Source organism: Condylostylus longicornis, unplaced genomic scaffold (genome assembly GCF_029603195.1).
Source record: "Condylostylus longicornis isolate FDR11 unplaced genomic scaffold, ASM2960319v2 ptg000013l, whole genome shotgun sequence".
NCBI classification, from domain to species: domain Eukaryota; kingdom Metazoa; phylum Arthropoda; class Insecta; order Diptera; family Dolichopodidae; genus Condylostylus; species Condylostylus longicornis.
Genome location: NW_026577982.1, coordinates 17,568,873 through 17,627,946, shown reverse-complemented (window position 1 = coordinate 17,627,946; position 59,074 = coordinate 17,568,873). Strand labels below are relative to the sequence as shown.

General features: G+C 28.1%; 3 protein-coding genes across 3 annotated transcripts; 1 reads left to right on the top strand and 2 right to left on the bottom strand.

The window, feature by feature from the left end:
• Positions 1–1,082: 1,082 nt before the first annotated feature.
• LOC129605598 (neurogenic locus Notch protein) lies at positions 1,083–30,814 on the bottom strand. Its single transcript, XM_055515462.1, has 11 exons — positions 30,497–30,814; positions 30,092–30,305; positions 23,087–23,174; positions 15,439–15,710; positions 15,168–15,372; positions 14,963–15,096; positions 9,044–9,206; positions 3,173–8,975; positions 2,892–3,102; positions 2,387–2,833; positions 1,083–1,478 (listed from the first exon to the last, which is right to left on the bottom strand). The coding sequence occupies exons 2-11, from the start codon at positions 30,183–30,185 to the stop codon at positions 1,129–1,131; spliced, it is 7,767 nt and encodes a 2,588-aa protein (XP_055371437.1). The 5' UTR covers positions 30,186–30,305; positions 30,497–30,814; the 3' UTR covers positions 1,083–1,128.
• Positions 30,815–33,875: 3,061 nt separating this feature from the next.
• LOC129605256 (seipin) lies at positions 33,876–36,579 on the top strand. The gene is made up of 4 exons (XM_055514899.1): positions 33,876–34,117; positions 34,194–34,381; positions 34,997–35,484; positions 36,135–36,579. Exons 1-4 carry the CDS (start codon positions 34,025–34,027, stop codon positions 36,404–36,406), a joined length of 1,041 nt encoding a protein of 346 aa, XP_055370874.1. The 5' UTR covers positions 33,876–34,024; the 3' UTR covers positions 36,407–36,579.
• A 181-nt stretch (positions 36,580–36,760) lies between these two features.
• On the bottom strand, positions 36,761–58,456 carry LOC129605257 (homeobox protein OTX2-like). Its single transcript, XM_055514900.1, has 9 exons — positions 58,075–58,456; positions 50,969–51,049; positions 43,342–43,493; positions 40,562–40,713; positions 39,630–39,916; positions 38,569–38,647; positions 37,575–37,650; positions 37,466–37,515; positions 36,761–37,374 (listed from the first exon to the last, which is right to left on the bottom strand). Exons 2-9 carry the CDS (start codon positions 50,992–50,994, stop codon positions 37,279–37,281), a joined length of 918 nt encoding a protein of 305 aa, XP_055370875.1. The 5' UTR covers positions 50,995–51,049; positions 58,075–58,456; the 3' UTR covers positions 36,761–37,278.
• Positions 58,457–59,074: the final 618 nt, after the last annotated feature.

Sequence of the window (59,074 nt, the reverse complement as noted above, 5' to 3'; positions counted from 1 at the left end):
TCATAGATACATATGTATTTATGTTATGAAAAATTTACTAATATTTTTTACTATTATTTTGCTTTGTAAATTGCAATAAAATTTTGACTCTTTAAATTTATAGACTATAGTTCTTAGTAATTTAAAGTTTTTTGTCAACTTTAGTTGTAAATTTAAATTCTATTTAACACGTTAAATAATACTTTTTAAATAATTCGAAAAAATTTAAAATCCCAAATATTTCTTTAGAAAATTGTTTTTGAATTCAGAGGAATCATTATTTTTTGGATTTAGAAATTTGTACATTTATAACGATTAATATCAATAAAATTATAACCTGACTTTAAGATTACATAACGAAACAGTTGCAAACCATGTTTTAAGCGGTGGAAATTACGTACATGGAAAATCTACCCATTTTAAAGATACCAAATAATTCAAAAAATAAAAAGTTGTTGTAGTTTACAAAAAATAATAAATAAAGAAAATTTTTTCATCTTTACGTTAAATTTGCATTTAACGTAAACTAAATAATGTAAATATCATATGCCTCATAAAAACTTAGACGTTTCAAATTGGAATATAAAATTGAAATTTAACATGAGAGGGTCCAAGTACGTATGTTATATTTTTTTACCTGTAGAAGGTATTAATATTCCTTTACCTATAGATTGTTGCACCCTCTACACAGTAAAAGGCAAAACAAAAAAGTAACTCTGAAAAAAGATAAATTGAAGTTATTTAATTAAAAACTTTAAAAAAACTGACAACCCAAAAACCGTATATCAATGGATGATTTTTTTTAACTTTTAAGCACTCAGATTGGAATTTTAGTTACAAATAACTATTATTGTATTCTCCTAATTTGTTTTATATTTTAATTTAGTTACTAAAGTCGTTTTCAAATATGCGTAATATTACATCAAGATTTATATTTAAGTAATATATGAGAATTATTTCCATTGAAGTTTTAGTTTTTAATAATTTTGGAAAGAGATACTACCTTTAATTATTAATAGCTAATTTTAAAACTTAAGAAAATATTCAACTATGTTTATTAAATACAACGTAGAGATTTTCTAATTGATTTTCTTTTTTTATCATTTTTAACCGAATGTTTAAATAGATAATTCTGTTTTCTAATCCTATTTATATATATATAGCTTCAGAACCTTTATTGGCTTGATGTCCTGTCACATAAATATTATTATTAGGTGATTGAATCCCTTCAGACCAGTCTGATGTTGAATGTGGTGACGAACTTGACCAATGCCCAGGTGATTCTGGCGATGGTGTTGGATAACTGTCTAATGTCTGAACTAAGTGTTGTGGTGTTTGTCCTCCGGCACCAACCGAATGCTGACTTGGCGGTGTTAAATATTGATAAAAGGATTGTGTTGACTGCATTGTTTGCGATGATGGCGAGTGTAAATTTGATGGAGTTGAACTTGAATTTGAACTTTGTATTGATGGAGGGTTCATTTGGCCAGAAAACGAATCTAAAAAAAAAAACAAAGATGGTGTAGTGAGTAAATTTTACCATTTGACTACATTTAACTTATATTAACAAGCTACTAGAAACTCAAAAATTATTATAAATCTATAAGTTCCTTTCTCAATATTGTCCTTTCACAAGACAAGAATTAAATTTTAATAGTAAAATAGCACAGTTAAATATATATTGCATCTTCATCACGTTATGTTTTTGTAATATTTCGTTCCGCAGTTATTATTTTGCAGTATTGCATTTATAAAAATCTATTCATTCTCTTTTTTGTATATAGTTGATAATATTTTGAAGTTTAAACTCATAGTGTTACACTGAAATCACTATATAAATTCTGGTATTTTCGTTTGCTTTCAAGCGAAGTACCGCAGATGGGCAATATTTTTTCCTAATGTAAACTGATTGGTGTTATTAGTGCGCACTTTTGTAACTATAAAAAGTCAAAAACACCAAGTGTTCAACAACGTAACTATTTCACTCTCTCATTTTATGTTTTTATTCTGATTTGCAGATGAAAAAAGACAAACAAGTGAAAGAGGAAATAACAACGTGAACAGAATATGAAAAAATGCGCATTAATAAATGCACATAATTATTATAAATTGTAAAACAATACAATCTGTGCAAAGTTTAATTTAAAAGTAAGTTCAATCAATCCATACATACACTTTTACAATGGCAATATTTTTAAAGTCAATTTTGTTACCCAGTGGACTTCACCACCCCGGGCGTTTTTTTAAAGTCAATTCTAATTATTTTTAATAGATTTTTGTGATTTGTTTTTGAAAAATATTGTTTTTGGGATAGTGTAAATAAAGATATCAGTAAAAACAGAAAAAAAAAATACTTTTTACAGGTATTTTAAAAGTCAATGTAGAAGGTTAAAAATAAAAATGTTACCTGGGGAACCACAAAATCCATTCAAATCTAAATTCGCCGAGGCAAAATCAAAACCCATTTGGATTGAAGGCAATATTGCACTATTGTTATTACTGGAAGTTTGCTGTTGTCTTTGCGATTGTTGCTGCTGTTGTTGGTGTTGGGATTGTTGATGTTGCGATTGTTGATGCTGCTGGTGTTGTTGATTTATACCGTTGTTCGGCGAAGTAACACCACAACTTGCAGGTGAGTTTTGTTGTGATAAATTTGATTGAAAACTATTTGAATTACTTGTGCTGCTATTCGAACTATTTCCGTTCGTATTTGCATTATTGTTATTGCTTTTATTACTGTTGTTAGCTGTATTTCCAGTTATTAGATGTTTTTGATGTGTTGCATGTCTCATAGCTTGTATATGAGTTGGGGATGTAGGTAAAGTCGGCCGTGCTTTTGCTGGAGAAGGAGATCCTAGTAAAAAAAAAGGTTTTATTTTATATTTATTATATTATACAATTTAATTTATTACCTATATATCCTTGAGGCGACAAAGCCATATTGCTTTGCACTGAATGAGGTGGTGATTGATTCGAATAGGGGGGACTAAGTCCTTGTTCACCAATTTGCAAAGTTTGATTATTAGTTCTTTGAGCATTCATAATTTCTTGAAATGGCGAACCTAGCGAATACGTAAAGTTTTCTAAGTTCATATTTGCGAGGGACTGCATTGATTGCGCATTCTAAGCAAAAACAAAGGAAAACATTAAAAATTAAAATAATTTTTTTAAATATTAATTTAAGTGAATTTACTTTTATACAATCTTCATAACTAGGTGGTTGTTTACTACCACTCAATAAATCCATTGTATGATGAGTCGCTATTGCGTTCGAATACAAACTAGCTGTGTCATATGGACTTGGTAAACCAGCGGTTAATGGGGATTCTATAGAACTTAGCTGGGCGTCTAAAATTTGAACGTCAGTCAATAATTGACCTTTTTTATTCGCTGTCAACGATCCTTGCTTTTTTGTACTTGGCTTTCGCTTAAGACTAATATCATCTTCTGGGCTATTCGGTGTGGTTGAGCCTAATAATTTTTGTTTTTTGGTTTTGGTAGTACTTTTTTGTGCTTTAGCAGCAGCACCCCCACCGCCACTCGCAGTTATCATTGAGTTTTGTTGAATCATTTGTTGATGTGTTGGTGGTGAACTAATCATTTGTGATGGCGTCACTTGTAGCATTTGTGGACTACGCGGCACGTGTTCGTCTAGTAATCTAACTATATCATGATGTAACCTTTCACTGGCTACATCTCTTGGCAATCGATCCATATGATCGGTAATTTCACGGTTAGCAAAATTATCTAAAAGTGCTTTACAAGCCTCATAAGAACCTTCTCTCGCGGCTAAGAATAATGGTGTTTCATCTTTGTCATCTTGCGCGTCACGATTTGCATGGTGCATTAGTAAGATTTGAACAGCGTCCACGTTATTGACAGCTGCCGCCCAGTGTAATGCAGTTTTCCCTGAATTGTCAGAAGCATTTATGTCTGCATCTGCGGTGATTAGCTCTTCAACCATACCCTCAATCGCCAACCTGGCAGCAAGTATCAGTGGAGTTGTACCATCATGCATACGTGCGTTCAAGTTCGTTGCTCTATTTCTTAATAGAATTTGAAAAACACCTACTGCATCTGCAGCTACCGCAGCATGTAACGGTGTTCTACCAGTATTATCATGACAATTAGCGTCAGCGCCAGCATCCAATAAACGTTTTGCTGCATCTGCGCGTGCGTAACGAGCAGCTAAATGCAAAGATGTTTCACCTGTTTTGTCCATTGTAGCGTTTAATTCAGCACCTTGGGCTAATAAATCACTAATTACTTGTGCCGTTGTATCATCGGTATTATCAATATCATCACCCGTGTCCACTCCTCCCCCGCGAACTGCAGCCACCATTAAAGGAGTCATTCCACAGGGGCCACGAACATCAACGTCATGTTTTCCATCTTGATGAGCTGGTGGAGTCATTATTGATGGACGAACATCTGCTACTTCTAAATGCTGCTGAGACCAAACCCTGGGATCAGCTTCCTCATAGTCCGTTACTATTGTATGATCACTAGAATAGCCTTGATCATTACGGAAACGTTTTGCTTGCGGCATTTCTGACTCATCATCGGACCAATGTTGTCCATGACCCAGATGACCAGAATTCATATTTAAATCAGAATCCATGCAAGTCAATGCTCCATTTTTATTTAAATTTCGCATTTCTTGCCCATCTGGACGTCTTCTCGAGTGCCTTCGAGGTCCGGTTGCCGCTGTAAAGAAACCTTCAGGAAACCATGTGACACCATGAGCTCGTTTTCGCTGAGCTGTTACCAAAACACCAACCAACATGCATCCTAATAATACAATTATAGCTCCCAACGCAACGTATTTCACATCAGTTGGAACCTGTGGAATATCTTCATTTGGATTGTCAATTCCACGAACCCGATGAATAGGAAATGTTGGTGATAATGTATGTTTGGAAGCAGTTGCAGCTAAAAATTCCGCCGCTTCGCTAGCCGTATTGAAACATTCGTCACATTTTCTATTATCTATTTCTAAAAAAACTTGGACTCCTGTATCTTGCATTCCTGTCATTTCTGAGCCACGTTTCCATGAGTAAATCATATCATTTCCAAGTCGGTCTTGCTTAATTCTTAAAGTGGTCCTTAACTGATGACCCATATCTCGAAGAAAAGACACAGATCTTTCTTTGAACTTAAATATATCCATCAAGACTATTATAGAAATAACACCGTTTGCAAGCATTGGAGGTTCCTCTTTTTCGCAATCTAACCCGTCCCAATTGCATTCAGCGTTATTACATCCATAATCACAAAAACCATTAGCGTAATGCTTAGCACAATACGCGTCATATGTTGGATTACAACGCTCTAATTTTCTTTCACAATCTCGGCCATCGAAAAGACATTGAGGGTTATTACATTCTTCATTACAATTGCCATCCATAAACACTTTCCAACAATCAATAGAAGCTGTACAATTTCTCCATGGGTTTATGCCAAGTGAGCAATCGTTGCCGTCGAAATTACATGCATATGTGTTGCACTCTTCATCACATCTATGATTACCTTTCTTTTGAATGCACCCTTTTTTAACACACTGTTCTCTTTGTATGGCTAGATCTTTTACAAAAAAATTTAAATCTTTTGATAAACGTTTATCAGCTTCCCAGCCTGGATAGCTTGGATCAAATGTATCACAAATTTTGCCAGCCCAATTTTTTGGACACAAACATGCAAAGTCTCCCAATAAATTTTCACAAGAAGCACTTTTTTGGCATGGATTTCTTGGTTTACATTCATCAACAGTATCTTCTTCACAATGTGTACCATCGGTACCAAATGGACAATCGCAACGATAGCCGCCAGCGTCATCAATGATACAATTACCAGCACGACATGGGTTTGAATCACAATCATGTCCGGAAAATTCGCAATTTTTACCATAAAATCCATCGGCACAGACGCAATGGTGACTAGTTTGCTTTGTAGAACACACACCACCATTTTGACATGGTGAATTCGCACAAAAATCTACTTTATTTTCGCAATGCCTGCCCATGTAGCCAGGTTTACAGTTACAATGATAATTATTTACTAATTGCACGCAATCTAATGTACCAGCATTCGAGCATGGGTTTGATAAACATTCGTTAATATCACCTTCGCAACGAGAACCGACGAAACCTGGAGGACAGAAACATTCGAATCCTCCGACACGATCAATGCACGTTCCATTATTGTGGCAAGCGCCGGGTGTGCAATCGTCTTGATTTAATTCACAAATAATTCCAAGTGTTCCAGGAGGACATGAGCATGAAAAATTATTAACTAGGTCGTGACATGTTCCACCATTTTGACATGGATTTGGTTTACAATCATCTATATTGAGTTCACAGTTTTGCCCTTGAAATCCTTTCTTGCAAATACATTTATATGAACCAATTAAATCTCGGCACGTTCCGCCATTTTGACATGGTTGGGATTCACACTCATTTATTTCTTTTTGACAATATGAGCCGGTATATCCTTGATGACAATGACATCTATGCGAATTACCGAAATCTTCACATGTTCCATTATTACAAAGTTGTTTTATGCTTACTGATTTTCTATTTGCTGCTGTTTGACATGATACCATTTGAACGTCACATAGTTTGCCCGTCCAACCGGGTTCGCACATGCACTGGAACAAATTCATTCTTTGAATACATTTAGCTCCATTTTCACAAGACGATCGCGGAGTACACCAATTAACAAAATCAGTACATTGTTTTCCGGTATAACCATAAGAACAGTGACACGTGTAATCTTTACCATTTTCATGACAAGTGCCACCATTTTGACATGGCTGTGAATCGCACTTATTAATTTTGTACTGGCAGTTTGCTCCAGTGTATTCAGACAAACAAGAGCAATTGTAACTGTTTACACCATCAACACATGTACCGCCGTTCATGCAGGAACTTTCTGTGCAATCTTCATCGTTTGTTTGGCAATTAATTCCAGAAAAACCTAGCGGACACGTACATGTATAAGAATTAACATATTGATTACAAGTAGCTCCGTTCTGACACGGTCCGCTTAAACACTCATTTATATCACTTTCGCAATGTTTTCCTTCGAATCCATCAACGCAAAGACAAGTGTAGTCTCCAATACCATCTAAACAAGTGCCACCGTTTTGGCATGGATAAGAAGCACAATCATCTGTATTGATCGTGCAGTCACGACCTTCATATCCTTTAGCACATAAACATTGATAAGAGCCTGGAATATTCGAACATGTCGCTCCATTTCTACATGGAGAACTCAAAGCGCATTCGTCTATATCTTCGTCGCAATAACGACCAGTGTATCCCAAAGTGCATGTGCATGAAAAATCTAAAAAGTTTGGACTTGGTGAACATTTTGCAGCATTATGACAACGATTTTTTGAGCATGGGTCTAGTTTTGATTCACAATCTTTTCCTGTATAAGGCACCTTGCAGACACATTTGTAGCCATTAACAAGATCAATACAAGTTCCACCATTGCGACAACGATTGTCTATACAATCATCAATATTTATTTCACAATTTCGACCGTTATATCCTGGCATACATTGACACGAATAAGAGTTTAAGCCATCTATGCATGAACCTCCATGCTGGCAGGGATTTGACCCACATTCATCAATATTAAGTTCACATCTTTTACCTCCGTATCCAGGAGGGCAGTGACAGATAAATTGATTAACACCATCTTCGCAGCGTCCTCCATTTATACAGGGATTCGATTCGCATTCATCAACATCACTAAGGCACCTCGCGTCATAATATCCGCGTGGACACTCACATTTAAAAGCATTAATCAAATCTATGCATACCCCACCATTGGCGCAGGGATCTGAAGCGCATTCGTTTATATTTGTTTCACAATGAGTTCCAGTAAATCCAGGCACGCATTTGCAATCATATCTATTAATTCCATCTACACATGTCGCTCCATTTCGGCAAGGATTACTGTGACATTCATTGACATTTATTTCACAATTTGTCCCAGAGGTTCCAGCTTTACATAAACATTTGTAACCTCCGATCAGATCGTGACAATGACCGCCAAATTGACATGGATTTGATTCACACTCATTTATTTGTGTTTGACACAAATAGCCAGTATATCCAGGGTTACAAAGGCAAGTAAACAAATTATCGCCATCAATGCATTTTCCGCGATGACATGGATTCGACTGACAATCATTTATATTAATTTCACATGATAACCCCGTGTAACCAGGTGGGCATTCACAATTATATCCTGCTATAGAATCATGACATATTCCATTATTACGGCAAGGTTGGGAATGACAATCATCAATATTGGTTTGACATCGAGATCCTGTAAACCCAAGCGCGCAGGTACATTTAAAACCATTAATCATATCGTGGCAAGTTCCACCGTTCAAACACGGATTTGCTTGACATTCATCGATATCAATTTCACACTGTATACCGGTGAATCCGGGCATACAAACACACCTAAAAGTACCAGGATCATCTAAACAACTTCCTTCGTTTTGGCATGGGTGTGATTCACATTCATTAACATTAGTTTCACATCTAGGGCCAGTAAAACCTTGAGAACAATTGCATGCAAATGAACCTGGTGTATTGACACAAATTCCATTATGTTCACAAGGCGATCCTTGATCACATTCGTCGATGTCTTCTGAACAGTCTATACCTTTATAACCAGACGCGCATGAGCAGGTAAATGATCCATTTATTGGACTGGTATCACACATTGCGTCTGCATGACATGGATTCGATGTACAAGCGTCGTCCAAATGGCACAACAAACCTGTTTTACCAGGAGTGCATTGACAATAAAAACTTCCTACACCATCAATACAAGTCGCTCCATTAAAACATGCTCGATTAGCACAATCGTCTATATTTTCGCTACAATCTACACCGGTCCAACCGTTTACACATATGCAAGAATAACTTCCATGAGTATTGGTACATGTCGCACCGTTTTGACATATCTGAGGTCTATAAATGATAATGCAATATTTTAAAAACCATTTGATATTATATTTAAGCTTTCAACGGAAACTTACTTTATAGCACATTCATCAACATCAATTTCGCAATTATCTCCTGTAAAGTTCGGTGAGCACTTGCAGCGGTACGCATTAATAGCATCAATACAGGTAGCACCGTTTTGACATAAATTTCCAGGGCAATCGTCAATGTTTTCTTCACAATTTTTCCCTTGGAAACCTACACATATATATAAATATAATTAAATTTTAAATACATACATGTATGTACTATATACCAAAATTAAATTAAGTAGTATAACATATACATATATGTATGTATGTATGTAAAACATTTTAAAATCTACAATTCAAAAAAAATTCTGAAGTTAAATTCAAATAAAATTAGACTTTTGAGGAAAACAGCGAAGTTTTTACAATTTAATTTAGATGGAAAAAAGCTACATAATGCACCTTGGTGGCGTTATTAACTCCTTCATTCCTTTTTCAACGTCTTTGCTTTGATTACACTTACACAATTTCTTCAAATGAAAGAACGTAGCCCTGGTTGATACATACTATGAAATTTGCTCTCGATATCTCTTCAAAAAACCTTTTTTTTAGTTAATACGGTACTCAATTAATGCTATCGTTAACTCGTCAAGTTGCAAAACACGAAAAAAAGCATTAGAAAATATATTTTTTTATTGTATGTACATATATACAGACATATGTACATACAATAAAAAAATATATCCGTTTATGCATAAATTTTTTCCCAGTTCACTTTTTTAATCACTGTATTCTTACTATAGTAATAGGAGTAGTAATAGATATCATAATATGTTGCTTTTTCGATGTGTACAAGTATATATGTATGTAGCCATGTTTACGTGCAGATACGTTAAAATTTAATTCCTTACTTGTATAAGTTTACAAATAAAAAACATTTTTTTCCAAAAAGTGGTATATTTAATCAAAGCAAAGCAAGTAAAGTATACAACATATACATTTTTGAAAAAAGAAAATCTTTAAAGAAACATAGAAAGAAATTTTAAACTATGCTTACTGCGATCGCCATATACACGTGTAGTAGTAGAGAAAACATGTAAAAGAGGATAAAAAATGAAAAAAATTAACACACTATAGTTATCAATATATGTATGTATATCTAACAATGTGGCGAAAATTTGCTTGACTGTATCGACATATCCAGTACCAACTAGCCATATGTATGTATGTTATAAAAGTACATTTATAAACGTAAATACCTTTGTCTGTATGTATACATATATAAATTTACAAATTTTGCTAATTAGATCACTAGTCAATGGTCACTATTATTTTTTTTTAATTGATTCACTTAATCATTCTGCTGATTTGAAGTTACAAAAGTATATTGCACATCCTTTAAATTCGGTGAAACAAATTAGAGTGCCTTGTTTATCGATTTTAGTTTTCAATCGCTCAATAACCAAACAGATTTGAGAGCGATTCCGATTTTTCAGCACGCCAAAAAGCTTGATTTAGCTTTCCCTTTTGATTGGGAATAGCCACGCATGCAAAAAAATTTAATACCTACATACATAGTCACATAAATAGTATAATTTTCTTAAAAGAAAACTTATATTATTCACAAAAAAATGCTGTTGTGTGCGTGACGAAAATTCGGCTAACGTAGAAATAGGTTCCTAAAAACGAGCGCCAATCAAAATTAGCGAACAAGGAAATCCAGCTTAAAAAATTCTAAAATTAATCTTATGACTTTAAACATATGAACATAAGTAGAGAACTATGTACATACATATGTATTTCAATTGTCTTTATTTTTATTTAATTCTTGTTTTAAAAATCAAATTGCTACAAATTATAAACCTCTTTCAAAATTGAATTTCTGAAATAAGATTTATTTCTCTATAAATTTCTTCCTAAAAAGTCATTATGTTGGTCATACTTCTTTCTACCTACCGGCACAGTAAAGTCGCGGTTGTTTGAACGTCTAGTGAAAAATGCTAAAAATATGTAAGTTTCAATATAAATAGCGGCCTTTATAATTTTTTTTTATTTAGTAACCGCAAATTCTTTAACGTCAAAATTTTGTTTTCAGTCTGCAAATTGTCTGACGTATAAAACATTTACGGACAGAAATGTAGTAAGCTTTTAACCCGTAATTGACTTTGAATTTTGGTCATCCGTAAACGTCAAGACAAAAAAAAATTTTTTTTAGATTTAAAATAATTTTATGCTTTACATATTAAAAATTAACAAAAAAAATATTTTTTATATTATTTTTAACGTAATGATAGTCACTCAATACATCAAATTTATTTACTGAATTACTACGTCAGACTGTCTGCATGTAAAAAAAAAAATCTTTAATTTTGACGCTTAATTGACTTTTTTTAAACGTTTAAGAATTTAAACTTTGACTGAAAGTAAAAACGCAGTAGAGTATTCGTAAACTCAGACAACTCAGATTTTGTAAAATTTGACGTTTAAGAATTTACCATAAAACTAGCAATTTAGTAAAACTAAAAGCATTTAAGTTTCGTTATGGTACATAGCTTAGTATAAGTTAAACCATAGAATCGCAAACTTTTACAGTATTTATAACAAATTTTCCAGCAGCAATGTGGTATCTAATAATCTTTATATTCATTCTGATGGTCAATTGGTACACAAATTCGAAATCATTTTTAAGAATAAACGAGAAAAAATAAAGTTGACCGTGTCAACTCTGTGATGCCTGTACGAATTTGTTATCCTACGTGCGAGAACATATGCCATAGCTGACTATGGGACAGACTTTGACTTTAAGTTGCCGTATTACCATATTAATTTATGTAAAATTTCAGTACTGTCAATATTTTCTAAGATATGGCCAAACTACTATTAAAGTTGTAGGCAGTTACCGCAAGGACTTAAGAAATTTCTACGATTTTTATCACACATAAGAGCCCTAATAATACACTTGTTTTCACGAAATTTTTAAATGCATTGCATACATAAAAAAATGTATTAATGGTTTTACAACGAATTTAAAAGTAAAAAATAAAGTTTTACGTTGATTTCTTCTACAATTCAAGTTTTACTAAAAATTTTTGTACCCACGATTCTACTGCATAAACTAATTTTTAGGTGAGATGTACTTTAATTGTATTTTATTCACACATAAACAACTTTTAGCTTAATAAACGGTATAAACAAGAAATTATATATATATACCATATATATGAAGGCCCACAGGGCAATAACGAGAGCGTTCTTTCCCACGGTCTTAATGGTTTATGTATTTATATCTCTTTGGAATATTTTGTGTACATACACAAATACTTATAATGTGTATTTAATTTCATTTCTGGTTACTGGTTTTGTTATGATTTTGTCTTTATATGCACATTTATGTATTTAAATATTTTTATAAATACTTTATAAATTAAATATGTGTATGTAAATGTACGTATAATTTATAAATGCACACATAAATATTGCTACACTTGTATTTGTAAACATATGTATATGTATGCATATGAAATTTAGTTTTTTATTTGTGATATGTTTATATGTCGAGTACTTATACTTGAACTAAACTACTATGAAGAGAGAGGAAGTTTGCTACACAAAACCGGCTCTGTTCTGTTTTTTTTTAATTAGCTTGAATTGTATGACTAAATATTTTTTGTTCCTTTACAAAGCATAAATATTTACACCCACACCTCGATTTACGATATTCCGCTATTAAGCTATTTCATAATTCAGCAGCTATACTGTCTTATTTATCTTGCTCCACGTAAAGGTATTTACAACAATTATTCATACATACATACATACGTATGTATGTATAATAACTAATAATATATGTATGTAAAATAAATAATAACTAATTGTAAAAATCAATGCTTATTTTCAAAATTTAATAGCGAATTTGCATTTCAAAAAAGTTATTGTTAGCTACCATTTATTGTTATTAAAGGCCAGAATAATATATTGTTATCAGAAATATCAGCAGTCATTTTTTCGCCCACCTCAAACGTGATATATGTAGGTGGTATATTCAATTTGTAACTGCGTATGTATTTAGAAGAAAACATTTTGTTACCCATAAAGTATGTAAATATATTTTCGATCAAAATCAAATTTTAAGTCCATCTAGGTTTGTCCGTCCTATTCGTCCATTTGGTCTTAAGTTGCCTTTCGAGAGTTAAAAAAGCTAGGATGCTTAAAATTTGTCTCAGATATAGATTTTTTACTACACGCAGATCGATATTAAAAATCAGTCGCGCTCATTTCAATCTTTTTCATTTAGACCACTGAAATTTGTACCTTCACTCCAAGGTCCATTAGAAAAAAAAGAAAGTCACATATCATATCGTTTAAAAGGTGCTCGTAATCTTCTTTTTTCTTTTGTAAAAACCCAAGTTTAAAGAAAGGTCTTTTAAAAACTAGACTAATATGATAATGCTGCATATTATTGCAAAGGTGCTGAAAAACTAAAAAATTACCTTTTCTAGACTTAAAACAGGCGGGTAGGTATTCAATTTTGGAAAAAACCAAATTTTACTTTTTTAATGATGAAGTTTGATTTATAATTTTTGGAATTGTGTAGCTAGAACTGCAAAATCAACTAGATTGAATACAGTAGGGGTACAAGTGTACATATATTATGTACATGAAAGTGTTGTTGTAAAATTGATATGAATTTGTTGTAGTGTTGCAGTGCAACTAAATGATATACATAAATTCAATTTTCACTTTTTCTGAATTACCCATCATAAATTTAGAAAATTTCTGAATTCAATTCATTTATTGAATTTTAGAATTTTATTGATTTGTTTAAGCGTTATCTAGTTTAGAAAATATTTATATTCAAATATTGCGATACATGCATTACGTGGTTTTATTGTAATATTATTATGTAATATTATTATTTTATTAATAGTACAATATTATTTATTGTAATATTATAGTGTTACCAAATTATTATTTTTCTTTTTGGTATCTCTTAGATATCTCTAAAAACATTAGGCAATAGGCTGAGATATCAACCTTTTATAATTCATATAATTATAATTATATTATATTATCATAAACTTTAATTATATATATATGTAGGTATATATACAGCTATGGTCAAAATAATATAAACACCTAATATTTTTGTTCATAACAATTCCAAATCATTATATTTCCGCCATCATGTTTTACGGTTTTGCGCGTGAAGCTGGCGTTTAATTCAGTATTTGGTGGACGTTTAACGAAGGTAGGAACATCTGTCCCAAATAAATTATTTTTGTTTCGTTCGAACAAAGGATATTGCGCCACTTCTTTACACCCTCTGGCCCAGTGCACTCCGAATGAGTTTTAGCAAAAGTTTTTCTATGTTTAATATTGTTTTTACTGACATAAGGAACTTTTCGAGCTTCGCGACCAAATAAATTGCTTTTGAAGATTTGAATGGGTCTTTTTTACATGTCATTTCAATTTTTCTGTTCAGTTTTTCACTTGTTTATTGCTTTCTTCCTCATGTTTCAGGACTTTTATTACTTTTTAAAGCGCTAAAAAGTAATAAAAGTCGTCGGGTGTTTCTATTATTTTGACCAGATGAAATACGATATTTTTACTTTCAAATGGTGAATTCCCGCAGATTACAGTTTTTTAGTGACAATAAATATATTCACAATAGAACATAATATAGCAAAATAATTTTGCAAAAGATAGCATTTAATTCGAATATAATTTACAACAGATATAAAAGAAATTCAAAACGTATATTAAGTGTTTCTATTATTTTGACCATAGCTGTATATATACATATAATATTAAAATTATGGTGGCCATTTAATTTTTTCTTTTTACCGTTTTACTTTGGTCAACCATTTACTTCCCTGTAAGTATACCTTTGGCTGGCGTAGTAAAATTTTTTTGTTATATAATATCTTTTAACAGCTTGAAATCTTAAAAAGCAATAATTGCTTCTTTCTATATCAATTAACTTACCTGGTGGACACTTGCATTCGTAGCTTAATAAATTTATTTGACGACAAGTACCACCATTTTGACAAGGTGATGGGGAGCATGGAATGTATTTTGATTCGCAATTCTTGCCGGTGTAATCAGCTGGACACGTACACCTAAACAAAAATAAAAATTTTAATTTTCAACATTAAGAATTGTGTACAAGTTTTACTATTAAACTACTTACTGATATGATCCATGCGTGTTCACACAGGTACCGCCATGTCTACATGGATTCCCACTGTGGCATTCCTCAACATCGTCCGAACATGTTAAACCTTGAAATCCTTTTGGACAATGACATTTAAAATTGCCACCAGGCATCGATGTACATGTCCCACCATTTCGACATGGTGATGACGCACATAAATTAGCTTTTTCACAACTTTTACCTATATATAACGTTTTTTGTATTTAAAGCATTTCTAAAACAACCATAATATTTATTTTAAACATACCAGTGTAGCCAACCGGACATGAGCATGTATATGTAGCGAGTGTTTTCAAATTGCAAGTTCCACCATTTAAGCATGGTGATGAATCACAGGCATTTTTGACTGGTATTTCACATAATGATTCCGTAAAACCTATTGGACATTGACAGGAAAATCTTGGCGTACCTTCTCGAAACGTTACAGTACAACTTCCACCATTTTGGCATCGTGGTCCTGGACCTGTATAACATGGATTTGAATACTCACAAAAATCTCCAACATACTTCGAGGTACAACTAAAAAAAAAGTATTCATTAAGCATTATTGATTTAAAATAATGAAATATTTCAAATACTTAAAGTAATATCTAAAACATTTAAGGTATTTTTAGTGCAAAGGAATCAGTTGTATTTTCATATGACAATAATTATATTAATTCATATTCATCGAAATATTGCTGTTCCAATTATCTTTTTCAAGGTGATTAAACGTTCAAGAGTTTCTTTTTTACCATAGATTACGTTATATAGTAACAGTAATATTTCACCGATCTAAGACATCTTACATTTATTATTAAACGAGGAAAAGTACGGCTTTTTCCAGAACTATGAGATTGCACGAATTGGAACTGCGAAATACGGACCCTTTATCTTTTATCAATTTATATTATCAACTTTTGACAATTGCCTCTAAGTTTTGCCTATATTTTAGAAATTTTTAGCCTATATTTTTAATTACTTGTTTAAGAAGAACATTATAATAATATTTTCCAAAAATATATCCAAAAGTTTCTCATTTTTATCGCTTTTCTTTGAACTTTGTTTTTGCATAAAATTATTTGAAAGAGTTTTTTTTGTGACCCTGGAAGCGGAAGTCGAAATACTCTTTAAAAATTTAATTTTGCGAAAAATATCTTTTATTTGGCATAATAGAATATTTCTTTTGGTTTTAAAACGGAAACTCGCTGATATTGATTTGTAAGGGTAAAGCTTTTTTAATTTCATTTTAAATAAAATAAAAAAAAATAAAATTATCAATAAAAAAAAAGTTTATCTGACAAATCGGATTTTATAGGGTTCGAACCTGAGACTTTTTGCATAGAAATCGTATGCCATACGCATCACCCTATATACATTAGTATTATAAAATCCAAATAAATATGTGCATGAATTTTAGTAGCGAATTATTTTTTGCGTAAGCAATAATTGATTGCTTAAAGTGCTTATTGTGAAAGGTATTTTACAATTTTACGCTACATAACTCAAAGCGAGGTTCTGAAATAAATTACTCAAAAGATATTAGATCCCAAAGCAACTAATTATTTGCTTAATTATGTACTTTTTCGTAATTAGTTATAAGAGTTTTTCTTATTTTAAGTTTTATCTTATAAAATATTAGGAAAAAACATATCTTATAAAACATATGAAAAAACACACCCGTAATATATGTATATTACGGGTGTGTTTTTGAAGAAAAAAAAGTAAACTTAAAATATCTCACACACGGAATGGAGCACAATTTCAAAACTACAGGCATAATACTTGCAAGGTTTGCAAGACAAGCACACACGACTAGTTTAATATTAAACCTACATCGCAAATAATTAGAACTGTAGAAAGTAATATTCAACTGTATTATCCATATGTATGTAAGTAATATTCAATATGTATTTTCCATAAAGGTGTTTGCCAAAACTTTGCACGAGCATAGAGAAATTTTTTGCCACCAAATTTTTTTAATAGATTGATATGTGTGAATTGAAAGATATATGTTAAGCATTCTATGTTAGTTATATGTTAAAATGGAAAATTATTTCATCTAGAATTATCCTAAAATAAATTCCAATACATTATATAATTATTTCAATACATAATTTATTATACAAAACGAATTACAACAAACGTTGTCGAATTTTCCTTTCATACAAATTTGTAAGTCGTGGTGGTAATTTTTATAAAATTGTATATACACACATAGAGTGTCAGTAAGCACAATCTGTACAAAAAATGTAAAATCGGCTTGGTTGCCGAACCCTGATACTTCTAAAATATTTATATATTCATTCTTTTAACACCCTAAATTTAAATATAACGTTTCAAGAAAATTGATTAGTTATTCCTCTCTAAATACGCAGAAATGTAAAGTAAAAGTTCAGTTTCTAACACCTGATTTCATCCAAATTCTTACTCTCGTACTTTTAGAAGAAGTTTATATGTAAAATTTCAAGAAAATTTGTTGAAAACTTTCTTAAAAATAATTAAAAATTCAAAATTAGATCGTAAAGTTCCACTTTCGGAACTTGACATACCTCAAAAGATGGTAGATATGTGTCATAGCCAATTACTTTTAATCGAGCATTAAAACATAAACATTGAATTGGCTAAAAATTGACTAATAAGTTTGTAAAAATTTGCTAATTTCATAAGTTCATTTGCATATTTTTCCAGTCACTTTCATGCATTAGTTCATATAACATATTTTTATAGTTCACACGATCTTTTTCACAAGCAATTACAACAGTACTTGATGAAAACTATGAAATTTGTTAAGATTCTTGTAATATCAACATCTTCATTATAAAAATTTTAGTATCAAAGTATATATGTATATACTTATAAGTAATAGATCACCGTAATAATGGCAATATTAAGAACAACATGAATATATGTATGTACAATAAACTTTAGCATCAATTGAAAAAAATTTCAAACAATAATATATAATCATAACTAATTACTTAAAAACTAAAACTAAAATGAAAAAAAAACGACAGAATGGTTGTTTATGAACAATTAAATTTTTCGCTAACAAAAAATTTCTTCTTTAAGTCATACATTTTTTATTCGTGAATAGATTTACAGTAAATGCAGCAATCTTTTGAAACGTTTGTAAAATTTTATAAAAAGAACGGCACTTTTCATAAAAGTGAAATTTTTAAAAAGGAAGAGAACTCAAGATGATCTTGTCACTTCTTATAAAAATTAATAAAATTATTTTGATACTTAAAATGAACAATTTTAAGATAATGAAAATGACAATACATGTCAAAAAACTTTATTACGCGGTTGAATTAGTAACACTTTCTGTTTTTTTGATTTTGGAACTTTTTAATGAGCAATTTTCTGTTTACGCTTTCTTCTTACTATCATCTACCTTTACATGGTTTTTAATCTAACTATGCAAAAACGTTCCCTATTACAGTGGCTTACAAAACTGTTCTAATAATGCGAACATTTTTTTAATGTGGAAGTCCTCTTTGAACAGACCTGCCCGTTTTGACATGTTTGAAATTAAAACAAAGAAAACCAAAGTCTGATTGAATTGCATCATAAAAAAATTTTTTATATTCAAAACTCAAATTCTAAATAAAAGATCTAAGTTTACTTTAAAGAAAATTGATTATGAAGAAGTTCCAAAATCAAGAAACGAAAAATGCTACCAATTCCGTTGCAATACAAAGTATTTTTGAGATGCTTTGCTGATTAAGCATTTGTATTTAAAACCCTTTTCAGAAAACGAAAGTAACAGAATATTTTAAAATATTGAAGCTAAACCAGAAACAGATGTATAAAATGGATTGCAGAAAAATGTTTATACTCGTCATGTTGATGTTGCCAGGTAACAAAATATGGCTAGTAGAATTTTTAATTTAAACAAATATCATATTTTAACCTACGCTAATAATGAGAATGAAATTTTTTTATTTTTCCCTATTATGTTTACCTATATGACAAAAATTTTCAAAAAATTTCGAGTTTTGTAAAAACAATTTCAAAAAAAAAAAGCAAAAATTCTAACTTTGACGAGCTGTATGTCGAAAACTATGGCTCAAATCAAATTAATTATTGGACCAAAAATAAAGAACAATCAATCGACTATAAAACAAGCTCCTATAGTGATAACTCTATGTTGTATGGTTCGGAAGTTATAAGTATTTATTTATATACAGGAAAAGCCTGGCTTCTTTTTTATTAACAGGCTGTAGCTCGAGTATATCTGCACCCCCCGCCCAATACAATTTTTGCCTGGAAATTGATCAATGAATCATCCTGTATAATTCTTTTATGTAAATTACAACATAAAAGCATATTAATAAAACAAAAAAAATCTGTTGTCGTTATGGCAATATAATTGAAATTTGTAATTAATTTTTTCTTATCAGTATGTATAACAAAAGTTCTATTAAAAAGGTGAAAATATCCTTTAAATGCTTATTTGAAGAAATCTATTAACCTTCCAGTCAGTTACCAGACTTTACTTAATTTCTAATATTTGTGTTGTGTAAAATCGATTCAACCATAATTAAGTTCAGAAAAGTTAATTTAATTTTCGCTAACGGGGAAATAATTTCTGTTCTGAACTCCCCATTTTAAGTTTGGTGCCAACATTCTACTTATCGTATGCGATGCGGTCGGTAAAACTAACTGTCATTACTTATAAACAATATACCTAAACACATATACATATTTAAGATAATAATAATAAAAATTTTCGAGAAATTTAGAGTTTAAAAAAAAAACAAAATTCAGATTTTGACGAGCTGTATTTTGAAAACTATGGCTCAAATAAAATTAATTGTAAGACCAAAAATAAAGAATAATTAATCGTCTGTAAAACAATTTCCCAATGATAATTCTATGTTGTATGGTTGCGAAGATATAAGCGTTTATTTATACTTATGCAGAAAAAATCCGGCGCCTTTTTCTTCAACAGGATGTAACTCGAAAACGAATGTATCCCCCCATCCGCCACCATAAATTTTTGTAAGAAATTGAAAAAAGAATCATCACTGAAACAATTTGCCACCTCATGCGAAACACCCTTTATATGCATATAAACCAGGCGAACCTAGACTGAGAGAAACTGACACAACTTAAAGGCCTCATAAAGGCTTACATGGGTTTTTGTTACAAATGCAAAGAATTTTCTTATGGCATGCAATGACAAAATTGCAACGAAATATAGAAGACAACAACAAAAAATAGGCCTTGACGGCCTTTTTTTGTTGCAACGACTCGTATATATACATACATACATAATACATACATACATACACAATTACCCACACATTCAAATTTAAAGCAACATATTGTTCGTTTATATCATGTTGAACTATGTGTATACAATCTATAAGCATACCTTTTTTATATAGATTTGTATGCATGCATATGTATAAAAATAAACATCGACAGTTGCAACGTTGATAATTTTTTCCTCTCTTATTCATTATATTCAAAGGCAACAGATGTTCAAAAAGATTTCTCATTTCGCACATTATAAATTTTTTATTAAAGAATTGTATAGGTTTACTTATACATAATTCTATCAATATCAATATCATAACTCTGAAAAAACATTAGAACTTCATGCTCTTATTTCTCAAATCATTTGCTATTATTTCCTTTTGAAATTGTACGTGGTATGTAAATAGTTTATTTTTTGTTAAGAGGCAAAATTTTATGAATTTATATTTTTATACTATATTCAAGCAACAAAAAATTAAACGCAAAGCAACATTCATATTATACATTCTTGATGTAGTAATAATTTCTAATATTTTTGAACGACCTCAAAGTTTTGTTACATTTTCAGATTATATAAAACTGAAGCAACATTAAATGAGTTTTCAAAGCAACATTGCTACATCATAAAAAACTACAATAAAAGTATGAAAAATTGCTTCATTTACTGTTAGTTATAACTTTTATTTAAATACTTGTACAATTTCAACAACAGTAATTTAAAACAATGTTTATAAATATTAATTTTCAGATGGAGCTTTCTTCAATTTTAACTTATTTAAAAACCTTGTAGCTTAACATAGCTTTAATCGGCTATATTAATCTCTTAATCTTTCCCTTGTTCGGGTTTGAGAGTTATAACGAAAATAAAGTGCTTTTAAACTATTATTTACTACAACAAATTTATTATTAAATATAACAGTTTGCTCAAATTTTTCCAAGTTTCGTTAAATTATATATCCATATACAAGATGAATCAGTAAGTGCTTTAACATATGCATTTTTTTAATGGCATTAAAACCACGTTGAGAAAATTGGGTAGAGTTTTTACTCTTATTATCCGATCTAAAAAAGATATGAGCCCCTTAACAAGTATTTTTTTTTGAAAAAATTAATTCAATTCTTTAAGATAAAAAATTACTTAATTGCGCAAAAATTGTGCTTTCGCAATAACAAGCATTAAAGATTTTGGAAAAATTCTTGTAAGATTATGAAGAAATAAAGTAATAAAAAAAATTAAAATTGCGTTTAATGCTTGTCATTCCGAAAATATAAAGGGTCCGAAATTAAAATATCAAATAAAGAAGAATGTGACACAATGGTTAATATCTTTTAATATTTAAACAAAAAATTTGTGGTATTCACAGAAGCCACGTTTCGACATTTTCTATTTATACTCTGATTTTTTAAGCAAAAATGTTAATAATTACATATGTTTTGACTTTGGTTGCACAATATTTCTTAAACAAAAGCCACTAGTGTTATTCCTGTTTTATTTAGTGTTTCATTCATAATAATAGTTCTTCCTGTTTTATTTACTTAATACTTAATAACCGAAATTGTTACCATGTTAGAATAAATCATAAAATAAGTTCTTCAGAGATCTGATACTTTAGTCAACAATCTTACTAGTATTTTAATCATGAATTAAGAATAATAATTGATATTTCAAAACTTTTTTTTTAATATTTTTTTTATTTAAAGGCTCATTATGGTTCAAGAAACGAGCATGTACTCGAAGCGAATGACTTACTTCGAGTACATGTTCGTACTATCTCTATCGAGATTTGAAAAAAATTATATATGAAGTTATTGAAAAAAAAGAATAATGTGGGTTATAAAAATCAAAACATTTTTATAAAAATTTTATGTTTAATTGTTATCCTAACATTTTTACTTTATGATATAAATGAAAATATATTTTCATCGAGTGCCAATTTATTCCATTGTGATGAGTACACCAGTAATAGTAGCGAAGACGAGGAAAATATAAATATTGGAAGAACACGAAAATGTATAAGGGATCAATCAAATCTACTGGAGTTACCGGAAACTGAGTCAGTATAATTAATTTTTTATTGGAGGTCCCAAAGCGTTTAACACCACAGCAAAATTCGCTCACATTTCCTTCAATATACTTTTGTTGAGTCCGAACTTTACTCTACCAAGAGCTACCATTTCGAATTGTTTTTTTTTATTAAAAATTTATGAATTAGTATTATGTACATACATATATACTAACGCTACTTCTGTTTTTCCATAAAAAAAAAAACAAATATTTTTATTACATCCAATACTCGTATATGCTACATTATATTATTTATTAAAAAAGTTTTCTCTTTAATTACATTTACTTCATTAAACATATTTAAAAATTAAAATTTATTTTATTACTCTACCAGAAAGTCATAAAATAATAAAAATTATCGACTGAAAATGAGAACAAGGTTTTGAAAATTGTTCAAGCAACATACAATTTTTATTCGCATAGTTTTGACATTTCTCTCGAAATAATTTTATGAGGGAACCATAATACCACTTAGGCGAACTCGAAAACAATGACATTGTTCAAGAATCAAAATAACTTCATTAATTTGCTTATTTTAAATTTAGTTTTACTTTTATATTTTGAAATTTTTAAGAAAACTTACTTGCAATATGATAAACCATCTTTGGAAATATTTTGAATGCATTTTCCTCCGTTTTTACACGGTGAAGGGGAACATGATATGAATCCTCCTGAAATAAAAAACAAATCTGTAATACTTGTGCTAATTATACATACATATATATGTATGTATGTATATTAATTAGATAAACCAATATTGTAACAAACATAAATCAAAGTTCAGAAACAATTCATAAATATCTTATTTTCTAATTTCAATTTTCCTGACAGTCAACTTATACTAAAGTGTGTCAACTTATACTAAAAGAAAGACTAAAAACTGGTCCTGTATCGAAATAAAAATAGTGTAACGCATATACACTTACTCGGAAACAAAAATTGAATAATGTTTGTACAACTCATCTATAAAGTCGGCCGGACTAGAATGTATGCAATAATAGTGCAATATTTTTTGTAGATCGAAATAAAAATTAATTATTTAACATGATTATGCTTCCTTTTATTTTTGAAAAATATTTACATTTCTATAAGGATACTTTTTTGTTGGTTATCAAAACCCAAAACAAAAGTAAACTCTTACTTTAACAAATAATTTTTTTAACCAAGATGCCTAATAAAAAGTGGAATATAAATTTGTACCATTGTATCAAATAAGAATTTGCATTTTTAGTCCAAGTTTAAAAATTAAGACAAACGTTATTTTCATATTTAAAACGTTGTTGCAATATTTTTAATTGTTTATTTTCGTTAAAAATTGTATTACACATTTAAATTAAAAAAAAACAAACATACATACGAGTACACATGATGTACATATGTATGCACATATCTATGTATATATTTACTCGACTTCTATTCAAAAATTTTTCTTACAAAAATATATTTTTATAATTTATTAGATGTTTTTCTTATTATGATCATAGCTTTATCTATAATATGTAAATTTTCATACAAATGTGTGTACACAACGTACATGGTATTTGAAATTTTAATATTTTTCTACTAATACATAAAAAAAACGGAATTTCGTGCAATTTAGGTTCTTTTACTTTAATTATCTAAAGTCTAAAGCAAAGCTGTCGTATACACATGTTTCACCCTGTTTTTCCGTTTCACAACATAAAGCAATTTTATTTCTTACTTTAAAAAGTTCGTTGCTTTTCAATTACCTTAAACTGAAATTTTTTGTTTGTTCCTTGATTAGAATGTGGTAAAGAAGTTCATTTCTCTAGCCCCGGAGGTAATTGGGGACCTGGAAATTAACTTGGAACAGCATACGTAATTGATAGTTTAACCATGTTTTTAAAAAAAAATTGTTAAGTTTTATAAGACCTTCTAAAAGATGATTGGGCTGAATGACTGTAACTTTTTATTCAGTAACTTTCTTTTCAAGTCCCCCAAAGCCTGTTTTATGATCTGGGACCTCCCAAAATCGATTTTCAAAAATTTCAGTGAACAAACGTCTCAATGCTAAAAGACAACTCCAAAGATCTCAAAAAAGTATTCATTGTGTTTAATAAATTGAACTGAAATTTATAAAATTTTTTGTTGTTTTCTGGTGCTTATTTTTTGTTGTTATTTTTAAGTAATTATAATAACTACGTGTATATTTTGCTGATATGACATTTTTCTCGCTTCTGTTTGTATTTTTTTTGCTATTTCTGGGTAGAAAGTAAAATGATTTGCGCATTACCAAAATAATTCTTGTTTCTTGTTATTTATATTCCTTAAGCGTATTTTTTTGTTTCAAAAGTCTGTACTCCTTTTACTTTAAGAGTACTCCATTTTGAGTAATTGACAAAAACTCATTTAATAAATGAAACAGCCAATCTAACCCAATCTTACTTCTTGTGTTTGCGCAAATGCCGAAAGTGTGCATAAATAAGTACATACATATATATACATATAATTTAATGTTATTTGCATTAATTTTATTTAAAACTCTAAATATTATTTAAACAAATTGCAATTTACATTTCCATGTACATATAAAGGTTTGAAATATTGAAGTATTTACCTCATATTTTCATTTTTATAATTTGTATTAATCTAATGTGATGACATATGTATAAACCATAAACTCCTATAATGCACTGTATATGCAAAGATGACTGTGTATAAACTGATGTCTGCATACATATTTATGAACAAACATTCATACATTTAAGTGAGTATTTTCATAGACTCCTATATAGTATAAAGATGCCTGTGGTATTCTGAATGATTCTCAATTTCTTGCTTTCATAATATCTTAAATTTTATGTCACTTATGTACATACGTTGTATAAGGTGACGAATTCAATGTTCATGTATGCAAATTCATATAATTGTAATTCAATAAGTTCACCCATATACACTCGAACATTTTTTTGTAAAATGCACCTTCACACTCTTGCATTTGCTTCTGTGTGTAAAACAAAATTTATATGTATGAGTTATATATTCATATCCAAACGAAAAAAAAGCACGAAATCCAACAATTTCTATTTCGTTAAAACTTTACCTATACCTATTTTTACATCTTTTTTATATGGGTATACATATATAGACATTTTTAATACTATATTTATATAACACTTTTTTATCTTTCTTTTCATTTATAACATGATGTGTCTCATTTCTACGAAATTTATCTTCAACGTTTGCTGCGTTGTTACTTGTTTTGTAAACTCGCATTTATTTTCGCCACAAAGTTTATGAGAGAAATAGGATTGAGAGAAAACTACAATACCACAATAGTTTTCTTCCTTTTTTTTCTAAATAATAATAAACATTATGCAAACACATTGTTAATTATAATTGGTTAGATTTGTTTTAAACATGTTCATTTTGAATTTTTTTTGTTTTATTGTAGCATTACCTTCAATTTGGCTTCATAAATTCTAACTGATTACAAATGCATTATGACATAAGCTAAGAGGAGAAATAATAAATTTTATGTGTTCTCTTTAGAAAAAAAAAAACGATAAATAAAAACGATTTGCTCTTATTGATTTGTAAATTATAATCACTTTAGATTGATTCTAACATATATTAAATTGGTTAATAAAAGCATTTATACAAAGTTTAAAATATAAATATAGAAAAAGTATTTACACAAAAAAGTGCCTACTTGTATAAATTTTTGCATAAATCTTTGGATTTCATGTTGTAATAAAACAGTTTTTATACCAACTTTAAGTCTTAGTCAAAAGTTAACCTTTACGACTTTTATATTTTAAAAGAACAGCAGCCAAAAATTTTTAAGAGTAACGTTTGCATTCTTACAATTTTAAACGTTTGATACAAGCGAGCTTCGGTACACTATGTGGAACTCTAAAATTAGCATAAAAACGTACTTCTGCAATGTGATACTCAAGGAAAATATTAATTTTTAAGAACATTTTTGTCTTATACAAATACAATTTCTAATTTTAATTAAATATAGTTTATATTCTAACCAGTTATATAGGAATTTTTGATTGGACAGCAAACTTTTGTTCGAGTACGAGGGTACATCGAATAATTATTTCGGTTTAAGCAGTCTAAAAATGATTTTAAAGGGCAAAGGGAAAATGACTGTTGAAAAAAAAAGGTACCAGATTTTTTCTGCATATAAATAAATGCTTACTTCTTAGGCAACATGCGACATAAAGTAACAATAGGGTCACCATGCTCAATCGTCCAAATTTGAGGACATTAGTGGGGGTGCTCACTGGACACTGCCTCTCGAGGGTCCATCTGAAAAGGATGGGCAGGATGGCGGATGAGGTCTGCCGTTTATGACTGGAGGAGGACGAAACCATGGAGCACTTACTGTGTGAGTGCGAGGCGGTTCCTCGTCTGCGACTGAGATGCTTCGGGGAGGGCTTTGTGACCCCGGAAAATATCTCGCAGCTTTATGTACCTGCCATACTGAGGTTTGCCAGGGGCCTAGAAATAGAGATGATGTAGGGGGGATGGGAATCACAAAAGATCCTATGGGTCGACATGAGGGGGGCCTAAGGGCATCGGTCCCCGTGGAGAAGGAAAAAAAAAACAACAGGGTCTGAGCCGGCTGTGCTCTTTGCTTTCTGACCGAAAGTAAAAAGAAATCATAATTTTTTTTTCAAAAATCTCCAAATTTGTGGCAAATTTTTGTTATTTTTTCAAACTTTATGGTCGATTTTATTTTAGATTTTGTCTTATAAGTATGTACAAAAACAATCATTTATTATACATCGGGAATAATCTTGCATTACATCTGAATGCGATGAAAATATAATTTATATGTATATAATCAAAGTCTGGCATTAGATTAAATCTGCTGGAAGTCTAGTTTAACAAAAATGTTGCACAAAAATATGAAAATGCCTTTTAAACACTTCATTCAAATTTTAAAGACGATAGTAAGCTTTTATTTGACATATCTGGTAAAAACTAATTAGAGGTACACTTAATGCCATTCGAATTTTCTGAAAAGTTCATCAGTTACTTCCGGTACCAAACAAAACGCAAATTTCAAGAAATTAGTTGATTATTTCTCTTTATATGCGCAAAAATGTAACTTTGACCCGCAGTAAAAGTCCAGCTGGTGACACCGGATTTCTTCCAAAAGCTAAGAGGTTTTTTGTACTATCAACCTTATATATAAAATTTAAGGTTAATCGGCTGAAGAGTATTTTCTCAAATATAATCAATGTAATATCGTTGTTCCGTAAACCGTTGGCCCGTAAAATTCCAGTTCCCTAGTTCTAATAAACCCTAAAAGTTTAGAATCCCAAAATCTAAAAGGAAACTTATATAATATTTCATCAAACCCAGGCAGACAGACAGATAGACCGACAGTCAGACATACAAATAAACTTACCCACTGACATCTTTCTAAAAATTAAATAAAATTTCAACAAAATCGGTTCAGCCGAACTTGAGATACTAATCTGCACAGGCAAACGTCGCAGACAGACCGATACACATAAAAATAGTTTAGTTACGCTTCCCTAGCATGGAGAAATGCATATAAGTAGCTGTCGAAAATTCAATATGTGAAATTTAATACAATCACATAACTTTACTTATTGTATGCAATGCGCTCGGTAAAAACTATCCGATGCGTAATAGAAAAGTTCCCGCAAAATGAAAGACACAAAAAGTAGACAATTCGCATTCAAATGTCGGATAGATAGATTCATATTCCGTAATTTTTAATAATATATTGCACCGCGGAATGGCTTTTTTCCATAGATGCTGCAATTTCACGTAGGGATTTTTTATTTAAGTATAATTTTAGGATAGTTTTTATATTTCGAAACACACTCCAGACATATTTTCAAATTAATCTATTATTTATCCTTGTTGAAAGGTCAGAAACACTAAATTTTTGAAATAATTTCAAGAATTACCTTGAAACCTATTTAATTAAAAAAATATCGCAAAGTAATTGAAAGAAGCAAAATTTCTACTATTTTTCTATACCAATGAAACAGTACGAAAACTTTTTTGATTAAAATTTTTGTAGTTCAAAATTTATTTTGATCATGGAAGTATCAAATATTGAAATTGGAATGTTACTTGTTGTGAATATTTTCCTCTAATAACTAAAAAACTAAATCTAAAATCCCTTACTAAAAAAGATCATAAGATTGAAAAATTGAGATGTGTACGAAAACTTTTTTGATTCTCTAAATTTGTCAGCAAAATAAAATGCACATGTCAGTACTTATAATATATCGAAATTAAATATATTGGATTTTAAAATAGGTATATTAATTTCTGTTTAATTTCTTTTTTAATGAGTAAACAAGTACATTTACATATAGAAACATATTATTATGTATGAATGTATTTCCAAATGTACATTCGAATTTTCAAATACAAAATCATTAAGAAAAAAGTGTGTTGCGTTTCCAACCGTTTCGCTTATATATTTAACATACATATAAAAAAAAACAAAAATTCCTGTAAATTTTTTTTCTAATGTTACCTGGAAAGAGCCACTGACATTAAGCGGAATATGTATGAAATGAACAGCGTTTAAAGCAATTTATAATAAATATTTGTTTTTTTTTAACTCTTTAATTGAATTAATAATTAAATTAATTGAAGAAATACTGAAGATAGTATCTATCTACACTTTTTGCCAATATTTTTATGACATTAATTTTTATGTTTAAGTGACATAGAACAATATAAAAACCAAATACATACATATGTTTACTAGAGTTTAAAAAAAGTTCGTTTTAAAATACTTTTATTACCTACAATACACTCCTTCATTAACAATTATTAAATTTTTAATAACAACACAAATATCCTGATATGCTTTTAATCTTTACTGAATAGATATGTATATATGTATATACATTACCATATACTCACTTTACCGTTTCGAACAAATTGAAAAGATTAAAAAATAAAAAATTAATATGTATATGTTTAGAAAAAAGTGTATTTGGACATTTCAATTTTAAGGAACGTATACTGAGTATACTAAGTAATAATAAGTAATCTTTTCTCTAATATAAATGGTTTAATACAATGCCAGAGCTACCTACATTCACTCACATTATATACACGAGTTACATATGGTACAGAGTATGGTAAAAGTGGTATATACAATGTCCATAAAAGAATCTTAAAACATGTACATATGGATATGTTTACTGAGTACTCGTTTTACTTTATGAAATGAAACAGAAATATTTTTGCATGTACATTACATATGTATGTACTGTAGTACTGTACATATCTAAATGTTATCGAATGATCTCTTTTAATATTTTATTTTCCCCTGAACTGCATTCTCTAAAATAACATAATTTTTATGAAAATGTTTTTGTCTCTGTTTAGCAAATGAGAATGCATTATAAAAATATGCCCCAAATCTCTTTAAATTGCACATTAACTATCATTATATTAATAGAATATGTTCGTTTTAAAAAACCAAGATGAAAATTGTAAAATGAAAAATTTAGATAAATTTGTAAACGCTCAATTTTTATTTAAATCTTACAATCATATAAAATGGATAATAATAAATTAATTATAAAATTTTATTTTTGAGACAAACCTTCAGCTTTGGTTAAAGTTAATCCAATACAATAAGAAAACACTAAAAATTTTATCCATAAGTTATCTGATATAGCACTGCAGCTTAAATGCATCGTAATCCAAATTGCTTTATATTTAAAAAAAAAGGTTTAATAGATACAATATCTTTTTTAGTTATCACATTTAGCCACCATTGAATTATTCTTTTTTCCTTTTACTTTAAATGCAAGTAACTATAAAATAAATTTACAACTTGATGTAAATAAATTATCTATGTAGATACATATATATAAATCAACTTGAATCAAACTTTAAAATTAATAAAACTTTTAAAACAAATATGTATAATTTCAGTGTCCACCACTGAATTATAAATTTTTTAATATTTTTATTTTTTATTTCATCTTTTTACAAATTCACTCACAGTAAATCTTTAAGCAATTCGCGCAGAAAAAAAAACCAAATCGAAAAAAATTTAAAATCAAGATGGTTGCGCTTTTTACAGGTTTCTTTTACATTAATTTTTCCTCTAATTTATTTTAAATATTCACGATTTATTTTAACCCGAATTTAAAATTAATATTGAAAATCGTTTAGAAATCATTTTAACTAAATATTTTAATAATATTCATAAAACTATAAATTATTTTAAAAATAATGTAATTATTCAATTCAAAAATTAATTTTATTATAAATGTTGAAATAAACGGATGGCAAACGTAATCCAAACTACCCGTCTCAATCTCTCACAGCGAATTAAAACCAAAAGACAAAAATTAAATTTAAAGAGAAAAGAGGAATTATTATTAACTAGCAGCTCACCAATCTACCATATCCATGTCCATTTCCAGTTCCATTATATTTATGAAAAACAATAAAAGTAAAAAAGGAAAAAACTGGTTGGAACTATGGAATCGGTTACAAAATTATATTATTGTTACATATATAAGTAAGTGTTCTATAAAATTTAAAATGAAACATAAAAAAAGATCAGCTTAAATGCAAAAATATAAATGAAAATATTTTGAAAAGGGCGAAGAATAAATTACATAGAGTGAAAGAAAACTATATTACAAAAAACCATTAGAAATACCTCATTTTATTCGACAAAAATAAAGCAATTGAATCATTTTTGAATGAATTTCAGTTTATTATAATTTTATAAATGGGAATATTTTGTCACATACACACATACTCACTTATAATTTGAAAATGTCAAAAATTTTCAAGTACAAATATTATTGTGCATACATATATTACTATAAGAAGAATGAAACATTTAAATACATAATTAGATTTTAAACTATGCAATACCTGCAAAGAATTACATTTTTATTTAAACTTAATGTAAAAATATTTTATATAGTACATTAAATATTTAACGTTCAATATTCCGTTGTATTAAATGCGTTAACACCACAATCGGCAGAAAAGTTTGATTCGTTCTAAATAAATACAAAATAATGCTCATTACTTTTTTGTTAGAAATCAATAACTTTTAGTATCGATTCTTTTGTATCGATATTTTTCCGTTTCAGTTCTTAAATTGAAAAACCATCAAAACAAAAATATTTAAATGTTTAACTCCAAATTTTGCTTGGTAATTTACAGAATCGTGCTATACAATGTTGTATGAAAGAGAAGATCTGAAATAATTTAAAAAAGATAACTTAAATGTTTGGAAGGATCATCTTAATTTTTTAGCGTATATATGTATGTATTTAAGCTAAGTTTTTCCGAAACACTAACTAACAATAATTAATTTAGTTTAATTTTAAATCTTGAAAATCACCTGATTTTTTATTCCATCAGATGATTTTCTACATAAAAAGAAATCCTACATAATAAAGTGAAATACTCGTAAACTTGAGTCAACAAACAGTTTGTTGTATTTGTTTTTATAGCGGCAATTCAAAAAATTATTTTCGCATGATAATGTTGTAAAAATCAGAATTGACTACTTATATCAGAATTGACTACACGCTGATTCCGGGGAAGACTTTTTTGAAAAGGCATTTAAAATTGTGTATGTGATGAAAGTACAACAAAAAATATTCGGCCCTATTTTGGCGTTTGTATGAGCTTGATGTTGGCTTCAAAAGCTGTGTTTATGTATAAACACAGTATAATTTTTATTCACTTCAAAAAAAAAACATGAAGCCTGGTATACATTACAAAATCTAATCGATTGTTTAGTTATACGACAAAATCTAAGATTTAATCTGAGTCTGAAGAAAGTTGTATGTTAGACTTTGTTTAACGGCAAATTGTAGAAATTACTCTATTTTCGTCATATAGAGTATACTGCCAGATTTTTCAAAAGTAAAATAACGAAAGTTAATATTTTGTGGAAGTTTTGAACAACAATCGGTTTTTGTTTTAGTTATAATTTTGATGCAAATGCACAAATTTTAAATTACTAAAAGTTTGAGCTCCATCAGACAATTTCAATCTAATATGTGAACAGTTAATAGAATTTGGCATAGGTTTAATCATGCATCAAATAATACATAAGTAGCCAGCGCTCATATATTTCTCGATAAAAAATTAAGCCAACATAACGTATGTCCACGTATAACGTGGACATACACCTTTTTGTCAAATTGACAATGTCAAATTGACAATGTCAAATTGTATATTTTAGCAAATTTTAGCATTACCATAACAACACATTATTCACGTTCAATGCAACCAAATTATAAGTTATTTTAAGTTATTATTTAAATTTTCGTTTTCATAAAAATTAAAAATATTTAAATTTATTACAAAGAAAACTTTTATAAAAAATTATTAATAAAAATTAAATTTTATTTTTTAATATTTATTTAAGCAGTATATATATATTATATACATATGTTTTTAAATTGTAAATATAAATTTAAAAACTATAAAAAGATTTTTAAAATACTGTGTTACACTTTTTGCAGTTCAAATATTTTGCTTTAAATGTCTTTAAAGTTGTCCATTGTTGCAACCATATTTAAGTTCGCCTTTTAAAACTTTACCTACTAATAGACTCAGTATACAAATATTTTTAAAATATTCAAAAACAAGAATAAATGAACATCAGACTATACGATTGAGTTCTTATAGGTTTTCAAAACATGGAAAGCTTATAAAATGCTGTAATACATTGTATTATTAAGCTTAGAAAATGCTAGAGTACAGATTGCTCTTTGTTTTCGTTCATACAATTTGAGTCATAGTTTTCGAGATAATGCTCGTCAAATTCAGAATTTTTGTTTTTTATTTCGAGTTTTTTTTTTTTAAATTCGAAAAAAACAGCACTAACACTAGAGTTAATAAAAGAAAATATTCGTCAACATCTAACAAAAACTATTTTGTTTTCCGGTCAATAATTTAATGTAATACACATGAGCAATAATATACAGAAATATTAAGGACACATAATTTATTTCCATTTTTAAGAAATAATTACGTACATATGTAAAGTAAAAATATAAAAGTAGCTATGTTAAAAAATTATAAATTTTTTATTGAAAAAAGAACTCATGTAAATTTCTAACTATATTCATATTTCTTAACCATGTTTTCAAACAGTTTTTGACAACACTTTTTATGTTGTAAGAAATAAAAACAAAAAAGTAACATATTAAAGTTGGCTTCAAAAATTATTATTTGCCGGCTATGCATGTACTATTACATCTATGGTTTAATTTTAGATGTTGTCGAATATGTGAACGGCATTGCTTGCATTTTCTATCTTTTTCGCTTGAATATGTCAAATTTTTCATAGTGTCAAATTGATGTCAGAAAAGTGTTTTGAGAATCGAATAAAAAAAATTGGACATTTGAACTTTTTGTCGATAAAAAGATAACATAAAACTTTATTCTTATTTAAAAGAGTAGAACTAATAGCACAGTTAAATTTCATTTTATTAACGTGATTTAGGAATGTGAAAAAAATAATAGAAAAAGAAAAAACATAAAAATGGGATTAATAAATTTTATAATAAATATCCTTGATCCTTTCGGTGTTATTCGAGCTAATTTTTTCAAGCCATTGCGTGAATTTACTTTTTCGGTTTGTCAATGAATTTTTCAATTCAAAACTTTTATAATTAAGTATGTATATAATGTGTATTAAATGTAATTTTCAGATGTACGACCATTATCGAAATAAAACAAAGGATAAAGTTGTTACTGTTAGGGATTTAATACTTCGATTCGGGATAGTAAGTTTTGCAGTTGCTATAATCATATGGAGTGCTGTTTTTATGTATGTTGCCTTTTACTATCTATACATTCCCACAATTGCGCATACACGTCCGGTGCATATGCAGTTCAAGTAAATACTTACATATAATATAAAAGATCTTATATAGATATGTATATATTCACATAAGGTGGCAGATAATTTCAAGGATGATTCTTTGATCAATTTCTAGGAAAAAATTGTGTTGTTGGAGGTTCGTATATACTTGTTTTCGAGTTACAGCCTATTGAAAAAATGGTATCAAATTTTTGCTGCATGTAAATAAACGCTTATAACTTCAGAATCATACGGTGTGGAGTAAAAATCGGGTCGGGTTTCACGGGCGACTGGTTGATATTCGGTTTTGAAATCAACCTGATTTGAGTTATAGCTTTCGAGATAAAGCTGGTCAAATTCAGAATTTTTGTTTTTCGATTTTTTCGATCATGAGATCTATTTGATTTGAGTTATAGCTTTCCAGATAAAGCTGGTTAGATTCAGAATTTTTGTTTTTCGATATTTTTTTTTAAAAATTCGAAATTTCTGCAAAATTTGTGTAATTTTTTTGGTTTTTCGAAACGGTACAATGAGATCCAAAATTAAACCAATATAAAATTCAATCACCCCTGAAATGATTTGCCCTTGATGCGAAAAACCCTGTATATATGGCTTTTTTGTATTACTGTATACTTATTTTTATTTAAAAAGGACATGCTTAAATGCAGCTGGAATTTGTTCATTTCCGCAAGCGCATGTATCACTAACCAAAAAACAACAACTGTTAATGGTTGGCCAAGCATATAAAATTCTTGTTAATATTGATATGCCAGAATCACCGCAAAATCAGGATTTAGGAATGTTTATGGTTTGTGCTGATATGAGAGATAATAAAGCGCTATTACGTGGTCATTCATGTAGATCAGCAATGCTTAGATATAGATCACCTTTGTTGCGAGCAATAAGTACATGGGTGTTAAGTCCGCTCTTAATTTTTGGTTTTTACGAAGAATTGCAGCATATACCCGTGGAATTATTTTCTAACTATGAAGAAGAGCAAATGCATCCAGTAACAGATGTCTATGTTGAAATACAATCCCAAAAAATACAGTTTTATTCAGTAACATTACACATTACAGCTGATTTCACTGGTTTACGCTATATAATGTTTCATTGGCCTGTACTGTCTGCTGCCCTGGGTAAGTATTTTGTTTTATATTTGCACAAATACGTGTAAAAAATATATAACAAAAAAGAAACATGAAGATCCAAAGTTCAAAAATTTTATCGATATTGGTAATTTTATTAGTCAATAAATGTTATCTAAGAATTAAAAGTATTAGGTGAAAGTCTTTAGTTTTAAGATAACTTAAGGAAAATAGGAAGTTAAAGCTAACGAACTATAAAATTTTGCATTAAAAAATGGTAGGAAAGTTGTGTAGGTATGCATATAGAAATTACTTGTCTTTCTTTTCTTTCAACTCTTGAATTTTTTATGTAGCTATAACGCTGAAATATTTTAAATATTTCTAGTTTACAAATGATAGTTTTAGTTTTTATTGAAATCAAAATTGGCTAATTTGTAGATTGTTCATTTAATTTTTTTGTTATTTTACAGTTTTTACTATATCTAAATTAGATTCAAGTTTTAAAATTAAATTGTTTGATTGAACAAAAAACATTACGTAAGACATACCATTGGTAGATCGGTAAGATCCCAAAATTTCATTTAGATTTATTAATTTATTTCATAACGTTGAGAAATTTCGTATTGCTTAAAAGTTTTGTTTTTTTTTTTTTTTAAATTAAAATGCAAATATAATTTCAATAAATTCTATTTTTGTTTTAGGCATCAGTACCAATCTATTCTTTATTTTGATTGTTTTTATACTAAGTTGGTATCATTGGTCTGACACAACGTGGTTGAAAGAAGCTCGTGAAAAATATACCAAAAAACTTCTTGAAGAAACAAAAAGTAAGATGGATATTTCCTTATCTTCATTTGATGATGACATCTTAGAAGATGACGATGAATATAGTTTAATGGCAGAGAAAAGTAAAACTGATATTGAGGATATAAATAGCGAATCCAGAACTGATTTAGGAGTGGCTACAGCATAAGAAGGAAGAAAAGACTGAGGGAACACGTAAAATTGATTTATTTAATAAAAATAAAGCATTCCAAATAAATTAGAATTAATTTAGAATATTTTTGTAACGTAATTCGTTTTTTTAATATTTTGTTTTTTATTGTTGAAATTTTACATAATTTTTTTTTATATTATTTAAATTTTATTCATAATTATACATACATATGAACATTTATGTCTTAAAATGCTAAACAAAAAATTTAGTTTATCAATTTTTTGTTTTAGCAAAAATTATGATTAATTTGTCTTTTAAATTAAATATTTCTTCAATAGGTTATTGATTTCGGTATTGAGGAATACAGATTAATATTTTTTCAATTAGGCAATGCGAGGTAACTTTTAACTGAGAATGATATCATAAGATATTTTTGTTTCATTCAGTTTAAATTATAACATTGGCAATTATTAGACTGGAGATTAGATAATACATACAAAACTTATTTTTCATGGGAATCGATGGCATGTATATTTATAAATCCGTGAGGAGCTTTTGTTTTATTTTTTTTTGGAGAAAACTCAAAAAAAAAAAAAATAAAACAAAACTCAGAAACATTAGTTTCTTAATATTTGTTTCTAAAAAATGAGTATTTTTAATGCCAGATTATGCACACATCTGTTGATTTAAAAAAGTATCGAGTAAAAGTAAGACTCTTTAGAATAAAACAAAAAAAGAATATATTTAATCAATTAATAGTGTTCATGCCAAATTATTATGTTTCAATAAAAAAACGATTACAAATATTTTCTTAAATTACGAATACATAGACGATATGTGTATGTTTGGTGTGTTTTTTGTGTGAATTTACATATATAGTATAGTCTAATAAAAGTTTTCAACCAATTTTATTTCATTGGCCTATGTGCATCCCAATTGGCTGGACTATTATAGAACCAGTTTTCTTCACGAGATTTCATCCATCCAGATTCTATCACATTGTCCTATGAGAAAGATTTGATAATTTCAAATTTAAATAAAAAAAAATCATACGTAGTTTTTAAAAGAATTAAATATATTTATTATTTTACGTACAAGTTGTTGTTGAACGGTTGAACCTATATAGTCCATATTAGAATAATAACCTTAAAAATAAGGAAATTTCTTCACAATTAAAAGGAGTTGTGTTATAACATTGATTTACCTGAATAATTTTGGTATGAACTGCTTTCAATTGATGCAGGTGACCATATTGAGTTTCCTGTATAATTTGCTGAGCCCTATAAATTTAAGAAAAATAAATTATTTTCAAGAAAATATTTTTTGTTTATAAAGGAATCAATTAAAATATGTACATACATATACACATAGCTATTTCTATTTATATAAGTATACAAATAAAAAAATAATATTTAATAAAAGCGGCAGTTTCAAGAAAAAACCGTTATTTCAGAAACTTGAGAAAAAGAAATGTTTATTTCTGAGGGCCTTTTCTCCTTTCAAGGAGATTTTAGCCAAAAGTGGGAGAACAAAATATTTTCAAAAATACATATGAACAAAAAACCTTAATTTTGAAGATGAATCTCCACTTTTAGTAGTGCTGCCCATCCCCATTTCCGGTATGGAAATTTCGAAAAAAATTTCATAACATTTTCGTGTACATTCGAAAGAAAAAGATTTGAAAATTGGGTACATGCAAATTTCAAAGGTTTGCGTCCATGATTGATTTTAAAATGTAAAACGGTTTGTATACACATCCTCAACTAAATTCAATATAACTTCAGTGTACTAAGTACATATGAAAATTGCAGCAAAAGCATTTTTGCTAGTCGTTTTCAACGAAACATTCAATATTTTTCTTTTCCCCAATAGATGACAGTATTACAATATTAATTATTTATTTAAGCTTAAGAGCCCTTAGCTGAAAGTATATGTAAAACTAATGTAAAATGGTTTTTATTATGCTTTTACAACATTTATAACTATTAATAAATTATTAATATTATTAAGTATATATTAATACACTTAAATCTACGAATTTATATATATTTTATATGTCTTATGCAACATCATTTATAAGCTTATCATTTATAAGTTTGGAGTCTTACAAAAGGCACATAAGTTCACCAAGCGCGTCTAAAGGTTATACACATCGTTTTGTTTTATTTTTAATAATGAATTCTTATATTTTTACATACCTGGTGTGCATTTCCTGCAGCAATTAAATTTGAATTTTTTAGGAAACTTGAGTTCGTTGTGTTTGGTGCTGATGCTGAACTATAAAAGAAAACGTTATAAAAAAGTAAACATGGGAGTTTTACATTAGAACAAACCGCATCAAACATTAAATTTGTAGACACTACAGATGTACAATGTATATATACATACATATATATATATATATATATATATATATATATATATATATATATATATGTATGTATGTATACAATACATAATAAATAACAAACTGTGTTTTTCATTTATTTATGACGATATAATATGAACGTATATTCAGGGGGTTTGAGAGGCGTTAGTATCACCGAAGCAGGGTGATAGAATGCGTTCAGACAAACAGAAATACCTAGTAACACTTTGTTTTTATCACGTTCTCGTTCCTGAGTTATGAAACCCCAATTTTGGAATTTCTTAAAAGTGTTAAATGTATACATTTTTACCGATAACTTGGGAAATATAGTGTGTAACTTATAACTTGAAGCGGAGGGCTTAAGCCCGAAAATGTTACTAGGTGTTTTTAAATCGTACTGTTTCGGGAGTACCATCGAATCCTGTATATTATTATGTATGTACACTGATGCATATAAATATATATATATTTATTTTGCATATGTATGTTGTATATATATATATAATACGTATATGTATACAAATATGTATAAAAATATGTATAATATGTACTTATCAAACAAAATAGGAAATCCTTAAAAATTTAAATATTTTTTATTCATCCATTTGCATATGAATGTATGCAATTATATTGTGGATAAAGAATTATTTCTATGAGTCAATGAATATTTCGCTTGAAAAATGAGCCCGATTTATTCTGTTCCACATTGATGGTACTTTTTTAACCAAAAAAATATCGTATCTTACAATTTAATTGTGAAATTAACTAAATTTGTAGGTTATGGTTAGAGAAGCAACAGTTTGAGCGAAGCTTGAAAATATTTTTCAAAAACGTATACACACATCCATACATACATAACTGATTTTAAAATTTGTAACCATTTTTTATTACCTATTACTATTATTAACTAAAGCTGATATTGGCTTTTGCAAACTTTTTAGTTTCGTTGTAGAAATAGCTCTTAAACGACCAATTTGTGAGGGTGATTCTTGATTTTCATTGTTTGTGTTGGAATTATTTATATTTTTCGATTCATGAACATTTCCAATATTATTACTATTACTACTATTATTACTATTGGGATGTAGCGATGCTGAAATTGATGCACTAGAATGTTGCTGCTGCTGTTGTTGCTTCTGTATTTGACGACATTTAGCGCGACGATTTTTAAACCATACCTAAAATACATAAATTTTATTAGATACCTACATACACATATGTATGTATATATTTGAATGGAAAATGAAACTATGCATTCATTTTGAGTTTCGATTTCATATTATTTTCATTGTATAATAATTAAAATTAAAAAAAATTTAAAACGTTATTCCAAAAATAAAAGTATTTTAAATTAATAAAATTTCACACTTGAATGGTAGAGCTTTTTATTTTTTTTGCATTTATTTTCTTTTACAAATATCCCGATGCTTTTCAACATTAACAGTTTAATTGCTACAATTATGTAAGGGTTAAAAAGTTGTATTTAAAAAATTTCTAAGAGAAAGCGTAAAGACAAGGCGGCCTCAGAAATTTTATTCAATTTCTCAGAAGCAACCATTATTTTTCTTCCAAAGAAAAACATACTGTTTTGCAAAATAATAAAAACGTAAAATAATAGAGTAACATTATATGTTGGAATTGTATGTGCTCATATTACACATTAAAGTTTTATTTAAAAATGTTCAGCTAAAACGTTAGTTTGTTGAACACGTAACATGTACATAGCCATTTGTTACTGATTTGAAACTGGAGGAAGAGCAGCGCAAGTTAATTCGTTATCAACTTAACGAATTATGGACAGCGGTTTTGTTTATACAAATTACCTGAACTCTAGATTCTGGTAAATTAATTTTCAATGCAACTTCTTCTCTCATAAATATATCAGGATATCGTGTTTTACCAAACAGAGCTTCTAATACGTCCAACTGTGCTCTTGTAAATGTTGTTCGTTCTCGTCTTTGTTTCCTTGGATTTGCTATAAAAGTAAAAAAAAATTAAATCAAAACTAATTTCTAATTTAACATACTATATGTATTTTTTATTTTCGATGAAATAATTAGGAAATATACATACATATGTATTTATAGTTTAGGATTTTTTATATATCTATATACAATATGTATATATAATAATCTATATACAATATGTATATATAATAATATAATATACATATATTTATGTATGTATGTATATCAGAATTATGGCACTTCAGGCGTTGAATCTGTTGCAAGCAAACTTTGTTTTATCAAAGCGTAAACATTATTTTTTTATTGCTTTCCCGAAGTCAATTTTTGTGTATTCAAATTTTTTTATTATGTATACGATATAGATATCCAACCAATTCAACCAATCGTTACGTATTTTCACTAAGTTTAAAATTTACGCTTCCTTATATTTCAATACTTGCCATTATAATAACAAAAAAATTTTTTTCCAAAGTAAACATAAAAATTTCAGGAAAATTTTTAAGCAAAAATAATCAGGGAGGAAAAGTGAAGGACTGAAGGAAAAACAATTTTTTTATTCAATCTCACTGGCTCAGATAAAAACAAAAACAATCAGTTTTGCAAATTGAATTGTAAACACGTAAGTAAGAAATGGAATTCAATTCTCTTGTACCTATTTACATACATATGTACATATGTATACATAATATAAATTTACTTTTTCACTATTTTGCTCAATATCCAATTTATGTACTTATAATATGTACTTATACGTACTCTGGCATACAAATAGTAAATAAATGTTTTTTAGCTGACACGAAATGATGATGTCTTATCATTAAAAGAGGGCAAAATAAAATTTAATGAAGAAATCAATTTAAAAAAAGTTATAACCTAAATATTGTGCCTCTGGGTCTTGTTTGCTCAAGATTAACGTTAATGTTTTCACCCTGCAATATTTGCTTTCAGCAAAAAATAAGTTACAATTTTTCATGCATTATAGAGCCGTAAAAAAGGTATGCAGGCGCAAAGATATTGTGTATATGTATATGACATTTATATATTTTTTTCGTTTCAAGTCATTTTCAATCATTTAATTGTTCAGTTGGATACTAACAGGGTGAAATACAAAAATGTGAGTTATTTTTCTTATTATGTATGGTCCTTAAAATCTTTCAATTTTATTTTATTTGTACAAAGGTGAGAATTTCCATTTTGGGTTTACCTAAGATTTTTATTTTAGAAAATTAATAAGTTTTTAAAAAGGGTTTTGTTTTTAATTCTTTTTAAAGAAATTACCACATAAAATGTTCAACCACTCGAAACTTCTTTTTATTTAAAACTCCTTTTTATTGAAATATATAAATAGACAGAATGAGAAGGCGTGCGAAGGAGAGCAGAGTAAATAGAAATACTATAATTATTACAAATTGAATTGAAAAAATACTTGTACGTGTTATGAATAATAAATTCCCAGCTCGTTTTTTGCAAAAAACTTAAAATTTGTCTAAAGTACACTTTAAAACTACATAAGTATACATATTCTTAATATTCAGCCCAGTAATAATATTAGCATCGATCTTAGGTAAATTATTTTTGTGACTTCAAATTCTTAATAAATATTATAGGCAATGATAAGCCTTCAAAATTGGTATACCAACACTTTTTTTTTGCTTTTAAATTTCATGCTTCTTATTTCATTTATCTTTCAAAATTTCACAAAATAATTTAATCATTTCCCCCCTTTGTTTTTATTTCTTCACACTTTTAACACTTTTGCTCTTTGAATAATAATTGTAAGTGCAAATGTGTAATAGAATTGATAAAACAGCGGTTTTAATTTTCATTTGTTACATTAACAAAGTTTGTTTACATTTTTTATATCCTTTTAATACTTAAGACACGTGCTGTCCATTATGGGAACGAACTGTAGGGAAATTTCTATTAAACTAGAATAATCTTTAATGTGTTTGATTGTAATGATTTCTTGATGGAGTAGTAACCCAAATAACTGTAAAATTTTTTAAATGATGAGAAAGCAGCAGGAATGTTAAGAAAATATTTAAAATATTGAGTGTTTGAGGAATCAAAAAAAAATAATTGTGGAATAATTTCTCAGCAAGTGTAGGTAACAAGTGACTTATACTTAAAAAAAAAATTTAACATACTTATAATTTGACATAAATAGTTTGTCAATAATTTGGAAACTGCAAAAGTTTCAATGTCTTAATGTATTGATAAATGGGTTTTCTGTATAAAGTTTTTAAGCTCTTTAAAAAGTGCTTACACATCTTATTGCTATATATTTACTTAACAACTTCAAAAATTTTAAAAGCTAAAACAAGTTTAATATCAGGGCTAATTTTCTATTAAAATATTAGCAAGAATTATAAAAAATATTCGTATGGATGCCACAGAGTTGATGGGGTCAACTCTCCCTATTTTTGTTCTTTGTATTTTTTAAACGTTTCATATTATTTTCCAATTGGAAAAAGCAATGCGTGGGAATTATATTATTCATACGAAGAGGTTTTTTATTTTCTTTATATGTATATGCGTGTCCTGTGTGTGTTGTTATTATTTTAAGAATAATTTTTGTTTTTCCATTTTATCAAATATTAAAATATAATAAGTTATATTATAAAATCTCAAATTACCAGCAGCCGGATATCCCATTGAATGTAACGAATCGACTGTCATTAAATAAGGCGCTGACTTTAAATATGATATACCAGTTAATCCTGGTGGACCACCAGGTGGTGATGTTGTTGCAAATGGCGAAAAACCTAAATCGGCTTCGGATGCACAACTGTAAAAGACAAAAAGAAATTAGGTAATGTTTTATTTAATATTTACTCTATAAATTTATACACGCGAGTTATTTCTGTAATTATAATTGAAAATAATTTTTAAGGATATAAAACACAAACACACACAGTTATATTTTGAAATTTCGTTTAAAAAATTTGAATATTAATATTCCTTTTATTTCTCTTTAGCTTATCATACATATGAAATAACGTAGGTGCATTTTGATAGAATTTACTAACGGTCTTTACGTTTTACTTTTTCGTAATATTACGTTTTACTTTTTAATCTTATTAATTTTATTTATAGAATTAAAAAAGTAACAAATAATTAATAAAGTTGGGGTGGGGCAATAGTTTGTTAAGCAGCACTTTTCACAGCACCGAAGTACAATTCCATTATTAACATTTTAGCCAAAAATGATCTAGCTGTTACGTTATTTACGTTAATTTCATTCATGTATTGAAGTATTTCAAAGATTGTATACATTTGGGATGAGGTAAAAACAAAATTAAAAAAGCCATTAACTTAATACTTGAATTTAGGGGTTAAAATATTTAAGAAAACTACTTGCATTTTTTGACGGCGTGGCATTTAACGTTAGGTTTTTGAACATTAAAAATTTAGGAAAGTTTGCAGTTTGGAAATATAAAGTGTCAAAAATTAAAATTTTCTGAATTTCGAGAGCAGATAACTTGAGAAGAGGTGCACGTGGAAAAAAATTTTCTTCTAATGAAATAAACTGAATACCAGTATCTAAAAGCTGCTAAAATTTCAGACTTTAACAATTTACGGTCTGGAAGGAAAACGGTATCAAAAATTCGAAAACTCTGGATGAACAAAATTAGACAAATTTTTTATGTTTCTTTAAAATGAGTAGTCGAAAATGGCATTTTTAGGTCTTCAAGGGGCAATAACTTTTAGAGAGGCGAAATAGGTAAAAATTTTCTTCAACTTAAAAAGATTTCTAGTATTTATCTATGAACATATGAAATTTCAGCTCCCTATTTTCAAGGGTGTTAACATATCCACGAACAGAGTGAAACTAATGAGCACTTTTTTTTTAAATTTTTTTGGAAAAGTGCTAAACAGGAAAAGGAAATGAAGGATAATATAATAAAAATTTCATTGTTTTTATTCGGTATCGGTAAATTCTTGAATATTTTCCAAAAATCCCAAAAATCTTTTATTATACATATATGTATAGCAGTACCAATTTTAACAAAGAGTTTCTCATACTTGTCGGTTGAAAATTACATGCGAAATTTAGAAGATTGAAATATTTTTTTTAATTTTTTGGTTCTTAAAAGCAGAAAGGTAGTGTTAATAATCTTTGTTTCCATATAATAGTGTAATACAAAGATTATAATGATTTTATTTAGTTTAAATGTTTACAAGTAATCGGTTTAATTATATAAAAATAAATGCTCCTTAATAAGAAATGCAAATACAAACTTTTTAAAGTTAAATAGACGAATAAATAATTTGTTTAGCGTTATAGAAAAATTTAAGTTATTTATTTATCATTTAGTAATGTTGCAATATTTAACAAGTTGAAAAATAAAAAGTAGTTTACCCTTCAAGTATTTTTTTAACGTCTATTATTAAACTGAAATCTCTAAGGTTATGCGAAGTATTTAGTTTTTTTTCCACTCAAACCTCATAATACTACTGAAAACGATTAATATATAAAAATAATATACGAACATATGCACTTTATACACGTTTTTTTCTCTCTTTGCATTAAAAAGAAAAAAAAATTTATCCTAATTAAATATATTTACCAAACAGATAGAGAACAGGATAATGAATTTGATCCCTTTGATTCAATGGCAGACTACTTTTCATTATGTTTTCTGATGGTTTATGTTTTTTCGCTCATTAAAAATTTTATACAAATTTTGTTTTTACTATATCATGATGATAAGGACAATCATATCAGTTAAATTTAATTTCCTCAAATCTCATTGACTTAATTTTCGAAAAATATTTTTGTACCAAAAGAGGGTGCAAATAGAAGTATTTTATTTGAACCGTTGGTTAATGTTACACCAATAAGTATATCAAATTTGTATATGTAAACATGCTTAATTGCAAGAAAAAAACCGGTCTGTCTTTCTACAAAAGGAATTTCCCAGATGCATCCCAACATAGGGCGTTTTACAAAGCACATTCGCTACAAAAGTATATTTCATTACAAAATTAACAGTTTTTTGAAAAAACACTGCATTTTCATTTCTTACAACTTCTTGTATAACCTGCTTAAAATATCTTGCATGATTGTAACAGGTTTACAAAAAAAAAATTGTGTTTTTAAGTGAAGTTAAAGTTTTTATAAAATCACTTCAATCCCAAAAATGTGCTATAATTTTTCTATTTGAAAATATCCCAATATTTGAAAATTTTGTTTCAATTTAATTGTTAAATGAATTTTAAAGTTGTGCGTATAATTGAAATCTTAATTTTACCAATTTGATAAAATCAAACTCAACATTTTGAATTTAATTGTTATAACAACGCGGTATACAAAGTATTTATACTTCATATTATGTATTTAACTTTTATCTGAGTATTTATCAAATTAGAAAAAACAACGAGGCATTACCAGTTGATCTCGATAAATTGTTTTTTTTTTGTTTTATAATTTAAACTAATGAAAATATTTATTTATTTTTTTTTAACCAGCTACAAAAATTAAAAAAAAAAGCACAGCTATCGACTATTAGACTATTAGTCTACCGTTCCTCCTCATATTGGTGCTGGATGAGGTAATGAAAATAGTTAATATGACGTCGAACGATATCAAATGGGGATTCACCAGTAGGATGAAAGATCTTGAGCGTGCAGAGGATATTTGCCTCTTAGCTCATACATAAGCCTCTCTAACTTGGCGGAAAGCAAATTGAGGACGCGTTCCAATTCATCCACACTCAACGAGGACGAATCAAATGAAAAGTACTAGTCAGAAATAAAGTGCCTAGTCCGAAACAGGGTGAGATTCTTCTTCAAGGATTTCTTGAAGCCCTATGCTCCCACCGGGAATGAATAAAGGAGGAAAACAAAGAAAAGAGAAAAACAGATAGCATGACATAGAGACATAGGTGAAGACACGTTTTGGAATGGAAACAAAACGATTGTAGTACAATCAATAAAAAACGTCACTTGAAGAAAAATAAATGTGGTTGATCCAATTTATTGATTCATTAACATATCTCATTTGATACTAACTATACCTAGAATTTCAGACTTTCAATAAACCTCAGCAAGGTTTATTAAAAGGTACAATCAGAGCAGCAAGGTAGATATAACCAATAATATAATAACAAGATTTAAAAAAAATCTAATTTGGCAACAATTATTTTACAACTTTTTGGGTAGATGTCTTTTAGGTTTACATACATATAAAATATTTTCTTTTAGGAAAGAGATTTTATGGAAATTTTATTTGTTTTTTCTTCCAGAACAATTATTAATTTTAGATAAGATCATTTGAATTATTATTCGAAGGGTTACTTTATATTTTATCTTTCATAATATTTTTAATGATTAATGAGGTAAAATGTTGTTTTACCTGGATATATCGCACAATTAGTCTCATTTGAAATTTAAAAAATTTTTTTGAATTTTTTTTACTACATATTAGTAATATCTGAAATAAAACAAATTTCTTGTTTCTAGAAATTCCATCATTTTTGATTTAATTCCAAATTTGATGTTATATTTACGATTATAAAAAGTGGAGTAATTTTCAGATATATTAAATACTTTTTTTTTAATATTTTTTATTGGGTAAACTTAGTAGTAAGTAAATTTGGTTAATAATTTTGAAATAAATGTTGCTTTCATTTAATTGCTATATTTAAAACTTGCAATGAAAAAATTTTTGTTTATTATACTTAATTTGCCTTACCGTTTGTAACGCTAAGAAATAATGGTCTCAGATATAGACTTAAGTGTATGCTTTCGATCAGCGTTGAATTCTGAGTCGATTTAGCTTTGTCTGGCCGTCTGTCCCTCCGTTCGTATAAGTACGGTCGATGTGTTTGATAAAAGTCGTTGAAATTTCTTGGCTCCGCGAAGCAATTTATTTAAATTGCTTCGCTTTTTCTGGGGTCACTATTTATATTTCGGGTCTAGCAATAAAAAACAAACATTTATCATTGGAAATGGTTTTATTGTTTTTCAAGATATTCCCCATGAAGATCAATACACTTTTGCATGCGCTGAAACCAATTTTCGTAGCACTTTTTCCACTCCGATTGAGACACCTCCAAAACATGGTTTTTGAACGCATCGACTGCTTCTTCAGGTGTTGAAAATCGTTGTCCACGCATTTTTTTTTTGATGTAAGGGAATAAGAAGAAGTCATTGGGTGCTAAATCAGGACTGTACGGCGGATGACCCATCAATTCGACATTTTGAGTGCTCAAATAGTTCATTGCTTCAGCTGATTTGTGAGAGCTTGCATTGTCATGATGAAGAATGATTCGCCGGCGCTTGTTTGTTTTCCTTATTTCTTCGAAAACTTTCAGCAAACAGATGGTGGTGTACCATTCAGAATTGACCGTCCTACGTTCCACTAAAGGTACTGTGGCCACATGACCGGTTATACCAAAAAAAACGCGATCATTTGCTTCGATGTGCTTCTTCCACGAACAACTTTTGTTGGATTTGGCTCGTCTTGGAACACCCATACGGTCGATTGCTGTTTCGTTTCGGGCTCATATGCATAGATCCATGATTCATCACCTGTGACTATCTTATAAACGTCTTTTGACGCACCGCGATTGAATTTTTTCAACATTTCTTTGCTCCAATCGACACGAGCCTTCTTTTGTGCAATCGTCAAATTTTTTGGGATCCATCGACAACACACCTTTTTCACGGCAAGATGTTCATGCAATATCTTATGTACGCTGGTGGAACTAATGCCCAAGGATGCCTCAATCTCACAGTATGTCACATGCCGGTCCATCATTATCATTTCGCGCACAGCATCGATGGTTTCCGGCAAAACGACCGAAATTGGCCGACCTTCACGAAATTCATCCTGGAGCGAACGGCGTCCGAAACCAAACTCTTGGTACCAGCGATTTACAGTGGTTTTTGATGGTGCTTCATCACCAAAAGTCGAAACAAGTTGATCGAGACACTCTTGTCTCGATAATCCGCGCCGAAAATCGTAAAAAATCATCGCACGAAAATTTTCACGGGACAATTCCATTTTTTGACCGATATGAATTTTTCAAGTCACTGTAAACAAAACAATTCGCGCTCGAATGACAAAACGTTCTGAGTGAAGTTGTCCTAAAAAATGTCAGATTGCACCTGGCAGCACTAGTATTGCCAGGACCCGAAATATAAATAATGACCCTCGTAACTGCCATACAACTTCTATAGTAGATTGGCCATATCTTAAAAAATATTGAAAACACAGTACTTAAATTTTTCAAAAATTAATATGGTAATACGGAAACTTAAAGTTATAGTTTGTACCTTAGTTACTTTTATTATAATAGAATCGTTTTTTACTTTTATTATAATAGAATCGTCAGTTTAAAATTTATAGTAATAATATTCCAAATCTCAATTTTGAAGTTTTACACATACGTAAACGAGAAAGACTGAAAACCAGTAAACTGAAAGACTGAAAGCAGTATATCATACAAAGACTCTTCTTAAGTTACTGAACATTTTTCTGCCTTTATTTCTTCTGTATAAGTATATCTATAGTGAAATATATCGTTATATGAAACATCATCTCTTAGTTTAAGATAGTCTTAGTTTACGATATTATAGTTTCATGATTTATATAAAGTTAATTATTGTATAAATTTTATATAAAGATAATTATTGTTGATCATGTTTGTGTTATCTTAGTTGATATATTTTTATAATTAAGATTCTAGTATTATTACATTTACATTATATAAAAAACAATTTAGATTTTTTAGTCAGTTACTTAATTTGCTTAGGATTTTTTTTGTCTTCAATCGACTTGTTATAGCCTAATTTTTGAAATTGAAATTAATCATTTATCTTATTTTAAAGTTCTAGATGTAATTTGCTACTAATTATTTTTTTAAGCAGAACAATGTAGGATATATTAAACTATTATGCATGTGAATATGAAGTTACATAGAATGACAGTTATGATTACCCATAAAGAATTTAAAAATGCTAGAATGTGAAGGAGTGATCCTTGCTTTCATTTAACCTTTTTCTTTTTGCGCTAAACGCTTCAAAAGTTTGTAGGAATATGAAATAATTTATCGAATAAGATGCTGAACAATAGTTTATTACTTCGTTCTGGTCGGTTAAAATATTACAAAATTAAAAAGCCGAAACGAATACACATATAGCAGGGGGATACAAGATTTTATATATCGAGAGACTTTCAATACAAATATTAGTCCTTAATCCTTTTTATGCATTTATATAAAAAAGTATTTCATAGTGATTTTCATTATTTGTGTAAAATATACGATGATGCCTATAATACATATAGATACCATTTTTACATTACATAAGAAACATAATAAAGGATAACAGAAAATAAAAGTAATAAAAGAGTAAAAATAGGCACTGTATCCATGTAGAAAGTATATCAGTTTGCTGATAACTAGCAAGAAAATGTTCTTCAAATTGAAACATTTTTTATTTTATTGATTCTTGAAATGGTAACAATGGAACTTTTTATTAGCTTCTAACTTGTACTATGTTGAAATGTAGATATTTTAAATGAGATTTTAAGTGTGTACGTGTATGAGAGTTTTTTGGTTGAAATTAATCCTTGCTTTTTATTTTTGTTTCTACAATTTTATTTTCAGTTCTTATACATTTTTATTGTGCAACATAAAAAAAATTAAATGTTAGTGCACAATCGCCGCCTAACACGTACACACTTTGATTTTTGTGACAATAATTGTTCTCATGTTTTTTATGTAAATCAGAGAAAATCCAATAACAATTACTTTTTTGTAAAAGTTCAGATAATATTTAAAACTAATTTGCGATTCGCCAATTATTCATGAAACTAGGTAATTCACGATTTTGTTTAGTGATTTTGAGAAAAATTTCTTTAGAAATTAACACATAATCTAATTAGTAGGGCAATAAATGTAAACACTTTAACATAATTAAATACCTACATACATACATGTCATGTGTTTTTTAAAGCTTCAATTTCTATGCCTTTGTAAACGAGAATATACTTACACTTTTTGATTTTACTCTTTAAAACGGTTTAAAAGCCTTTCACAAAAATCATAAATTTTTTGAAAACATGATAAAATCAGTGTTCTAAATTTTAGTTTTTGTGAAATTAAAGTGAAGCAGAATATATACAACAAATACAGTGTGAGTATGACATTATCCATTTTATTGGAATCGAGAATTAATAACATATTTTATATAACTATAGCCTTTACAATGGTACTAGTTTTTAATTGTCTATTTAATAAAATATGGACTCACCCTGACGCTAATGAATTCCCCCACATTTTGTGAATGTTTTTGCATAAATTACAGTAAATATAAGAATTCCGGTAATGTTTTCTGAAATAAATAAAATTTAATAATTATAATAGTGTAGATAGTAATCGAATTTTTAAATTCAAATTTTTCTGTACATTTATCTAGGCTATATCGAATATCTAACAATAAAACTACAATAAATTCATTAATATAAAGTTTTTAGACCAATGAATTCCTTTATAGTTTTAAATTGAATTGTGTTGCATATGCAATATAAATAAACTTAATTCTAGTAAAATATTCTTAAACATTTTGACTCTGTTAGGTTCAAAAAGAATATTAAAAATGATGGTACATATAACTAGTTGTCTACAATTTTCCCACACCCAAACAGACTTTGCATTATTTATTCGGCTTGACACTAAATTTTAATCCATTTATGATTATTATTAGCCTATCAGGACATTTCAATAAAAAATAAAATTATTTTTTATTGACATGCCCACATATAAACATATACAAATTGACGAACGCCTAGGGGTATTTGACGTTTTCATTTTGTTTTTCTGTTTTTAATTTTTTTGGTAAATTAATCCTTTAAAAATGACACCATTTTTTTTTGTTTTACTTGTTTAGTTTGGTAATATAAGCTTCGAACATAAAAAATAATTTGTATTCTAGATGTATCGGAATCACAAAATTGTAATCAATAATTTTTTTTATTTCAAAATTATTACATTTTTTCTTTCGTTTTTCTTCCTTTTTTAGAAGACAATGCAATTATAATTATCCGAACATTAAGAAACATGACAAAGTCCAAAATGCCCTCCTCCAAAAAAAAGAAAATTATGTTCTCTTTTTATTCTAATAATAATTTTTTTAGGGGATTTTAATTTTGAGGAGCTTAAGAAATAATTCTCCAGGGCAAATCATTAAATAACAGACAGAACGAAATACTCCCTCCAGTGCAGTTATAAGTTTTCTAATAGGCAGTAGCATCTTTCTTATCTTAAAACTTGGAAGGTTCAAATAAAGAAAAAATTTGGAAATGTAAAAATTTAAAATTTGATTTTTAAAAGTATTATTCATATTTCTTAATATAACACCCCTTAAGGTAGTTTCACGTATTTTTAGAAGTATTATCTATGTCAAGATCTCAAATAAAAAGAAATTGAAAACTGCTTTAATTTTTTATGTTTTTATTCACATTTTGGCTACATAATTTCAACTTGATGTAGTCATTCGTCATTGATACCTCTACGCTGAGGTAAATTTAATATAAGTTAATATAAATTTAATGTTTATCTTATAAGCTTATATAGATCGCGAATTTTTAAGCGTACTTCGAGACTAGACTGAATTTTTTGTCAAAATATGAATACGATAGCGAAATTTTTTAACTTGAGTGGTCTAGTTTAGCATAGCTTTGCCTAATTTATATTATTTTATTGCTCGTGGTGGTGCTGAACTTACTTTTGTGTACATTTGTAAAGGCTTATTTTATGAATCTGTTTATCGAATGCATATGTATATATATAGTGACGTATCTTATTTATTAATTACAAAATTTACAACCCATCATCAAAATCACATAATAATTATAATCAGCCAGGGTCAAAAGAAAAAAGTCGAATAGAAAAATTCGAATTGAAAACATTATACAAAAATGATGAAAGGATTATGAAAAGGTTTGTTAGGTCTGGGTGATATCAAAAAGTTAATATGAGAGACAACGTAGGGAAAATAACTAACAAAAAACTGAAAGCGTATAGAAAATGTTAAAAAATTCGGTAGCAGATCAAAAAGGCTTATAAATATTATTATTTTTTTTATGTATTTTGTCTGAAAAAAAAAAGCACAACGAAAGAACCAAAAATAATCTTAAAAAAATTAAAAATATTTTTAAACATTGTTCACCTATTTTTCATCAGATTATTAAAATATTTAAAATTTAGTCTCCTCCATAAGCGTATATGCATTTAATTGTTTACACAATAATGGTGACAATTTTCAAATAATCAAATTTAAAATAAATTAAATTGCATTAATTTTATATAGGGTTTAAAGATATTCGATTAATAATTTGTAATGAGCACATTTCTTTTTAAAAGATTTTTATATTGAAATGGTAGACTAATTTTGAGATACATAAGTCAAAAGTTCTTCTTTAATTATGTCAAAATAATATATGTAAGTAGTTTCTAACCTATCTTACTTTTTTTAATAGCTGTACTATTACTTTTGTTTTAAAAATTGAATTAAATGGTCGAAGATAACATCTAAAGTTTTGTGAAACTTTTTCTCAGTTTAATTCTTTTCTTTGTTGACGACGCTTTGTAAACGAGAAAATATATTCCCTTACACAATTTTTCATAAAATGTGCTAAAAATTTTGTTGTCATTTAGAAAATTTATTTATTTACATTTTTTTATTGGAATTCCTTGCAAAAATAAATAAGAGTGCTTTTGAAAAATGTATCCTACCGCTCCTATTGAAATGACTAATACCATAAATAAGAAAAATTGAAAAAGGAAAAATTAATAAATTTGCTTTGTTAAAAGCCGCCTTGACACAGTTAAATATGTGATTTCTGAATGCGCGCAAATACTTGTGATTCAGAATCCAATAGAATGTTCACGAAAAAAAAGAAATCTAAATTAGGAATTTCTGAAGAGGAACACGATAGAACTATAATATTAAAATTTTTATAATTAATGACGATTTGATTTAGAGATTTTAATTTTCAAAGACAAAAAAATTTTTTATATATAAATTTATTGTGATAAGTTTAGGTACGTTGTGTACTGATATTCAAGTGCAAAAATTTGTAATTTTCTAAATTCACTTAACGGAATATGTTATGTTTGTATGTTTTAAAAGTTACAAAAGTTTCATAAAAATCGTTTTGATTTTCAGTTAACTTTTTGAAATAAACTTTGATCTTCTTAATAACAATTGACATTAAGGCAATTATTACCTCGAAATACACAATTGTTATTAACATTTTTGATGTAAATGAAAAAATTCTAACTAAAAAAATACATAAATGGATACATAAGTATACTTTAAAGAATATTAAAGGAATATTTAATACTTTTTTAAATGAAATTTAATTAAAAATTTGTTAATTTCTTTTGTGTTTTGTAACAACTTGTTTTTATATATAATAAATGGAATAGTAGGTCAGAAAATTATTTTCGTTTTTGACCCTGGATAATCTTACGGACATTGTATTTTTATTTCAATAGAACAGAAATATTTTTAATTTATAATAGCAATTAAATAATTGCGCATATGCGTTATAATTTAAAGAAGATTTAGAATGTTAGAACCATTGTATTGCGAAAAATTTTCTAAAAATTCATTGTGCTGAAAAATTAATTTTTCATATTTTTTTTCTCCTTCGTATTTCTTTTTATAAAAACATAAAATCAACAAGCAGTTTTACACTTACACTGATGAGGGAACGCTTATCTCTTTATAATGCAACCGAACTTTTTTCAATATTTTTAAGTAATTTTTTTTATCCTTTCTAAGGATTATTGAAAAATGAATTTTACATCGTTGCACAAACCGACAATAGGATCTTAAATTGAATTTTCTTTAGAAAATAAAAAAAAACTAAAAAGATACGGCTTTCAAAAATGGAAACAATTTTTCAGAATTATTCGCAATTGCAATAACACAATGTGTTAGAAAATTATCGTATTTCAGTTCAATTCCGATTATGAAATTTTTCACACTTTTTACCTTGTAGAAGTTGCTCTCCTTTTTTCGTAAAGCCTTTCTTCTTCTTGTTAAATTTATAATGAAGATGATGTAGGATGAAGTGTAATGCCTTTTTCAGGGGATTGATGCAAAACAGTGGGCGTATCAAAACCGACAATCATGATTTGCAATATAAGTAAGCCAAGAACAAATATAATTGTATATGTACTCAAATTTTTCACCTTGTATCTTCGATAAATTAAATTTATAATGCCTTTAGATAATTCCAAAGAACTTTGTATATTTATTTAATAAAATGCTTATTCAATTAATCAATAAAATGTTAGAGTACTCAACTAATCTAATTACTGAACGTTGTATTAATTGCAATACAGAATTTAAAAATTTTTTTAAAACTCAATTTTCCATTCAGGATTTCAAATTTTCAAATCTTGCCTTTTGTGGCAATTTTTCTATATTTATGCTATATTTAATTTTGAGTTTATTGTAATTGAATTGAATAATAACAAATTCGTTTCAAGAGTAGGGTAATACAAAAGTTCATTAGAAAATTAAGAATTGTTCTCTAGTTGTTTTCGAAATAATAGAACGAAAATCAATAACTGAATTTAAAATGAAAATTTTAAGGATATCAAATGCTTTTATGGAATTTCAATATTGTTGAAATTATAGCGAATATTTTTCGATTCGTTGTACTTCACGTTGTACCGACCGTATTGTACGAGTATACAATAAGGAAAATTATGTGAAGGCTTATGCCTTCAATTTCGGATGTCAAAATCTAATTGATGAAATTTCTTGAAATTTAGTATATATATGTATATAATATATATAATATATGTAATATATATATAATATATATATATAATATATAAAATCGAACATTTTTGATCGAAAAAGTGGATATGGATCAAAATCGCACTGGACTTTCTCTAATTAATTTGCTATAACTCTCGATCCCTTTGTTGAAATTGCTCAAAACTTTATAGTCAAACTCTTAAAACTACAATAAAACTAGTAACAAAAATTTAAGAAATCCCATCGTTTAGTTTTTAAATAAAGTGTTGTTAAACTTCAAACGCGTTTTTCTCGATTCAGAAGTCATAGCGTATGGATTAAAATAGCACACAGCCGACGATATATAAAAAAATGAATGAAGAAGTGAATTCGGATGTCACAAAGCGAAGAGCCAAGTTTTTCTAGGTATATTAACTGAAAGCTTACTAGCTTCCTAAAAACTAGAAAGAAGTGCTTAAAAGGTATTTTCATAATCTTCTGTTACACCTTCGGCAAACTAGACAGTACACATTGCGGTCGGTTATGTGTTGAACACATCAGATATTTTTTTCTCTTTGGGTATGAGTATAAAAATTGGATATTGATTATGGAGTAAAATCTTGGCCCACTCATAAAATTTAGTTAAAGTACCTTCTTTGTAAATTAAAATTTTCCTTTTAGAGGTATCAATAATGGTTTCGTTTGGGTAAAATTAATCTGCAGTGTTATCAATAAAAAATATAAGAAAAATTACAATGGAAGAAAATGTGAACCTTATTTTTGTTTTTGATCCTTTTCAGCTGTTCTTTAATATTAAAAGTAAAGTTCACAGATATATACCATTCTTCTACGACGTCGGCATAATTTACAAATGCAAGATTGAAATTGATCTTACATTTGTGATCTTTATTTTGGCCATTTTTTGAATCAGAATTTGTTTATTTTTCATTTGAATTAGAAATTCTAAATGAATTGTATTCTGTGAATATAATGCATAAATTCATTCTAAAAATGATGTGCAATGTTATATAAATTAAACACACCGGAGAAGTTAACTCTTAATAATACAAATTTTTAGGACAAAGAGAAAAGGACTGTGTTATTTGCATAAGTTTATGCGAATGCTTAAAAAGTTGCCTTAATTGTGCAATTTTGGAAGATTTTAAAATAAAATATTATACTATTAATGATTATACCAATAAATTATAATATACTATGTTAATGATTACTAATAAATAAATAATATACTACTCGTACATTAATGAGATTCAATATACATATGTATTTGAAATAGAAGTTTTCGAATTTCAAAATTGAAAAATTTCCGTCAATAAATTCATTTTCTTTAAAACTCTTTTTATGCTAAATGAATGTCTTACGTTCGGAAAATGTTTTCATTCTGCCGTGTATCAAATGAATGTTGATAGTAGAAATGTTCAAAAATCCAACTATTTAGATTTATTGAGAAACAAGTATAATATATGGTTATAGGAAACGTTAATTGCTTTGTTTTGCACTAAAAAATCGTTATAAACATACAATTTAAGCAATCAAACATCATTCAAGTACCAATAATTCTACCACATGCTAAGTTTTTTCGTAAGTGCGCATATGCAAACACACTTATGTTATACTTCATTTGAAGTTTTTACAATTGATATGTTGAATAATTGAATATTTGAAATTGTGGCTCTTAGAAATTATTAAGGAACTTTCGTGTTTTTATGTTTTTTGAATTTTGTCAAGTATTTTTGCGTCACATGTGGTAAATTGATTTTTTCTTTATATGCGATGAATAAATGAACATTTTAATAACAACCTATGGAAATAATTTCAATTATTGAAGTCAAACATTTTGCGCTTTTTTTTCTTTTGTGATGTTGCTTGGAGGAAATTGAATATTTTATGGTAAAAGACTATGATTGCGTTTAGTTATTAAAAAAATAATAACTTAACGCGGGGAAAAAATTTAAAGTGGAAGATCAACACTTTTTAATTACAGTTGTATTTTTGTGAATAGACTTTTGAGGTTTATTGTAGTTGTTCTTTTTTTATTGACTTATAAACAAAATTGTTTTGAATATATAATTTTTATTTAAATGTAAAGGAAATAAATAATATAATATGAAATAATAAGTTAATGATAAATTTCTAATTAAAATTGTAGGAATTCAGAAAATGATTGCACATGAATCTACATTAATTTGGATTAATGTACATATTCCAACGCCAAACGAAAGAAACTCGTTACGCTGAAGAGTTAGTTTAAATAACACTTTCAGTGATTTTAAGAAAATATTTAACTTATAATTCACTCTGAAGCACTGGAATTGCACTAAGTTTTCGTGATCTTAGGGTTAAATTTTTTTAGATATTCTGATTGTTCCAAAATTTCAGCGGATCATTAAGTGACACATTATTGAATTATGCCTGTATAAAAAAATTGGCATGGCAAAGAAGTCATAACAAAGAAACTTTAAAAAATTATTACAAAAAACGTTAATATAAATATGCATAACAAATTACAATTTTCTATTATTTCAAATTCATAATTTTCGTTTATTAATCAATTAAAAGTAGTAGAAAAATTTAATTCATACGTCAATGCTGTCAGCTCAATTAGTAATCCACAATATAATACGTTGGCTTTGAAAAATCCTTATGTTAGGCATGTAAATATTAAAGTGATCACTATAGGAGAGAAGATAGTTTTAAAATCATTTATATGTTTTCCTTCAAATTCTCAAATTTGAATTCTCAAATAAATTTTTTTTTTGTAATTTTTCGCACATGATTTATTTTGTTTTCCTATTAAATACTTTTTATGTGAAATTTTGCTTTAGTTTTCTAATATAGTGTAACTTTTTATGACCTAAGCATTGTATATTGTATATGAAATATTTTTGTATTCATAATTTTAGGTCATTAGATCACATGTCTCATTTCTTACATTTTTTGATAACCACTTATAATAATCTTAATTTCCTTATCTGTTCATAATTATGTTTAATGTATTATTTTTTTTTATACTTTCTGTTTTTTTAAATATTTATATAAAAGTCCATTATGTATATACATACATATATAATTTCAATTAAACTTATCAAGTTTCATTACACTTTTTTATGATCAGTGGAGCACTTATTTGTTTCTTCGTTTTTTAATTTTTTTTAAGAAATTCAGTTTTTCTGTTGAACTTGTGAATGTATAGAACAGTAATTAACAGAAGTAAAAGCAAACATACAAAAAGAATTTAACATTTATAATTATAGCTGATGTTTATATGCATAAACATCATTTATAATTTTACTTTATGTAATATACAGTTCACACTTTACATTCCTACGTATGCACACACATATAATGAATATAATATACAGTTTAATAAAATAACATTAAACTAGAATCTTTGGTTTTTCTATAAAACATAAAGTATAAATATATTGATGTATATGATGTTTTATGCCATTATAATAATTATGTAATTACCGTTACAACATAATTTTATAACTTCTTTTATTATTAACAAATAAAAGTATTTATATATGTTTGTATATGCACTACGTTATATATACATATTGGTTTCAATATTCACACACA

Excerpts from the sequence above, each read along its gene's own strand:
- LOC129605598 (XM_055515462.1), bottom strand. The coding sequence starts at position 30,185 with ATGCATTTAAGCTGCAGTGCTATATCAGATAACTTATGGATAAAATTT. Across the intron at positions 15,711-23,086 it reads GATGGTTTATCATATTGCAA|TTGTACCTCGAAGTATGTTG; the intron begins GTAAGTTTTCTT and ends CTTTTTTTTTAG. Across the intron at positions 9,207-14,962 it reads CGAATGCAAGTGTCCACCAG|GTTTCCAAGGGAAAAATTGT; the intron begins GTAAGTTAATTG and ends ATATATGTGTAG.
- LOC129605256 (XM_055514899.1), top strand. The coding sequence starts at position 34,025 with ATGGGATTAATAAATTTTATAATAAATATCCTTGATCCTTTCGGTGTT. Across the intron at positions 34,118-34,193 it reads TGCGTGAATTTACTTTTTCG|ATGTACGACCATTATCGAAA; the intron begins GTTTGTCAATGA and ends TGTAATTTTCAG. Across the intron at positions 34,382-34,996 it reads CCGGTGCATATGCAGTTCAA|GACATGCTTAAATGCAGCTG; the intron begins GTAAATACTTAC and ends TTATTTAAAAAG.
- LOC129605257 (XM_055514900.1), bottom strand. The coding sequence starts at position 50,994 with ATGTGGGGGAATTCATTAGCGTCAGG. Across the intron at positions 40,714-43,341 it reads AATGGGATATCCGGCTGCTG|CAAATCCAAGGAAACAAAGA; the intron begins GTAATTTGAGAT and ends TTACTTTTATAG. Across the intron at positions 37,516-37,574 it reads TTCATACCAAAATTATTCAG|GTTATTATTCTAATATGGAC; the intron begins GTAAATCAATGT and ends CTTATTTTTAAG.